This window comes from Felis catus, chromosome A3 (genome assembly GCF_018350175.1).
Source record: "Felis catus isolate Fca126 chromosome A3, F.catus_Fca126_mat1.0, whole genome shotgun sequence".
In the NCBI taxonomy this organism is placed as follows: Eukaryota; Metazoa; Chordata; class Mammalia; order Carnivora; family Felidae; genus Felis; species Felis catus.
The window spans coordinates 96,353,323-96,425,411 of NC_058370.1; the positions used below are offsets into that span (position 1 = coordinate 96,353,323).

General features: G+C 35.6%; 1 long non-coding RNA gene across 1 annotated transcript; it reads right to left on the minus strand.

The window, feature by feature from the left end:
- Positions 1–27,882: 27,882 nt before the first annotated feature.
- LOC123384513 lies at positions 27,883–39,228 on the minus strand. Its single transcript, XR_006595693.1, has 3 exons — positions 38,752–39,228; positions 35,606–35,712; positions 27,883–30,714 (listed from the first exon to the last, which is right to left on the minus strand). It is a non-coding gene; the product is annotated as an uncharacterized LOC123384513 (long non-coding RNA).
- Positions 39,229–72,089: the final 32,861 nt, after the last annotated feature.

Sequence of the window (72,089 nt, forward strand, 5' to 3'; positions counted from 1 at the left end):
AGTGGCTGGAGTTCTTATGTTGCCACAAGCCACAAAATGCTGGGACTAACAAAAGCTGAAGCAGTAAGGATCATGCCTTAGAGGCTTCAGAGAGAGCATGGCTCAGCAGGCACTTTGATTTTAGAATTTCAGCCTCCAGAACTGTGAGAGAAAATTTTCTATTGTTTTAAGCCACCTAATTTGTGTTACTTTGTTATGGCCACCCTGGGACACTAAGAAAAGCCCCAGTGTACAGACTGAGGCTCCATCAGTCTGCCAACCACTCCTAGCTTAATTCTGCCAGCTTAATTCTTACTCTTCTTTCTCATGCTTGCTTGTATCTGTATCAGTCAATGTTCATGTCACATCCTTCCCTGTAATTGCTTGTCTCTTCCTTAGATTTTGGACTGGTTGCTTGCATTGTGACCAAAGTGCTCTTACAGGTTCAAGAAAACTAATGACTCTGCCATTTGTTTGGTGTGCTGTTATTTTCAGTGTAGAAGCTTTACTCTTCCAGATCTCTAAATCCTGAAGCAGAAGCCAGAAGCAATGCATTTGATCTGTTTTATTTTGTTTTCATTTTTGTTCAGTTCAAAATATTTCAATATATTTTCTAATTTCCTTTGCAGTTTTCCGATGGCTATTTAGAAATACATTTTAAAATTTCCATATATTTGGGGATTTGGAAAATATATATATTTATTTTATTGGTAACCAGTTTAATTCTGAAATATTTTATGATTTAATTTATGTAAATATATTGAGATTTGCTTTACAATTCAGAATATGTTCTATCCTAGCAAGGGTTCTATGTATACCTGAAACAAATGGTTATTCTTCTGTTACTTATTGAAATGTTCTTAGAACTGTGATTTTATAGTTTTTATCAAGTGTGGTGTTTTTTTCTGTTGTCGTTCTTAGCTAGTAGTTCTTCAAATATGTGTTTCTAAAATTTTTAGTATAGTAGTTGCTATTTGGCCACAGTCACTGAGGTTCTCTTTATTTAATTTTTACCTTACCTTGCAAATTTTCATTTTTTTTTCTATGTTTCAGCTATGTTGTCAGGATCATTGATCATTTCTGAAGTATCTAATTGCTATTAATATAAAATCTAGTAAATTTTTAAAATTAAAGTCCCATTTGGTTCTTTTAATTCCTTGATGACTAACCTAATTATGTTAATCTTTTTCTTTAAATTCTTAAGTATATTTTAAAAAGCTGTTTAAAGTTCTTATTAAAGTCTGCTTAAAGTCTTTATTAAGGTCATTCCATCATCTCTGTCATTTCTGGTTTGTTTCTTCCACCTGATCTTTCTCCTGGGAATAGATCACATTTCTTGCTCCCCGGAATCTTGCTCCCTGGAATTTTTTTGTTTTTAATTGACTTCTGGATATTGTGAATCCTATGTTGTTTGAATGCTGGATTTTGATGCCTTCACTTAAGAGTGTTTTGGAAAGCAAGGCTATCAAGTTTCTTGCCAATCAGCTTGATCCCTTTAAGACTTTTAAGTGTTAGGGAAAATCTAGAGTAGCCTTTAGCATAGGACAATGTTTCTCATCCTCAACACCATTAATATTTGGCTCCACATAATTCTTTGTTTCAGTGGCCTGTTCAGGGAATTGTAGGACATTTAGTAGCATCTCAGGTCCCTACTCACCAGATAAGAGTAGTACCCCTCGCCCCCATGGTTGAAACACCAAAAATATCTCTAGACATTTCTAAATGTCCACTTGTAGACAATATTGCCCTTTTTTGAAACCCATTGATTTAGGGGAACTTCAGCCCTACTACCATGATTTGATGATTCTAGGTTCTTACTGAATGTCCTGGTTGTTCAAATAGAGTCTTTATTATGTCAATTGAGACCTCAATGTCTTCCATCCTTCTATGCTATGGGAATATTCGGCATCTAGATCCTGGTTACTCTCTACCTTCATGAAATGTTAACATTTCTCTAGACAATGATATTTTAAGAACAGGAGGAACTGTGTGAAAATTACATTGAATAGTTTTTCTATTTTGCTGCAGAAAAGAAAATAGAATATTTCAATGAAGTCATTATTTTCTGAATAATACTAAAACACTGGAATAACATGGAAGAAACCACAGTTTTTAGTTGCATTCATTGGTTCACTTAACAAGTATTTACTAAAAAAATATACACACACATACACATGCACACAGATATATTTTGAATTCATTATATGTTTTAGGAAAATAATGATAAATAAGACATATTCCTCAAGGTATTTGTATCTCTTACAGTAGACAGAAAAAAATCAATTATTACAACACAGTGGTAATGTGCTATAACAAAATTCACTTTTTTTTTCAAATGGGATGTTATAGAATGAGCACAGAAAAGCAATATTTAACTAAGGCTGGCACTATTAATAAACATTTAGAAGATAAAAAGACCATTAGACAGAGTCTTAAAATGGACAAATATGGAAAATACTCAATTCATAAAGAATAATAGGAGCAAAATAAAAAAAGGTGAGAGAAAATGATTAGTCTAGGGAAATGCAAGTAGACTTGTACAGCTAAAAATTAAGGAATTATAAGAGGGAGGTGGTGAGGCTGAAAATGCAGTAGGGATCAAGTGTGTAGGTCCTTCTAGATCATTTTTAAGTTTTCTTCTGAAGGTAATGAGCAACCCCTGAATACCAGTACCTTGGATTAGGGAGAACAACATGATTAGATTTGAATTTTAGTAACAACTGTTTCAGACCAATTGCCTAGGATAGATAAGAAGGAAGCCTTTGTGGTATATTCAAGTTCTTACCCAAAAGACCCATGTCTTTTTATTTTCATCAGCTCTAAATGATCTCTAGGCCTGCTGTACAGCTGTCATTCTGGGCCTCACTATTGCTTTTATGGATGGGGCTTATTATTTTGTGAATCACACAATCTGCTCTTGCTCAAGATTGAATCCATTAGCTTCTGGTATTTAGGGAGGCTAAGGAAAAATCTAAACAGGTCTGATTTTTGTTTCTTTTCAAAAGATAACCATTTTTCCCCTTTTAACTCTGAATTCTTGTCAGATAGAATTTTTATAGTATAGTGATTCATTTTATTATCTTTTCTCATTATTCTGTTATTCTATTAAATTGCTTGATCTGAATTTAAACCTTTCTTTGGCCAATAAGTGATTTCTTCTCATTTAAGTTTAGGTATTACTTCCATTTCTTTTACTTTCTTCTCACTTTCCAAGCTCCACTCTTTGCTTTTCTGAGTAGATTATATTCTCCTCAGCATTATTTTTTTTATTGTGGTAAAAAAAATACATAACATGAAATCGATCAATTGTTTAAGAGTACAGTACAATGTTGTTAACTATGTGTACTTTATTTTACAGCAGTCCTATGAAAATCTTTTATGACTGAAATTATAAACCCATTAAACAGCAGCTCCCCATTTCCTTCTCCCCTAACCTTTGATAACCACCATTCTGTATTCTGCTTCTATGAGTTTGTACTTTAGATACTTCATATAAATTAAATTATACAGTATTTGTCCTTCTGTGATAGGTTTATTTCAATTAGCATAATATCATTAAGATTAACTCATAGTGTAGCATATAATGTTATTTCCTTCTCTTTTCAGGCTGCATAACATGTCATTGTATATATATACCACATTTCCGCTACCCATTCACTGTTGTTGAACACTGGGTGTGTTCACCTCGTGGCTGTTGTGAATAATGCTATAATGAACATAAGAGTGCAAATATCTCTTTGATATCTTGCTTTTGTATTCTTCTAGATAAATACCCAGAAGTGGGATTGCTGATTACTTTGTTTTTATTTTTTATTTTTTGAGAAACATCTATACTGTTTGCGAGTGGCAGCACCAATTTATATTCCCATCAACAGTGCACAAAGACTCTCATTTCTCCACATCCTTGCCAACACATATTATTTTCTGTTTTTTGACAATAGCCATCTTAACAATGTGAGGTGATGTATTTTTGTGGTTTATATTTGCATTTCCGTGGTGCCTTAGTCCACTTGGGATGGTATAACAAAATGCCATAGACTGACTGGGCTTATAAACAACATCTTCTATAGGTATTTTTTGTGGTTACTATGGGGCTACCTAAAGCATAATTATAACAATCTACTTTAAGCTGATAATAACTTCAATTGAGTATAAAAACTCTATTATTTTACTTACCTTCCCACACACTTTGTTTTTGATGTCACAAACTGTATCTTTTTATATTGTTTACCCATTAATATATTTTATAGTTATAGTTTAAAAAACTTGTTTTAAAATTAATTACCACTGTTACAGTATTACAGCATTCTGTATTTGTCTATATGTTTTCCTTTACCAGTGAGCAACATACTTTTATGTTTCCATGTCAATATCTAGAATTCTTTTGCTCCAAATTGAAGGAGCCTCTGTATCATTTCTTGTAAGCCAGTTCTGTTGGTGATGAACTCTCCTAGCTTTTTTTTAAGACTTTGTTTCTCTTTCATTTTTTGAGGGACAATTTTGCTGGTTATATTATTCTTGGTTGGCATTTTTTTTTTCATTTCTCACTTTGCTTTTTATCATCCCATGCCCTCTGGCCTGCAAGGTTTCTTCTGAGAAATACACTGATGGTCTTTTGGTAGCCATCTTGTATGTCATTTTTTCTCTTACTGCTTTCAAATATCTTTGTTTTGAATTTTGACAATTTAAATATATTGTATCTCAGTTTGAACTTCCTTCATTCCATCATAGTTATTCCGCTAGTCTTCTTGAATCTGAATGTACATTTTCTTCCTCCAGATTTGGGAAGTTTTTGATAATTATTTTTTCAAATAAGTTTTCTGCCCCATCCTGTCTCTGTTCTTCCTGGATTTGAATAATATAAGTAATGTGGGAATGTTTAATGTTCTATACGTCCCTTAGTCTCTCTTAACTCTTTTCTTTTTACTGCTCTGACAGGATAATTTCAAAGGATCTGTAGTCAAGTTTGCTGATTCTTTCTTCTGCTTGATCAACTTTATTGTTGAACCCTTCTAGTGAATTTTTCAGTTCAGTTATCGCATTGTCCAACTTCAAAATTTCTGTTTCATTATTGTTTTTATCATTTCCATTTATGTTGCTATTCTCATTTTGTTCATTTTTTTCCTTGTTAATATTCTCTATTTGTTCAATTGTTTTACTGAACATTTCATCATCTTTATGACGCTTATTTTGAATTATCTTCAGGGAATTCATATTCCTCCATTTCTTTAGGGTTAGTTTCTGAAGAATTATTTTGTTCCTTTGTGCCATGTTTTTCTTTTCTTTCATGTACCTGGTAACTTTGTGTTAGGATCTGCCTACTTGAAAAAAAAACAAAAACAAAAACATAAACAAAACAAAACAAAACCCCAGCTATCTCTACCAGTCTTTACAGACTGGAATCAAATAGGGAAAGAACTTCCCCAATCAGCCCAGCTAGAGACTCTGGGAGCTTTTCAGACATTTCCAGTGTATGAATCTCCACTGGACTTGGGCTTGTAAATTCACAATTAGAAAGGTTTGAAAGTTTCTTTTTTCAGGATCTTATGATCTCTTGCTCCCTCTGGTGTCTACAGGCAGTACTTCAGGTTCTCTGGACTTCCACAAACCCCACAACCCTTTTGTTCTAAGCAGCCCTTTTAGCATATGCTGGGTTCTGTCTGTGCCCTGACTCAGATGAGACAGAAACCAGACCTTCAGGCAGGCCACTTAAAAACCCTGAATATTGGACACATTCATTCAATCTTTCTTCCCAAGGAGAATGCAGGTGGTTTTCCTCCCACGTGTTCCATAGTGAGCTGGAAGGAAGGATGATAGCATGTGTGTACCAGTCCAAACCATGCTTTTGTCCTCAGCAAGCCTTCATCCTAGAGCCTTTTCCTGTGAACATGAGATTCAGGGTAGACAGAAACCAGTCCCTAGAGCAGTCCCTCAAAACTTCTGAACATTGAACATTGGTTTTTGATCAAGATTGTCTTAAAGTTTAGTACTTTACTAAACTCTACTTTTAGTACTTTAGAGTTTCAAGTACTTTAATAGATTTTACTTTTGATTCCACCTTTGACTCATTATTTAGAATCGTGTTATTTTGTTTCCAAGTATTTGGAGATTCTCTGTATTTTTATTTTCTGTTATTGATTTCTACTTTAATTCCATTGTGATAAAAGAACATATCTTGTATGGCTTGAATCCTTTTAAATTTATTTATTGAAAACATCTTACAATACAGAATACGGTCTGTTTTGTGAATGTTCCATGTGCACTTGGAAAATATGTATATTCTGCTGCTGTTCTTGTTTGGATTACTCTATAAACATGAATTAGGCAATATTGGTTGATAGTGTTGTTCAAGTTTCTATATTTCTATATACTTCTTTATATTTGATTTTTTCTCCTTACTTGTACTATTCATTATGAGATAGAAGTATTGAAATCTCTAACTATATTTGAGGATTTCTCTACAATAAGATTTCTCCTTTAAGTTCCATCAGTTCTGCTTTAGACACTTAAAAACTAATGTTATGTGTTAGGTGCATACACAGAATTGTTATATTATCTTTATGAATTGACCCCTATACCACTATGAAATGATCTTCTTTATCCCTGGTTAGAAAGTTATGCCATGAAGTCTCCTTCATCTGATATTAATATTTTTACTCCAGCTTTCTTTGATCAGTGTTAGTGTTCTATTTTTTTCTAACCTTTTACCTTTATTTGTGTTTTTGTACTTAAATGACTCTTTTTTTAGGCAGTGTATACAGTTCTTGGGTTTTTTAATTCATTCTGATGATCTCACAGAGAATTCTATTGTCATTCAGTAATGACCACCACCTGCATCTGAGGAAATACCCAAGAGTAAAGAACCACCCAAAAGGATTAGCAGGAACAATACCCAGAAATCAGACAACAGCAAGAGTAGCAGCTATAATCACTACCCAGACTCAAACCACCATATTGGAGGGAACATCATGTTGAAATAAACCTCATCAGCAGGAAAAAAATTAAACCTAGATCAATATAGTTCTTGTCTCATCTAGCAAACCTAAAAGCAAGATCTGAAAAGATCAAAGGGTTTCTACAAAGTTTACTGTATAAAAAAACAAAGTTCAACAATTTTTACAGGAATATAAGAATATCCAGCATCCAACAAAGTAAAAATCATGTCTGACATAAAATCAGAAATTACCAGAAAGATTCAGAAAAAGACAACTCATAATAATAAGAAAAAAAAATAAACAAATTAAAACTAACCTATAAGTGGTAACAGCAGAATCAATAAACAAGAACATTAAAAGTTATTACTATATTCCATATATTCAGGAAGCTATAAGAGCTATGCAGATATATGAAATTCCCTCTTTGTGGGGCTTTTTCCTGATATTTTGCCCTGTGTACTCTAGCCTCCTTAGCTTCTCCAGACTCCAAACTTCTGTCTCCTCAACTGATGAAGACTGTGTTTCCCATCCTGAAATCAACTGGAAATTGCTCCAGACAAGAAGCTACAATCAATGCAGGATTCAATTCATTTTCCCTATCTCTTAGGGATCACAGTTCTCCATTGCTTGATGTCCAATGTCTTGGGTTTCATTGTTTCATATATCTCGTTTAGATTTTTAGTTATTTGTCTTCTTTTTTAAAATATCTTTTACCTCACAAATCTATTTGAATTCTGTGGAATTGTGATTCCTAAAGTATTCTTTTATGTATATAGTAAATCATCTTGAAACTATTCTTTTATTTGCACTTTGAATTAATGTTTTTGTCTTTCCATTAGTAAGTATTTTCATGAGCCATTTTTTCCTGATGCACTCTCCCTTAAAAAGAAAAAAAGGATGTCTAATAAGGATTGGTACCTGTACATATATGTGGTCAGTTTATTTCCTTTTGGTTTTCTCCTGGTGTAAATGATTGCTGTTAGAATCCTAATCCTGGACGAAGAATGATGTACAAAGTCAGAACTACAGGCCACCTCAGTCAGGTTTTGCTCTGCACCATGTTTTGCTCTGTTAGGTGAGGTCCCTTCACCAAAGCAAACTGTACGTATTTGTCTTTGTACTTAAACCACCTATGTGCCAACAGTTTCCTATAAATAAACACAGTGCTATTGTTCACTGCTTCAAGGAAAAGCCTATGCTTCCCTGATGGGTTTAGATGCTATTAAGGTACAGCACCCAAATATATAGTTTGATTAGGTTCTTTATATATCTCCATGAGTTTTTTTTTATCCCACTTATTTTAGGAGACACTATGTCTTTCATGGAACGATATTGTGTGATGATATGAGAGAGCATAGTCTCTTCATTTTTATATCTAGAAGAGATTTGCACTGCACCTATCACAGTCTTCACAGCTGATACAGACATTTCTAAGTTATTGGGACTTAAATCTGAATTTTAATTGAAGCTTGACTAACTGAGTACACATCCCCCATTTCCTAGTAACTGTTTAACAAAGATTTAAATGGTTAATTATATTGACACTTCATTAGGAAACAGGCACAGATTTTTTTTTTTTGATTCTTTAAGCCAAGATGGTAAAGCAAAAGGCCTCTGGAAAATAAAAGAGAGTAGCATAATTAAACATCAAGCTTCAATAACAAAATAGTAAAATTATTATGGGAAAAAACGATATTTTGAGCAATATGATAAGAAAATAAAGAATATTAACCTCCAGGCAAATCAGAACTAAGAAATTCTATTTTCATCTGCACACAACAAGAATGGTTCTAAGCAGAGGTGGGAAAATTGAGGAGACATGTGAACCAAGAGCATCTTTGCTTGGCCAAGAGATGGTAGGTAAAGGATACTGAGCAAAACATTACTTTTTTGGCCAATGTCTGTTTCAAGGGCATTACACACAATGAACACTTTGCCCATTAATCTAAACTATCTCAGTTCATCAACTTCATAAAGTACAAAGTGATAATAATTTTTTCTCCAAACGGGAATTTCTTGAGAGTGAAAGGTAGCACTATTAAGTTACACCAGATATATGTAAAAAACAGATCTTTTCTGAGCAAATCAGTGTATGATCACTATACTAAAACTCTACTTTCACTTGGATTTCTCCTACTCAAGAAATAACTTATCAGGTATATTGCAAACTCTTATTCCTGGTATTCAAAGCTCTCCATAATATGTCTCCACATCAACTATTACTCTATTGCTGTCAGGCTCTCCTGGAAGAGAATTAACATGAGATTTGCAGTGTGACTATCCTAGTAATGAATCATGGAAGTCTTCTCTTCAGCCAATGTCTCAGTGACTATGAATGTCAGGTCATTATCTTCTGTGAAAGGATAATGATAGACGACTTTCTGAATTCCCATCAGCATGTAATTTAAGACAGTTTTTTTTTTCCTACTAAGTCAGAGGAGTAGAAAGGTGGGATCTTCTTTTCCTAGGTTGAGACAGTTGATATAATGTAGGTATGATCTTGAGCAATGACTGAGAGAGGAATGTGTTGATTATGGGAAATAAGTTTCAGGTCACTTCATTAGCAAAAGCTCAGCAAAATTTTAGGGGAACTCCCATTGGTTTAGGGGCTCAGGCTGATTGAAAATATGTGAGTTACAGGTAGTGAGATCCAAATCTAAACACAATCAGTTAGTATAGAGTGTTTGTGTAATGGAGTAGGTGACAGCAGATTACATGGGAAAGCTTTAGCTAGGATACTACAGGTGCCTTGGGAGCACTCACTGTGGCAGAACAGGTTTACAATCAGTGGACTAATTCTAGTGATGAGCACACCTGAGGCTATTGACAACCACACCGCTCTGGCTTTGACATTCAAACTAGAATAGATTTGAAACATGTACATTGCTGGGGATAAGGGTGAATGTATAGATCTGAGCAATTAGTGAAGAGGAAACAGAACAGAAGCTAACAGCAGCACAATTTTGAACAGATGGTAGATAGTCAAAACCTAGTTACTCATGCACTAATAGAAATAATTTAGAAAGCTATTTGGACTTTTATTTGAGTACTTGCAAATTCTATTGACAATAGACATTTTAAACCTAGCTGCTGATTCACTGACCTGGTATTATTAGCGCTGGTAGCACTTACGTATGATGAAAGACACATAGATTTAGTCAGATTCTCCTTGTCAGAAATCTTAATGTTGGAATCTCCTCACAACTGGACTGTGAACATTGATTACTCTCACATCCTGCACAGATACAGGAAATCAGCTTGAATTTTTATTGACTGTGTGAAATGGAGAGTTATGCTAATTAACACGACACAAACTTGTACTTTGTGGTTTCCCATTCTTGTGTGTTATAGATCACCTAAATTGATATATCTGCAGTTTTCCAGTATTGCAATTGTGTTTTAGTACAATTACTTACAGACCCGTTAATGTAAGAGGAAATGTGTCTACAATTATGAGGATGAGTCTGCTATTCTCAATGTATAGCCTTACACATTTCCTAGTGTAATTCTCACATTGACTGTGGTTTACAGTTTTGTTCTGTTCTTCTTTGTCCTCTATACTGAATATTTTCTAGACATTGCTTTAAAATCGAAGGATCCTGGGGTGCCTGGGTGGCTCAGTCGGTTAAGCATCCACCTTTGGCTCAGGTCATGATCTCATGGTTTGAGAGTTCAAGCCCTGTGTCGGGCTCTGTGCTGACAGCTCAGAGCCTGGAGCCTGCTTCAGAGTCTCTCTCCCTCTCTCTCTCTGCTTCTCTCCCACTCACACTCTGTCTCTCTCTCTCTCTCTCTCTCTCTCTCTCTCTCTCTCTCTCTCAAAAATAAATAAACATAAAAATAAATAAAATAAAGGTGAAGGATCCTGTCCATCATGGCCTTAGGCTACCCAAATTTTTACTTACACATCAATTAGAAAGTTGTCATGATTTTTACAATCCAGGAAACTGAGGTGGAGTTGGTGGAGAACACTCACTGCACTAATGAAAACAGAATACTTAGCTATTTTCTTCAAAGTATTAACAGTAAGGCATTGGGCACCTAACAATGAAATTAGTTGGGACTTGGAGATGGTTAATTTTTTTTTTTTTCCCTTCTCTGGCCATTTGAAGTTGAATTTGTCTTTGAAATGCTTTTTGTCTCACACTAATATTTTGTCTTATTATAATCCAACATTATCAGATAAGTTTCCAAATGCTTCTCTTTTGGAGGCTTTATACATGCTTGGTAGTTCCAGAATTACCTTACAAACATTGCTTTTATAGGCTAATCCTTACCTTTTTAATATTTCATTGTTTCCTTGTGGAATGTCAAACATCTTCTGGTAAAATTTATTAAGTGTCCTCTATACAGTAGCTAGTTTGCTAGCCAAAATAATTGGCAAGGCAATTATTGAATCTCCATTTTATCTCCATTATATAGATGAGGAAATAGAGACCCAGAAAAAATTAATGACCTGTTCATGTTAAAATGGCTATTATAAGATGAAGTCAGAACACAAACTTAGGGCACAATGGAGCCTCTAATTCACTCATGAATGATGAAATTTGAGTATATGAAAATGTGCCATATTTGCAAATTAATACCAAATAAGTTGAAAACAGCAAATAAAGAACAGTGGAGTGGTTAGGAGCATGCAGTTGGAGTGAGAAATATCTAAACATGAGTTCTTTCTTTGACACTCACCACTTCAGTCATTAAGCTACCTTAAACATCACACATCTTTAAAATGAGCTTAAATTTTCTTCTGAACTCATAAAATAATTATGAGAATTAAAGAAAAGTGCACATTAAGTGTATAAGAAACCAACATCGGTAAACAATGTGTTTTAACTGTTATTAAAGCTTAGATCTAATATAAATGGATCTGTTGTTGTAATTTGTTATTGGTTGTGGGTAGACTAAGATTTGAGTTTTTTTCTTTTCTCTACTGAAATCTCCCTAACTTGGAGGGCTACCTACGTTGCTCAGCAAATTTTCCAGCATTCTATATTGATAATAATTTTTTTGATACTTGCTGTGAATTCTGTGTTATCTTTTCATATATTACTGTCTTGCCTCCTCTGTTAATTTCTACTTTTGGGGCTATGTTCTATTTCCTCCCATTGATTTTAGTATAAGAGAGGAAAGTTGGCTTCCTGCTACTATATCTATCATCTTATGGTACATCTTATGAGAACCACCTTATAGACAATGAATAAACAACCAGACCTTAGGAACCAAGTGGTAAATGACACATATCCCTGATTATCTTTCTCTGCAGATGGTAAAAATGCTAATTTGGCTCAGTTTAAATCTATATTGACTAAGAATGACTAAGAAAACCTGGAAGTGACTGAATTTTCCTGCAATTAATAGGTTAATTTTTTTTTTTGCCAGTATGCAAAATGAGAACTTGAGAGAGATAATGTACTTCTGTAACAGAAAGTTACGTTTCCCATATGCAGAATTTTTGGCAACATGTTCTCAACAGATCTAACGCATGTGTATTCAGTGCTAACTGGTAGTTCCTAAATATTTGTGGCTCTGTCTTCTGGAATCAGGACAACATTGTACTTCCTTGTCATTTAGTAGCTGAGTGGAACTAAAAGTCACACTTGGAAGTGACATGGGTATCTTCTGAGATACCCATGGTATCTTGGTTCCTTGTATAAACCTCACCCGAATTCGTTTTCAAAACTGAGTAATGATTTCTCCATTAGCCTGAATCTCTGAGTGTCCCAATCCAGTATAATCTGGTCAACTCTGACTAATCTAAAAGCATAGAGCAGTTAAAATTAAATTTTACTTCAGAGCAAAGCATTAATGTTTACAGTGAAGTACATTCTGCCTACACTTCCTGACAAAGGGCACAAAGACACTGAAAATGAGTTCTTCTAAGATATGCATGACTGACACATTCTTCCCTGAGGAAAAGTGAAAGCAGAAGTTCTCTGCCTGAATTAAGAGGAGGAAGGTGCACTACTGAGATTTGAAATTAATCTTTTTCCTTCAACAATTACAAGTGTTATCCCTGGTAAAATACATACATACATACATACATACATACATACATACATAGACCACACCTAGTATTTGAAGATTACCTTGTTTGGCTATTCATGTTATTCTGTCATTTTATTTTTAACACAAACTTAGAAAGTATGTGTTATTATTGTCATTTTACAAATCACATTCTTCCCCCTTAATGATGCTAAAAAAATTTGCTCTCAATCAAATGCCTAGCAAAATGTTAAGCAACAATTCAACCTAAACTCGACTAAATTCAATAGATGAACACTTTACATCATTCTGTGTGGTCTCTCAAAGAATTGAGAAACCTTTGGAAACAAGGTCTCCAAAATGAGATCAGATCATTCCTTAAAATATGAATCGCCATTGGAAAAAAAATATTTCAAAGATTATTTATAGTCACCTCTAAACAACATCCACATCTGAAAGCAAATTAACATAATGGAAAGGGATGTGGTTAAAAATCTAATAGAGTGGTTTATCTCTGACTTCTATAAGTCCCAGGTCTTATGATATTTTCTTAATTTATTGCCTCAGATTTTTCATTTACTGAACCTTGTTCATTAAATTTTCCACTGCACTATGATAATGATAGAGATAATATAAAGTTCTCTGTTTTAACTTAGGAGTTACCTCTGATCAATCTGTTTCTGTTTAGACAAAACATTGATATTGCTGTTATTTTTGTTTCCAGATGCTAACTAAACTTACTCTATTGCTGGCATGTGATTTCATCTTTTTGGGGAAAAATATACATTCTTTAGAATAGCAGACCTCTTCTCTGTCCTTTCTGAAAATCTAGTGCTCAAAAACGTCTTGACTTTCCTGGATTTATAAATAAACTATGTTATAAAAATTGAGCAATCATGTTTTATTACTTCAAATTATTCACATCTGTTACTCAAGTTCTCCGTGTTTATCCTAATTTATAAAATCCAAAACTCCTACGTTCTCCAAAGCATGATTCAAGGAAAATAAATTAACTTTGGAAAATAATTAATGGGAAGTCATTAAAAGGTTTTAAAGACTTAAATGACTGACACTCAAATCTCAATACCCATCCCTTAAAAATGAATATTTCCACTTGGATGTTCCACAGGCCTCTCAGATTCACTGTCTTCAAACAGAACTTCATAATCTTTCCATCCTAACTAAGGGCTACTCCTGTGTTCTCTATGTCAGAGAGTGACATCACCATATCCTAATCTATTCCCTCTGTTTAACTTCCTTCATATCCAATCCATCACTAAGCTCTGTTTTTATTTTTTTATTATATTTGTTAAATTTCTCCTTTTATTTCTATGGTTATGTTCAGGGATAGATCTTAAGTCTTCCCATGAATACTGGAGCTGCCTTCTAACTGGTCCTCCTGTCTCCTTAATTATCCGTAATATCAAACAAGATGCATTCACAGGCTGGATAAAAGTGGACAGGATACTGAAACTTGGGCTTGTTATTCATTTTTAGTGTTTCTCTAAACTTAGATGTGATAAACTTTCAGGTGTTTTATTGAGCAAGGGTCTTTCTTCTCCCTTGGAAGAACAGAAGTAACCTGTTTCAAAAGTCCTGTCAATATCATTAGAAGTCCACTTTTGGCAATCCAATAAACTACTCTTATATAAGTATGAGAGTGATAATAAGTTCAATTCCTCAACACAATTATAAATGTCTCTTTGGCTTGTTCCCGTAGATTTCAATATGGACCCACAGAAGCTAAACTTACATTAACTTGGTACTGTGTTTACATTTTATGCATGTAAAGGATACATTATTCTATTCATGATCTCAAATTATCTTCAACTTAATACACTCACCAGACAATAATATGCAATGAGTATGAATTGACAGTATTGACTAGAAAAACAATCATGACTTCAATGGCATTTCAAATATTCCATTATGTCATTTCTTTTTATGCAGCAGAAAGCCTGGCGATATTTTTATCTAATGACCTATTATCATTTCTCTGAGTGACTATCTTACACTTTAGCTAGTTGTTTTTAAACTCTAACCTATTTCTTAAGTCGATTTTGCTTCCTTTCTTTCCTTGTATAGTTAGATGGGTGCCCTCATCTCCCCACCCTACCCACCCCCCTTTTTTCCCCACTTTTCCCATGCTTTCTATCTTAAGAGTCTAAACTGGTATCTGTTTGTGAGCATATATTTTATTAGAAGTAGATCTCATTCCAGTTTGGGGAACTTCTCTCTCCTTTCTAATGCATGAGCAACATGTTATTCATCACATACAAAATTCTAAGGGCCACCTTGCTCTTTCTCTGACTCTACAATTTTCAGTGTTAGAGAACATTTCAGACGCAGAAAAATTATTTCTGTCATGATCCTGAAATTTGTAAGCCTGTGATTTTTTTCTTTACATACCAAGGAAAGGACACTACATATACACTGTAAGATTTCAATATTTACTCAAAATATGACAATGGGTCAATTATTTAATTATTCTATAATTCACTTTCCTTATCTGAAAAACAGGACTAATATTGTCTACTTATACATTGTGTGTGTGTGTGTGTGTGTGTGTGTGTAATGTGATCATTTTTTCCTTCTTGGAGGCAAGGGAGGAGTATGAGAAGGGAGAGACAAGGGAGGGGAAAGAAGTACTTAAATGTACATTCCAAGAGAGAGCTGTATTTCTCATTTCCAAAATATATCATTAGGCTATCATACTGATAATTTACCCATACCGGGTAATTTTTGTATTTCAACATCACTTCTCTTTCTATGCATGTTTCCATATACTATTTATAAATATTTTCAAAATATATATTTCTATATATTAACTTCTGGGTCAAGTAGTTAAATGCCACCTTGACAGAAATGTGCTTTATTTTTAATAATAACAACTTTTTCTATCTTATATAACTATCTTTGATTTTTAGATTAAGCTGAATTAACTTCATTATGTTCAATAGATACTAACACTGCATTGACATTTAATAGGCTTTGTTTTGTCAGATTTTCTCCCCTAAACATGACATTCATGCCACAGATAATGCTGCAATCTTAAGGAAGTTATCCTATTGATTCCAAAGCAATCTTTCACATCATCCATCACTGACACTTTTGCAGTATCTCTTTTTTGTTCTTCATTTAGTATCTGTGATGGCAAAATCATAACATTCAAGAGATTGCCCTGTATTGAACCCAGTAATCCAGTCAACTTTGGCTTCAAAAACATGCTTATACCTGAAAGAAGTAAATACTTGGAAACAATTGTGTGCTCATAAAAACATAGTATTCAGAGGAACATAGGGGTGTCAAGATCACAAAAGTAATTTAGGAGACCACTCAGAACAATATCATATTTCAAATAAGCTAGAAAACAAACCAGTCTGAAATATATCAGGCGACAATTATGTTGAGAGCAACCCTAAGCTTTATTGTGTTAAAAACTGTGCTTCGTTTTTGTTTTTCTATTTCTTTAATATACAGTAAAGTTAATCCATAAACATAGTATAAAAATAGATTATAAATAGGGGGCATCTGGGTGACTCAGTCGGTTGAGTGTCTTAATTCGGCTCAGGTCATGATCTCACAGTTCATGGGTTTCAGCCCCACATTGTGTTCTGTGCTAACAGCTGGGAGCCTGGAGCCTGCATCGGATTCTGTGCCTCTTTCTCTCTCTGTCCCTCCCCCACTTATGTGCTCTCTCTCTCTCAAAAATTAATAAACTTAAAAAAATTAAATAGATTATAAATGAATTTATTTAATTGCCACTTATATAAGTGGAAAGGCAAGTGGCTGTTATTCAAAATTAAGTTCCAGTTCAAGTTCTATATATAATTAGTTGAATCCTTGGGAAACAATTCAGTTAAAGATTCCTTTATATAGAGGATTACAGCCCCTCTCATAGGTCTGTAGGGAGATTGAAACAACAAAAGTGAAAATGGTGTGTAAATTACTGAATTTAACTCTTTCTTTTAAAGAAATGGTATGAGTCTCTTATACTCCTAAATTCAATTTTGATTATATGACTAGACCAAATCCCTGTATGTAGGGTTTAGATGCTAAGCTAAGGGGTAACAAAGACAAAGCTTACCAAATCTTTTTTTATTTTTTTTTAATGTTTATTCATTTTTGAGGGAGGGAGGGAGGGAGGAAGGGAGGGAGAGAGAGAGAGAGAGAGAGAGAGAGAGAGAGAGAGAGAGAAGGAGGGGCACAGAGTGAGGGAGAGAGAATCTGAAGCAGGCTTAGCACACTGTCAGAGCAAAGCCCTGACTGGACTTGGAAGTCACAAACCAAACCCTGCGATCATGAGCTGAGCTGGAGACTGATGCTCAACCCATTGAACCACCCAGGTGACCCTTACCAAATCTTTCTGATCAATCCTACATCCTTGATGCCATGTATATGTCAGGGGGTGGGGAAAAGGGGGTGGAATGTTGGATCTTTTGCTTATTGAAGAGTAAACTGAATCAGGTTCTAGCTTACACCCGTCCACAGAAGGACTTAGTGTAGACATGAATTCAAAGGTTATCTTTACTATTTACAAGTCATATGACATTGAGAAAGTAACATAACTTAAAAAAAATTTTTAATGTTTATTCATTTTTGAGAGACAGAGAGTGACAGCATGAGTGGGGGATGGACAGAGAGAGAGGGAGACACAGAATCTGAAACGAGGTCCAGGTTCTGAGCTGTCAGCACAGAGCCCAACGCAGGGCTTGAACCCACGGACTGTGAGATCATGACCTGGGTCGGAGTCAGATGCTTAACTGACTGAGCCACCCAGGAACCCCGAGAAAGTAACATAACTTTTTAAATTTTCTTTCAGTTTCTTAATCAGAAAAAATGGAATAATTTTGAGGTATAAATAACCAAAGTGCATATTAAAACACTTAAAAAACCTGCACTATAGTAGTTACTCATCAACTATTAGATGTCTTCTCTATTCTTTTTGTCTTACTTATCAATACAAGAAATCAACTCTTCTCCTATATAATACTTCTAGTAATATCCATTCACATCTTTAAAAACACCTTAAATCATTTCCAGATATTTGCCTCATTTTTCAAGTGTGCTTTTGACTAACAGAAAGTATTTGTGCAATTTTTATGATGAGCTTCACCAAATTTATATTTTTTAAATAGTTGACTCCTTGATTTCAGCTTGATGACTAAATATAAGAGGAATAGATTTGGTCCTGAAACACATTTACAATGCATTCCTCATACTTAGACACTTATTTATCCTTTCTTCTTTAAATTCCATCACATTTTATTTTGTCCATTTCTGAAATCTGTTGATGCTCATCTGTGTGTTGTCCTCATTTCATTAATTTGAAATATGTTGATAGGAAGTAAAACACGTATCTTTCATAAAGGGCTTCTACTTTATAAATGTCTTCTATTTTTACTCAAACAGCTTACTCCTTTATTCTCTTACCAGGGAGATATTTTCCACCCATCTATGACTTTTTGTTAGAAAAATAATTACTACTTTGTACCCTTCCCTCTATTTTTAGCATGTGCATTATGGGATATCATTATTCAGTTGAATGGTATGGTCATGTTATATGATTTTGTGTTCTAGCACCATTCCAAATACACTACTCAAAACATGTACCGATTTAAATATTAAATTTGCTATATGTTATCCATAAATTGGACAAACATGACATCTCTATTGCTAACAACATGTTTTAAAAGTAGATTAGGCAGAATAATCTCTATGTAAGATCCTGAGGTAACCACAAGAAATCACCCAGCCAGTTGATCAAAATCCAACTCACATTTATGTAAGATTGTGAACTGATTTCTTATCCAATAAATTACTGTTGCATATCATCTTTACTTTCCTTTGCAGTTTCAAGTGTCTTATAAGAAATACTACCAAATGCCTTACTGATCTCTACATCTACTTGATTTTTCTACTATCTACTCATCTCATATTTCCCAAGGAAGTGAGTGGGTTTAATGTGATCCTAAGTGAACTGAAACTTATGTTAATGGTCCTTGATTACAGCATCTTGCCTGGGTTCAACATGAAGTGAGCCAGCCCACAGTTTGTTTACTCCATTTTGATAAAAGTCAAATGTTTATAAAAGTCAGTATGATATTTGCCCATTTACAAACATTAATCTTCTATCTACAATAATGACTCCATGATGATCACCAATGGCCATTCAGAGATCTTGCTTACTAGTTCTTCACTTCAGTGCCAAATTTGTCTCCTGGGGAAATAGCTAGTTGTTCACATAAAATATCCTGATCCATCATGAACATCACCTTGGGAAACTGCCTCCAGTATTTGTGTTTGTGGTCCTATTTGAGTCTGATGGTCATTTTACTTGACAGAGAAGACAAAAGTCAAATATTGATTAAATGTTCTGGTTTTATACCTAATCCATCATTCAGCAGTTTCAATACCTCCTTGGAAAAAGCTCAGATATTAATAAAATAAGAAAATAATAGCTACATGCTTGGCCCCAGAATGAAGAACTATCTTTCCTTGATCTTTTGTGGTAAAAATAAGAAAAAGCAGCATTTATAATTAACTTAGCAATTTTCCTGCCTCAGCTCATTTGGGGGCATTTTTATTAATATTATATTTATTTACCTTTGCTTTTCTTTTTATCTGTTTATATACCCTTTTGAAATATAAACACATTAGTATGCAAAAGCTCCTTGCAGATTCTACATCCCATTAGCTCTGAAGAATACATTCAAATTTCATTGATACAAATTCATTTTTTGATCTTGGAAAAGTCAGTAATTCTCTCAGAGCCTTAGTTTTATCATCTGTGAAATGAGTGTAATAAAAACACCTACCTTATCTTTTGATTTTAAGTGGCATTTAGGTCTCCCTTTCAAAGGTGGACAGAGACCATTTAGAAAGACCCTTTCTCTATTCGGAATAAAAAAGGATAATTTTTTACATATATGGCTAAACATGAAATCTAGAATGGCAAGTCTTCAAATACCAGAAATTAAGATTTCAAAAGCATAAAAAGAGAGTTTATTGAAGCCCATAAAATTCACAATGGTATTGAAACTGAATATATAACTTAGGGAATTTGGTTTTATATCAGTGAGGGAAGGGGAAGGGAGTGGAAATAAAATAATCATCCTTGCCTTTTCTTTATTAAACATGGAGAAGAGAGTAGGGAGAGTATTTTATTAGGTTAAATATAAGAGTTTAGACTTATGTATTGGGTAATATTTTTTCCCATATACTACTTTGAAACTGACCCTTATCTTATACCATATACAAAAATCAACTCAAACTGGATTAAAGACTTAAATGTAAGCCCTGAAACCATTAAATTCCTAGAGGAAAGCATAGGGGAAAAGTCTCCTTGACTTGGGTCTTGGAAATTTTTTTTATACAACACCAAAAGCAAGGCAACAAAAGCAGAAATAAACAAGTGGAACTACATCAAATTAAAAGCTTCTCCACAGTGAAGAAAAAAAATCAATAAAATGAAAAGTCAATCTATAAATAGGAGAATATATTTCCAAACCGTACATCTGATAAAGGATTAACATACAAACACAGAAGGAAGTCATACAACTCAGCAGCAAAAACCCAAATAACCCAATTAGAAAATGGGCAAATTATAAAGCTACAGTAATCAAGATAGTGTGGTACTGATGAAAATGTATACAAATAGGACAATGGTGCAGAATAGAAAGCCCAGAACTGGATCCATGTAAATACATTCAACTGATCTTTGACAGGGGAGCAAAGGTAATACAATAGAGCAAACAAAGTCTTTCCAACAAATGGTGCTGGAACAACTGGATATCTATATGCAAAAAAAAAAAAAAAAAAAAAAAAAAAAAAGGAATCTAGACAAAAACCTTATAGCCTTCACAGAAATTTGCTCAAAATAGACCACAGACCTAAATGTAAAACACAAAACTACAACATTCCTAGAAAACAGCAGAAGAGAAAACCTAGATAAAGTTGGGTCTGGCAATGACTTCTTATACACAACAGAAAAGAAACAATCTATGAAAGAAATAATTGACAAGTTGGACTTTATTACCCTTAAAACCTCTACTCCCTGAAATATTGTGTCAATAGAATGATAAGACAAGCCACAGACTGGGAGAAAATGTTTGCAAAAGATAACTGATAAGAGATTGTCACTCGAAATATACAAACTCTTAAAACTCTACAATAAGAAAATAAACAACATAATTAAAAAAAATGTGCCAAAGACGTTGAGAGATACCTCACCAAATAAGACATACAGATGGTAAGTAATTATATGAAAAGATGTGCAAATCATATGTCATCAGGCAAATGCAAATTAAAACAACAAAGAGATACTACTATATATCTACTAGAATGTCCAAAATCCGGAATACGGACAACACCAAACCCTGGCAAAGATGTGAAACAACAGGAACTCTCATTCATTGCTGTTGGGAATACAAAATGGTTCAGTCACTTTGGAAGACAGTTTCGCAGTTTCTTACAAAACGTTTTACCATATCATTCAGCAATGATACCCCTTGGTATATTATCAAGGAGTTGAAAACCTATGTCCACACAAAATCCTGCATACAGAAAGAAGTTTATAAGACCTTTATTCATAGTTGTCAAATCTTAGAAGCAACTGAGATGCCTTTCAGTAGGTGAATAAATGAACTACGATATGAAATATTATTCAGTGCTAGAAAGAAATGAGCTAACAAACCATGAAAAGGCACAGAGAAATCTTAAATGCATATTACTAATAAAAGAAACCAATCTGAAAAGGCTACATACTATATGATTCCAAGTATATGACATTCTAGAAAAGACAAAACTATGGATACAATGAAAAGATCAGTGGTTTCCAGGATGGAAGATGGGGGAGAGATGAATATACACAGCACAATTTTTAGGACAATAACGATAGACTATGTGATATTCTAATGATGGATATGTCATTATGCATTTGTCTAAATCCATAGAAGGGGCAACATTAACAGTGAACCTTAATGTAAATAATAGAGTTTGGGTGATTATGATTGTCAATGTTGGTTCATCAATTGTAAAAAATAAACCTCTCTGAAGGGAGATGTTGATAATGGAGGAAGCTATGCATGCATGGGCGAAGGACTGTATGAAAATTCTTTGTACCTTCCTCTCAATTTTGCTTTGAATGAAAACTGCTTTAAAAATTAAGTTTTATTCCATTTTATATATAAACCACATCTTCTTTACCCATTCATCAGTTGATGGACATTTAGGCTCTTTCCATAATTTGGCTATTGTTGAAAGTGCTGCTATAAACATAGGGGTACAAGTGTCCCTATGCATCAGCACTCCTGTATCCCTTGGGTAAATTCCTAGCAGTGCTATTGCTGGGTCATAGGGTAGATCTATTTTTAAATTTTTGAGGAACCTCCACACTGTTTTACAGAGTGGCTGCTTTTGGCTCAGGTCACGATCTCATGGTTCATGAGTTTGAGCCCCACATTGGACTCTGTGCTGACAGCATCAAGCCTGCCTAGGATTCTCTCTCTCCCTCTCTCTCCCTCTCCCCCACTCATTCTCTCTCTCTCTCTCTCTCTCTCTCTCTCTCTCTCTCTCTCTCTCTCTCTCTCTTTCTGTCTCAAAGATAAATACATAAACTTAAATTTTTTAATTAAGTTTTAATTTGAAAATCCAAAGCAAAATAGGTATTTAAAAAAACTTGTATTTCTAATGGGAAATATTAAAAAGCCTATTAAGTGGGCATTTCATACACAATGAAGAGCAGTAGAGCATTATGCTTTTATTTTTGAAAAATTAATCTTTTGGGAGGAAGGAGAGATGAATAGGCAAACAATGCTACCTCTCTGTCCACATTTGCCTACTTTGCTCAGGCATAATCATGACCCCTGGCTGGGGAATACACGGTCAATGAAACCATGAAGACAGTTGCCTGGAACTTGTTTTAAAAAGTAATCACAACTTGCCACCTTTGCCTAGGAGCTGGAAATGGGAGAGGAATGAGAAATCTTCCCACTTATAATTAATCACTCCTTTTAGAATAGATTCAAGAATAGAAAACTTCAGAAGCAAGCCTAGGGCACTTTAGATCATGGCCTGTGTGGAATAGGTATTTGGAAACTACATGAAATCTTTGACCTTGGTCACCCTACATTTTGCCTATTTGCAAACCTAATAGAATATTATTTCCTTAGACCCACAACAATCCAAATTCTGATGCATTCACATAACAAAATGTGGTTGAGTTCACCCAATGGGTAGTCATTGTATTTTACTGAGCAATATTCTATCTCAGTAATAGCCCTTCCCCCGCCCCCGCCCTCCCCCCCCCCACCCCGCCCATCCCCACCGTCCATGACAGAAACTGCTGGCAACTTCAGCAGCACTGAAAACTAAAGTGCTTCATTGGGAAATTCCATTGAATTGAGGAAGTGTGGCAATGGCAAGCACTATGGCAAAATGCAGTCAGAGTTAGGTGAAGGTGCAGTAGATTTCTCAGTTTTTTCAGAAAACTGTATGAGTTTTCAATTCAACTCTATTGGTGTGGGCAGAACCAATATATTTTAATGCAATTATTGGTGATACACTGATCACCATCACTTAAACTACACAGTTGATGAATGAAATCTGTATAAACATTCCAATCACTGAATTAAATATGTACATATTTATTGGTTACTACTTATGTGCTAACAACCGTGATGGGTGATTTCACATCCTATATCTTAATTACTCAAGATAGTATTTCCCATTTGTATCACTGAGCATTCTAAGACAGTTAAGTCATTTTTTCCATAGGTGTTATGTGCCAGAGCCAGATGAAGCATTATTTAACACTACCAAATCACAGTTGCATGAAAATATAATTCTACAGGTGGAAGATTCCTGAGAGATGACAGAGTCACACCTTCTGTAAGTATAGCAATGTTACTGCATAAACTTCTGAATCTTCCTAAGATTAGTATTCACTGCTTCACAATGTAGTCATTTCTATTGCTGTGTAGCTTTGTTAGCATGTCTTCTTTACACTACGCTGAAATGGCTCCCTGAAATTTTTACCAAATCAGTCTCAGTTTTGTCTTCCAGAATTATACACCAACTTCAAAATCTTCTTCCACAGGGTCTCCATGCTTCTTGTAACTGAAGATGAAATCATAATCTCTCTAAGACTCATCTCCCCTATGGCCTCAGCTGTATTAATTGTTCCTCATTTAAAGAATTTTACTATCTTGTAAAGATATTATTGCTCGTATTTGAATACACTTACCTTGCAACATCCAATATTAATTATATAATTGATTATATATAAAATATACATATAGAAACATATAACATACAGAAACATACACATAAATAATTATGCTGTGATTTGAATTTATTAGTAGTCTATCACTCCCTTATTCTGGATTACATAACCTAATATAGCAGGTTACATTTGTTTTTCTTCCCCAAGTCTTTCGACATGATCTTTTGACTAGTTTATGTCATCCAGAAACTAGTTCTTAGCCTTATTGTTTGAACACACTAGTGTGTCATAATCCATGAAGTACATACTGTCTCAGGCATTTTTTTTTGCAACTCATAACTTCTATAAAATGTGGGTTATTTACTTCGACATTATTTCAGTGACTCAAGGTTTTCCTTAAGGTAACTAATTTACATTCCAGTGTTATTTATTAAATAACAAAGAAAATATTAAATGGTCTAAATTTTTGAACAGTGAAGGATGGCTATATTGCGACTATCAAATATCATGTGTGACTTGATTAAAAATATAGACAAATAGATATAAAACCACAAATAACATGTGGCATTAGTTTGTAAGTTCTTTTCTATTTTCCCCTAAAATGTTAGAAATTGTTTTATGTGCTTATTTTTGCAAATATGTGTGAGAATTCCTAAATTATGTAACCAGGATAAAAACTCCTGAGTCATAGTGTGTGGCTTTTTTTTTCAAATTTACTGAATATTGACAAAATGTTTTCCATATTGGTTATAGAAATATGCACATTTTTAGCAGTATATTAAAATTCTTATAGGTCCATATTCTTTTTTGTCTTGTTCCTTACCTATTTTTCCCAGTCTTATTGAAACATAAAATTGATACATAACATTGCATTCATTACTTTAAGGTATACAACACAATGATTTGTAGTAATTTCACAATATATATTGTGAAATATATATTGTGAAATTACTAACACAGTAAATTCAGTTAACATCTATCACTTAATGTAGTTACATTTCTTCCCCTTGTGGTGACAACTTTTAAGATCTACTATCTTAACAACTTTCAAATATATGAAAAAGCATTTTTACCTACAGTCGCCATGCTGTACCTTATATTACTAAGACTTACTTATAACTGGAAATTTGTACATTTTGACTCTTTCCTTCCAACTCCCCAATTCCCAATTCTGGCAACCGTCAAACTGTTCTCTACTTCTATGTGTTATATTTTTTGAGATTCCAAACCTAAGTGAGATCATGTATCATTCACTGTCTGACTTATTTCACTTACATAATTCCCTCATTCCATACATGTCACAAATAGCAGGATCTCCCTTTTCCTGGCAGAATAATATTCCATAGTATATTTACGCCACATTTTCTTATCCATTAATCCATTGATGGGCATGTAAGTTGTTTCCATTCTTTGTGTGCTTTAAATAATGCTTCAATGAACATGAGGAAGCAGATACTTCTTTAAGATAATGATTTCATTTCCTTCAAATATATACACAGAAGTGGGACTGCTAGATCATATAGGTAGTTTTTATATTTTCTAATATAAAAACTTCTTAATTTTTTGAGAAACCTCTGAACTGTTTTTCATAGTGACTGAACCAATTTACATTCCCACCACCAGTGTACAATTATAGTTCCCTTTTCTCCACATCCTTGCCAATACCTGTTATTTGGTCTGGCCCAACTAATTAGGAGCTCATAAGAGAGGAAGAATCAACTGCTTCTTTCCTATGGGTTATTTTCTCAGTAGATCTTCACGTTTATTCCCCCTGTTACTATTATATGCATCATGTTTCTTTTGGTCTGCTTGTCTATTCCTATTCCACCATGTTATTTTTTCTTGACTTAAATTAAGACTGTGATAGAGAACTCTCATCTGACATGACTCTCTTTCTTTTCATGTTTCTTTACCAACTTCTAACAGATCACATCAAATCTTTTTTTGTATTGTATTGCAATAGACTTGTAGAATATAGTTGTAGAACAAATAAATAAATATTTTCCCTTTGAAAATTAAGAAGGGAATGGGACTCAGCGACATCAGACTATTCCCCATAGTATCTAGCAAAGTGTTTACACATTGTCAGTACTTAATTAAAGCTTTATTGTTACAGAAAGAGATAATGCCAGTGAATGCATTAACAAATATATAACATATAAGCCTTTTAAATAGAAGCTTCTTAAACAGAAACTTCTTGTGGGTGAGGGCCATTCTACTGTTGTTTTTTCTCCCTGTGTAGGTAATAGTACAACTAATCTGGAAGATATTTGATTAAAGCTAATGATTTCATTTGGGGTTCACAAGATATGTTTTTGCTGCAGGTAGCAGAATACTGGTCTAAAAGTGTTTTTAAAAATAAGAGTTAATAATCTTGCATAATGACATTTCTGGAAGTAGATGTTTTTAGATTTGCTTAATTGAACAGATCAGTAAATGCTAAGGTGCATAAGGATCACCTGTCATTTTTATTTTTATGTTGGTTCTTTTCTTATAGACACATCACACCTATCAGATCTCCAAGTTTGTATCCTCATAACAACAATGCCCAAAAGTAATAAGAAAAAGCAGGGTTTCTCCTCATGTCATCTCTTTGATCATGCAGTAAATCATGCCTATAAGCTCCCATCTACCTCCTTTCCATGTTTAATGGCTACATGAAGACTCCTATCATTCATTAGCCATGACTAGTTATGATTTATCATCAGGCAGAATCCACTGTACCTGAGCATAATGCTGAAGGGATACTGGAATAAAACCAAGTTCCTTTTACCAGTGAAAGAGGATGAAATTTCTTCCTGATAGAAAGTCAACAATTTCTGTCACATGAAGTTTCATGTTTTCAAGTCAATAATAGGGGCAACACAGCACACATACTGAAAAGAGTGGTTATTTAATTTTTTTCTTAAAACAGTTTGTCTATAGAACTTTTTAAAAGAAATGGTTGATAATTACTTACCAATATCTTTAAATCTTGATAAAATAAAGTGATTTTTAAAGGCATTTGCTCCTGATTAGTACTAACAGTTTGTTTTTATCCCCCAGCTATCTTGTCAACATAAGATTGTGCTATTTCTTAATCACTTGATATAAATTTTAGAGAAAAAAAACCCACTACCACAGAAAAGTGATGGATTCCCCTAGAACAACCTGCAATGCAGGAATCCCAACAAGTAAATACACACACACACATTCGCACAAAACATTAGTGAGATTTAATTTTCCACAGATAAAGCAGAATTTATATTTCCAAAAAATTATTTTTCCATCAAAACTAATACGTAATTTATAGTTTATTATAATGATGTTATGCAAATATCTCCTGGGATTTCTATTGAGAGATTGTCTTTTGATTCTATGTCACCTTTTTTTTTCTCTCTTGATTTTTCTTTTCTTTTTTTCTTTTCTTTTTTTGTGGGAGGAGAGGAAAGAGAGTCCTTGGAACTATGGTTTAATTGATTATCATTATCAAAAATAATTTCTAGGGGCGCCTGGGTGGCGCAGTCGGTTAAGCGTCCGACTTCAGCCAGGTCACGATCTCGCGGTCCGTGAGTTCGAGCCCCGCGTCAGGCTCTGGGCTGATGGCTCAGAGCCTGGAGCCTGTTTCCGATTCTGTGTCTCCCTCTCTCTCTGCCCCTCCCCTGTTCATGCTCTGTCTCTCTCTGTCCCAAAAATAAATAAACATTGAAAAAAAATTAAAAAAAAATTAATTTCTATACCCAGGAGGTTTTTATGGACTAATCTTGTTACAAAGATTTGGGAGTCAAAAATACGGTTTGATTAAAAAAACAGGACCTCTGTCTTTATTTTCTAAACTACTCCAAATACAGTCTTATAAAAGTGATTCCAGTAAACTTTCAAGCAATAGTATCATTGCTATAACAGATACATAAGTTTAACTAGTATAAATTAAAAATATTTATTAAGATCTATTTGTTTTGTTCTCATTGTTATTTTTTAATCTGTCTAGTTTCTTTTATTCATCTAGCAATGTATATGTATTTTAAATATCTTATTTCCTGGAATCAATGTTCAATAATTTGAATTAGACATTGATAAGTGATCCTCAAGTGTCTACTCATCTTTTACATGACTATCATTTTCCCTGATAATTGGAATCAATCCAGTATTGTCTTTCTGATGAGCTTGGTAATCCTAGGATATGAAATATGTGATGGAAAATTTCTCTGAATATCCTTGCTGGCTTCATAAAATAGGCATCTTGGGAAATGCTGAGCTTGTGAAACAGGTAACTAAAGTAGGAAATGGATAAGATTTCTAACTTAAATTGGCCATTATATGAAATGAACAAACTTTTTCCATTTCCTGAATAAAGAATGATTTCTTCCCTTCTGTGAATTGGATGGCGATCGATATGGTGGGTGGTAGGGAGAAACTAATAGTAATCCTTTGCTTATGAAAATCAGAACTTCTAAGAATTGGCATGAGATGTTGCAGCTGTGGAGTTGGGGAAAGATCTAAGTTACTTCGTCACAGTATTGAAAATTCACCTCCACATGATTAAGCTTACGTGCCCTTATTTCTAGGAGGTAACTTGTATATGTGAGGTGAGATCTACATTGTATAAACCAAAATGGAAAAAAAAACAGTTAAATAGAGAATTAGGACACAGTAATCAGTTATATGGATTTTCTGTTTCCTACCTGCATAGTGCATGGTGGCAAAGTACTTAACACACATGCACACACACACATGTACACACACACACACACACACACACACACACAGACAAATGCATACTTGTTTTCTAGTTTGGAGTTCCCCACATGATTTACCTGGATGAGGTGAATTCATTTCCTTTCTTTTTCTTTGGGTCATACCATTCCTTTTGTTGTTTTAATAATGTTTCCTATGAACCCTGTATTTGTCTCCTTGTACTTCTGCCATTAACTACTATTGAAATTTTAATTGCATCTTGTTTTATATAATTTGCTACTTTGCTTATAAAGATTATGCTTCTCATCTGTTTCATACCAGAAGCTCACTGGGGACATGGAATACATTTTTAATTTCTCTGAATTTTCCACACTGTTTGGCACACAGGGGGCATTCGAGAATAATTGTGTGTTGAGTGTGTTGTGTGTGCTCAGGGCTGAGCACATTGAAAATGTGTAAATGATTATATCCTGACTGATCTATTATCATCATAGACTAACCATTTTTCCCGAGAATGACCAAAAATGTATATTAAAAAGTATATACAGTTATGTACACAGTGGAAATGAAGGCACGATTTAAGAGTCTGGTTATTAAAGTTGGTTTAAAGCTTTATGTCATATATATTCAACATTTCCCTCGTAAAGTCTTCAAATTACTTCAAAAGTACAAAGAAAAGTACGTTTTATTATCTCTCACTAAACAAAAAGTCCTTCGTTCTCTCTCTCTTTTTCAACATGTGTACCACACAGACAACTCATTCACGTTTCTTGGCATTTTTAACCATTTTGCATTTAAAATAGTTAACACATGCCTAGGAGAATAGAAATAGAATTATCATTGGCCATTTTAAACCATTTAGAAATGTTTGTGCTTATCTACAATGTTTAGTAATTCTGTGTTCATATTAAGCCTCAAACTCTGAATATGAATAATAATGGATTTTTTCTTCATAAGGAACAAATGAGATCATATGGTTGTATCTAGTCTCTGAATTTTATGTATTCATTTACAGATTCATTCACATGTTCAACAGATATTGACACAGTGCCTACTACATGTGGGTGGTATTCTAGACAATGGAAACAAGAAGGTTAACACTGATCAAGCAGACAATGTCCCTCCTCCCTTAAAGCTTCAATGTACTAGAGAGACAATAAATAAATAAATAAATAAATAAATAAATAAATAAATAAACAAATAAATAAATAAATAAACAAAGCAAAAAATGTCAAATAGTGTAAATGCTAAGAATTACATTCAATTGGGGGTTGTTCGGACTATGAGTACTATAATGAGTCAGTATTATAAGGACCCTAAGGCAGGAAACAGCCAGGGATGTTATCTGAGGAGGAAGAAAACTATATACTGGCACTTGGGAAGTGGAGAGTGGTTCTTGATGGAATCAAAGTGGTAGGCAAGAATCAGGTCATGTGAGGCCCTACAGGCTGAAATAAAGAGTTTGCATGTTATTTAAAATAAGAAAGAAAGCACTACGGTTTCCAATAGGGAAGGAACATGATCAGATTTACATTTTCCCAAAGATGACTCAGGCTGCTATGTGGAAAATACATTGCAAAAGAGTAAGAGGAGAGTCAGGGCAACTAGTTAGAAGTTCCTACAGAATTTCAGTCAAGAGATGATCTGGAATAGTCTAGCAAGTTGGAAGAAGAATTGGTGAGAATCAGGTAGATTCAGAATACATTTCAGGTACCAATTCTAAAGTGAGCAAGAGGGTTGAATGTAAACATGGCATGAATATACAGTTTGTATCATGCGTTTTGTTAATTACCTCATCACCATTGGAGGATAACACCAGAATGACTATGGCTTATCATACAGCAGCTTAGCAGAGCAGTAGAAACAGATGGTCTGGATATTAGAGAAGTTCTTTAACCTTCTGTGTTTCAGTGTTCTTATCTATGAAATGGGAAATAATAATATTATATAACACAAAGAGTTGGTGACAGAATAAATACATGCAAAGTACTAACAACAGTGTCCAGTGTTAGTAATGCTACATAATATTATAAAAATAATGGTTATTTTTGAATGTCCACTATGCAACATCAGTATGACTTAATGGAAAGAAGACGACTTGGGAACCTATCCTTGAACTCCTGCTCCATAATGCATCATTTCTTCTTGGCCTTGAACATGTCACTAAACCTATCTGAACCTCAGTTTCCCCACCTACAAAGTGGAGATATTCAATGCTACATCATAAGACTGATATAAGGATTAAATGGGATATTTGTAAATCATTCAAATCTGTGATCGCCAAGAAACTTAAATATTAGTTACTGTGGAAAGTCAACTGTTTCCAATTTTTTTAAATTTTTTTTTAACGTTTATTTATTTTTGAGACAGAGAGAGACAGAGCGTGTACAGGGGAGGGGCAGAGAGAGAGGGAGACACAGATTCTGAAACAGGCTCCAGGCTCTGAGCTGTCAGCACAGAGCCGGACGCAGGGCTTGAACTCACAGACCGTGAGATCATGACCTGAGCCGAAGTCGGGCGCTTAACCGACTGAGCCACCCAGGTGCCCCTCCAATTCTTTATTCCTTCTCCTCTATAAAATTTAAGACGTTGATCTTAGCCATATGACTTTCTTAGCCAAATAGATGTTGCCAACAAGATTCAAGGACAGTATTTATATGTGCAGATTTTGGCTTGTCTTCTTGTGCTTTTGCAATGTGTAGTGAGAATATGGCCCAGGTAGTTGCTGGCCCAAGGAGAATAAGAAAACAAATGGAACAGATCTGAAGCCAGTCTGACACCTGCAGCCAAGCTCAGGGAATCCACAGCTAACTCAAAGAACTATGAGTAAGCAAAAAGAAATATTTATTATTGTAAGATACTTGGATTTTGAAGATAATTGTTATGCAGTTTCACTGCAGTAAAAGTTGACTAATACATTACCTTTTCCATTTCTTTGTTTTAAATCATGATAATTCCCAATACTTTAAATTATATCCCAAACTTAATTGTTTGACTTAAAGAATTCTCAAGTATAGTTCTCTAAGACTTTGAACTGTAGTTCATATTTATTATCAATAAACTAGGATTGTTCACAGTAATCATGTGATTGGCATTGTAGATTCTCTTGGAAGAAAAAGGTAAATATGTGAAACTTGATAAAACCAGGATCTCTCACTGAGAACATACTAGGAGTCTTCCTGAAGTCCTATGTCCCAGGCATGCTTATGAACTCTGAGATGGAGGGACTGGAGTAGGCAGGCAAGATTTCCTAAATGATGTTGGTATTGAGTTGGACATGAAGGACAGGTGTATTTCAACAGTGCCACCTGAATTCTGAAGCACTTTGGCCCTACAAATACTGGCTATGAAAAACATAGGAGTCATTAGTCAGTCCCTGACTTTTGTTTTTTCTGAGGCATAAGGAAAGGCAGTCCTCTCTCCCAGCTCCAGGGTCAGAGCCTCCTGACTGTGTATTTATCTACCTGCCTAATGGTACCTGCTTTCCTCAGAGGCTATTGGCAAGACAACATTTTGGTTTGATCAAATTCATCTTCTGACTATTGTTTTTGTCTTTAATAAGCCAAAGTGACACTTTACATTGAAAGTTAAAAGGAGAAGAGATAGGGGAAGTCCATTGATTTACTGTTTTATTAGAGGAAACAAAGATGTGCTGTGGCCTCACATGCAAAATCACCCATCTTTCACCTTTGAAGGTTTCAGATTTGAACTAGGTGTATTATTTATCCTAACTCTGTCAGTTGCTGTAATCACAGATACAGAGCATCCAGCGGGAGAGGGAGGCAATTGCTGGAAGAGCAATTCTGAGTAGATGCTATCAAGGTATCATCTTTCCCAATGTGTTAACTATACACCTCAACAGTGAAGGAAAAAGGAAGCAATAGAGAACAAAGAAAGGAAGAGTGGGGGAAAGGAGGAAAGAAGAAAGTGGAATAGGTATCTCTTAAGCAAGTAGTATAAACCAAGCACAGATTAGATACTTCATGATATATGAGGTATATATAGTTATATACTTGGTTAATTGTTCATGTTGTCCCCCAAAGCTATACATTAATAGATCCATTTTACAGATGATGAGTTTAAATAAATTGCTTAATATCCTGCAGCTAATAAGAACCTGTATTTAAATGTGAATGGAATAATTTAATTATATAATGATATCAAGAATAATCATCTCATTTAAACTTTATAACAACTGTCTGAACATATTCTATTATTGTTCAGTTTTAGAGAAAACAGGCTAATGAATGTTTAACAACATGCAAAAAGTCATACAGCTTATAAATGGCAGAGCTCAGCTCACACTTGAAGTTACCTAACTACAAAGCTCCTGCTTTTCTTCTTCTAATTAATGAGTATAGTTATTCATTAATGAGATTTAATGAGATGATAAGAACAAAATTCACTTGTTTTCCAAATATGTCTGAAAGAGAAGGGCAGTTGGTGATTACGACAGACCTTGAGTAGTGCAGTTTCTGTGCTGCTTCATGCATCTTGCCTAATTTAAATAATTTCCAAGTCCTTTTTCTTCCAGTTGTTACAAAGTAAAATCTCTCTTTCCCACCTCTCAACTCACCACTAATTGCATTTCTCCTATTTAGCAGATATGCACTTCTGTCAACTAAACCGGTTTCCCCCTTCTGCTAAAGAAGCCAAGGATTCAGCAGCAATTAGGAATAATTGTTGTGATTTCTCCACCTACCTAACTCTGGCTTCCAACAGAGCAGCACATCCCATTAGCCTTTGAAGACAAGAATGTTGAAAGAAAAATGTATCTTTTGAAAACCAAACACCGTTGAATTTAGCATCCAGTAATCTTTATTAAGTCCTTCTCTGGGCAAAACAAAATAGATGATGTGTGAAAACACAGAAAAAGTGGAATACAAGGTTGTTTTCTTTAGACAAGTGTCAAACATTAGAAGAATTAGGTGGAGGAGGGCAAGGTAGCAACTATAAATTATAAACTGAGACGTGACCCCAAAGTATTCTTCAGGTTTTACCCAACTTAAAATTCCAAGATTGGGTCATTCTTTTGAGTTATCAATTCATGAAGAATCCCTGTTAAAATGAAAATTCTCTTTGAAGTGATGAAATGTACAGCTCTGTATGTGTGTATAAGTATGTGACGGCGGGGGGGGGGGTATCTGTATGTATTTGTGGTAGAGAAAGTGTTGACATCTCCCCAACACTAATCCTATTGAGACATTTAATGCCTTTACAACCTTAATGCCTGGCTATTTGGAATGCAGAGAGTAGGCCTTGGAGAGATAACTTAAACTGAGATGTTTTTAAGTTCCAGGCAACCTGTCTGTCTGGACAGCTTTCACCTAAGTTTTTTTCTTACCTGTGCTCCCCACTTGTAAAAAATTTCACTAGTTGGCTTGGGATGTATCTAAATTTGTTTGTATCTATTTGCGGTGGACTTATAATATAGTACAAAGTAGAAAAAAATTTTTAAAAAGTCACTCAAAAACCCAGATTTGCAAGAACTGGTCTGGAACATATGAAAAAAAAATCATTTGGAAATAAAAACAAACACTTCACTTACTCTATCAAAACATTATTCTGATGCTGTTTAAGTAGTCATCCATAAACAAACACATGTACAATTTGCTTACCAAGCTTTTATTTCAGCCCATTTTTAGCTATACATATAGACTTTGGCATTTAATCATAAGGCAAAATGAACAGTTATCCCAGTGGCTAGCAAGAGGTCTTCTCATTCTAAAATACTCCCTCCCCTCCCTTCTTACAGCCCCACTATTCAAGACACCAGATCATTAGAAAATATAAGGATCTTGTCTCCTGGTAAAATATGTCATTGCTACAGCCCTGTCCAGTTGGAATGTGATCATAGATTAGTTTAACCTGATCATGAAATTAGGGAGCTCAATTCATCACCCTGACCAAATAAAAATAGGATGGGAGGTAAGAGTCATGGTCAGAGAGCTGCTAGGACTTTGAACCTTGGCTTATTGAGAAAAACAACAACAACAAAAGAAACACACTTAGAGGTGGTAGTGGGTATGGCTCAAAACCACAACTCTTATGAAGAGTCAGATCCAAGGGGTCTGCATTGTCAACGTTTATGCAGATACCAAAAGAGTGGGTTGCTGCCTTTTTGATATCAATTTCAAGTATCAGAAATTCCACTCTCTCCCCACTCCTTGTATCTTTCCTTAATAACATACATAATATGAATTTTTGAAATATTGGCACAATTCCCCTGTAGGAGTAAAGTTACTCCATATTAAATCCTCTCAAACTTCAGCTGTGAATTTCAAGTTCAGCATTCAGGGAGTTGCTTTCTCATCTCACTGTCTTTGCTGTTTTTTCATTTCAATCATAACTTCAAGTTCGACTTCATTTTCTCTTCTCCCTAGCACTAACCTTATCAGTTACCTTCATGTAAAGCCTTCCACTACCTCATGCTAATCATGTGGACATTTTATTTGGAAGTATGTGAACCTGCTTGAATCTCTTCTGCACATCCAGATACTAGACATGAGGACAGGTGGTTCTAGGAGCAGTCTCCTGCAGCCAGAGGTGGGGGCAGGGTACTGCTCATGTGAAATCAGGAAGACTTTGCTGTGTTCACTCTGCCTTGGGCTGTTCTGTTGGATTATTCTCCAGCAGTGAAATTTATTAAACACTGTTGTTTGCAACCTGATATTTGGGGGTGCTGTACTAAGAGAGAGAGAAAGAGAGAGAGAGAGAAAGAGAGAGAGAGAGAGAGGAATAGAATCAAACTGAGTTTTCATTGACGTATGCTTCATTTTTCCCTTGCAATTACTTCAAAAACAACTCTTACCAATGGATCCCCAAGTACTTCCTAGGAGAACATTGCAACACAGAAAATAAGTGCAGATATTCTGTGTGCAGGTGAAGAATCAACTTCCCAAGGCAGTCTCTCTTGCCCTAATTAAGAGAAAATGTTAGAACCAAGCAGAAAAACACACACTTTCACAGCTGGATCTGACTTCAGTGATCAAAGATTTCCTCTTGGGGGGGAACCCTAATCATTTCTAAGCCAATGGCTATCGGCTGGTAAAACTAAAGCATAGTGAATTTTCAGGCAGAATATCTTGAATGGGGTAAACAGAAGCTGATACCAAGATAAAAGAGGAAAAGAGGCAGTGTGCTCAAGGAGTGTACTGTGGTACAGCATGCAATAATAAAAGGACAACTGGAAGATGACTTCAGAGACCAGAGGGCCAACCCTGGTTCCCTTCTGTATCATTAGGGAATCACAATTAGAGGGACTTGTGTTTACCTGGTGCGTCTGATAAATATCTAGTGTATATGATACCTAAGGTATTATATACTATTTGTCAAACCTTCCCCATGAGGTGGTTCTAAACCTCATAAATTTGCTTTCAAAGGCAGCAGATTTTTATTAAAGTCCTGATTATCAATGTTCTTACTAGATAGGACTTAAACCAAGGTTTAACACTGCTCTTGGAAAATATTCTAAACATACTATGGTGGCTATTCTCCACGTGGCTCACTGCTTCAATACAGGCTCACCCTGCTGTATTCCTTGGGAGGCTTGGATTGCCTCACCCTTATCTTCTGGGTTGAATTCAAGACTGCGTCAATGGGAGGTACTCTCAGTAGACTGTAAGCCAGGGTGAAAGAGTCTGAAGTACTTATTTTCCTCACTCATTTCCTGCCTCAGCACCGTGGTTCTGCCAATAGCTGGTTCTGATGCCTGACAGAAGACCTTTCCCTGGATCTGAACTCTCATCAGATGGGGACGAGGTTTCCCACACCTCTGTCACATCCCTTTCATTAAGTTACCCTTGTTTCAACCCTTTTGAGTGTGAATTTTGTTCCTTCTAGAACTATGACATTTTTTGTTCCCATTGGTATTGTAAGAGCTGGTGGTTACATGGGGATCCCAGAGAAGCCAAGGCAGAAAAAAAACTGTTGGCCTTTGTATAGGCTATGTACACATTAATCCTCATTGTGTGCCCCCTACATTCCTCCTTCAGCTTTACATGAAATCCTCAACATAGATATGTTGTCTTTGCCTTAACTTTCAGGGCATCTGTCAAACTACAACTTGGAAAAATGCAGCAAATTAAGCATTTGGCTTGGCTTAATGTGTCAAAGTAGCTTCTGTAAATCACGAGGAAGCAGGGATTATTCATTAATTTATTCATCCATTTGACTGTTCATAAATTCACTCAATGAGTATATGTCTTTGTGCCAGTCTCATGACCGGTGGTAAACAAAAGGTACACTCCACTGGTACAGCAAAGAGAGTCTAATGGAAGTTATCATTACCTCTAGGCCTAAAGGTGCAAGGAAAGGGAGCCCAGGGAGTATTGGTGCTATGGAATCAGTCTATCAGGAAGGAGTTATTGTTGTAAAAGAATATAGACATTGCCATATGAACAATACCCAGGTAGAGAGAGCAAGGCAAGCTGCTTTTTCCTTTGTCTTTCCTCTCTCAAATTTCCAGAGAGTGACTGCTGTGGATCCAGCCCAATATAAATCCACAAGGCAAGGTAGTCTAGGTGAGTCTGTTTATAGGGGGTAGTCCCTTGAAGGACAAAACTGGGGAAGGAGGATAGCTCTGTTTGTGTGACAAATGGAAAATCACTTATATAGATTATAAATGATGTAGAAGGTGAATGTATAAGTCCTGACAAAGAAGATAGTGATTCTTGCTCACAAGAAGCTCAAAATATAAAGGTACAGATTCCAGAGCAAGACCAATAGTAGTATTTAGTGATGTTGACTCTGCCAGTCAAAATCATCTCCTTGGGAAAGTGTGACTCTTTTATGTACCAATAAATTATTGCTTAGACTCAATAAAAAGTCTAAACTATTTTGCAACTAGTTGCTACTGATAGCAAAACAGTTTCTTCCACTTTAGTCTGGAGAGATAAGAAGTTATGTTGGAATATTAAATAGGCCATTTCAGTTACATCAGCATATGTATCCCTTGTCAGCGGAGATAGGCTTCCTGTCACTTCCTTGAAATTATATTGTATGAGGAATTTAGAAACTGGAGATCTCCCCATTGGACACTCTACAACTGGTCAGACTGGCTAACAGTTGCATTTATAAAAGACATTTTCACTGGAGGTATTCATGACCACCCTCAAGCCAATGATTCACTCAGAGGACTCCAAAGTTATTCTCACCACTATGGTTTATTATAGCAAAAAAATACAGAGTAAACTCAACAAAGGGAAAAAACCACATGGGGTAAAGTCTGGAAGAAAACAGTATCAAGTCTCCAATAGTCCCTTCTCACTAGTGTCAAAAAAATGTACTTAATTTTTTTACATGAGACAACACATGGGAAGGGTTGCCAACATGGGACACTTTTCTGAGCCTGGTTGTCCAGGATTTTTATTGGGTATTGGTCACATAAGCATACCGCCACCTATGTGACTGACCTCAGTCATTCAAGCTCCAGACCCTTAGTGGGAAAGCAGCTGTTCAGCATACATCACAGTTAGAATCAACTATCTAGACAAACTAGACACTATGGTTCAAGGTCTCAGGCATGCAAAAGACACTCTTATCAGATAGAACATTTTAAGAGCTCAGTTCTCAGGAGCCCACTAAAGGCCAGTCATGAAAACAAGCCTTTCTTTGATAAGGTTTGAGCAACCCAAACCTGCTGAGTTAATCCTTTTTTTCACCCACTTGTAAAAGTGCTATATTAAATTTTCTTGTTCCTCTCTCAATGTGAGCAGCATTGCTGGAAAAATAAAATAAAGAGTCCATGTCCATACTTTCTCTGATTTGAAGCTAGCCACCAGCAAAATTGTGAGGCTAATCATATTGACTCTTATGTCCCCATTTGCTTCTTTGTATCTATTTTCTCCACCTTTAGGGTTTACTCAGTCTCTTTTTGCAAGCTCTCACCATCCTCGTGTTTTCTCTTCTTCCCTCATCAAACCCCATTTTTAGAAAGGCTTGGAGATTGCCACTTACTGCTTACAGTGAGCCTCAGTTTCTGCTTCTCTCAGAGAGAGTTTACAACTCAATGTCCAGCTTTTTCTGTCAAATGAGAAGATGTGGCCCCTGAGGAATGGAGAAGGAACCCTCCAGGAAATGATTACATTGTGATGTCACTAAACCCAGCCCTAGGCATTAGCTCTTTGACATTTCACTTTTAGAACCTTATTTTACACTATCCAGACATTGTAATTTTGACTCCTAAATACCTGATCATTAGTTATCAGTTCACTGCTATTCACATGATAATTATACCTCACTAAACAGTCCACAATGATGTCCCTCATCTATTTATTGGAGGCCACATATTCGGCTATCATTCTCTGTTAGAAAATACCGTTTCTCAAGTAATAACTTGAACAAAATATGGTGAGGCCCTCTATGTATTCATAAGTAACACAGGACATTTCCCCACTTAAAGAATCAGTATTTCTCAGATATTCACCTTTAATTGACAAATTGTCATTTTAAAATGAAAACATCATCAAGAGAACAGATTTCATGTATTTCACATTTTGTTCTTTCTTCTATCCCTGGCTTAATTTCAACTAAGAACAAGTATTGAGACCACAAAGTGACATGATTGGAAGCAGGATGGAAAACCATCCATGAAATTTCAATAGTCAGCTTCATATTATGTCTTCCCTTTCTCCCAACAAAGTCTGAGAAAACACAAAACCATTTGTTATTTGTAGATAAGCAGCTGTGTTTGGGACAATGCAATTACTAAAACACTCTATACTCTAGGAAAAGAAATGTGCATGTGAACGTTTGTATCAACGCATATGCTTATTGGAATGGCTGTTTGTTGCAGGATGTTTGTCGGTCTGTATATGCACGTAAGGCTATTTACCACACAGTGTTTCTGTCTATACCAATGGTCTCTTGTTTCTAAAAAGAATTTCTAGAAAACACATAAGAATGAGGAAAATAAATCTAAGCTTAGTTGTGCAGGAATTCATCTAACAGCCCAGAAGTTTGTAATAGTAGAGCCCTGTTTGGAGCATATATTTTTCTATGATGACATGAGAAAGGAAAGCAAGACCCCTCAAGCCTTGCTAGCCTTGAATATTCGTAGACCTAGAGAAACATACACAGCAGAAAGGACAGGATCTGCATAAACCAGGTGTGTATTCACCTCATTGTGGTGACAGCCCAGGGCTTTTTTTTTTTTTTCTCCCACTTCCTAAACAAAACCAACAGCAAATCAGTAAGTTACAGATTCAAGACTATTGCTTCTGGCATATTTCTAAGATAAAAAATTAAAAGTAGAGATGTTTACAGTGTAATTTTTTTCCTTTGTAGCAAAATAAACACGGCAGAAGTTTAGAAGGAATAAAACATAGGTTGAACAATTTCCCTGACCTTGGGGTACCATAGTACTAATTTAGTAAGATAAAGGAAAACTTCAACTTGTCTTTCTAATTTTAAGTCACTGTATTGCAGCCTGTACCCAGGATTTTTCTCCTCCAGTGCACTCTCTACACAGTAGCCAGAGTGACCTTTATAAAACACAAATTGAATCATGCCATCCCTGCTTAACATTTTTCAGTGGCTTCCCATTGTGTTTAAAATCCAAAAATCATACCATAGCCTTCAAAACTCTAGGTGATCTCACCCTTAGGCTTAATTCCTAACTTTCCCTGCCACTGTCCCTTTTACTCAACATGTTTCAGGCTATAAGAACACCTTCTTATTGTTTCTAACACACCATCACTTGCCTGCCTTTAGGCCTTTTGGAATCACTGCTCCCTCTGCCTGGAATGCTATTTGCTTCTCTTGGCATGGCTGCTTCCTTCTTATTCTTTTTTTTTTTTCAGGTAGGGACTAAAATGTTAATGTCTAAAAGAAGCATTCTCTAAGAACCCTTTTATTTTCCAACTGAGCACCTGGATTGCTTTCCTAATTTTATTTACTTTTAATTACACACACACACACACACACACACACACACACACACACACACACATATCCTGTGCTCACTGGGGCTTCCTCTCTCCTCTTCTAATGCATCTATTGTCAGAACACTACTTGTTTATTGACCGACTGACTAAACCCCACCATGTCACAGTCACTGTTCTTGTCCCTGGAACACTATGATGAAAAAGCACCATGTCTGTCCTCTAACAACTACTGAATTACATATTCTAGGTTTTAAAAAATTCCATTAATTTATTCACACTATTCATTGAATCTAAGATGCATTAAACTCTGTGCTGGGTTCTTGGGCTACACATTTAAGCTAAACAAATTCTGGCTTCCGTGAAAAGTTTATTCTATAATAAAAAACACAAATAATTACCTAAATTGCTAAGCAATTCCAATTATGATAAGTGCTTCAAGAGTTCAGAGTTCTAGGATTGCATATAAACCCGTCCTAGTCCTGAAGGATGGGAAGGACATAGTTCAGCAAGGGAGAGAGTGTTCTAGAACAGATGGTGGGAAAGCTCTGAAATAGGCAGAAGCTTAGTGTAGTAAGGGTAAGGAAGAGGGTAGTGGGACTAAAACACAAAGAGCAGAGGATGAACTCTGCAAAGTGAGCTGAAAATAAAGCAAGTATTAGATACTGCAATCCTGAGGCGGCTACTCCAAAGAATTGGAATACATTAAAGAAGCAAGAGTACATCACAAAAGTGAGTGACTAGACTTTTTATTTCTAAAAGATTAAAAATTCTTTTAGTACTAGAGTTGGTCAAGTGAAAAATATCTTCAGTATCTCTGTACCTTTTCTCAGTACCTGAAACATGGCAGGCACACAAAACATATTTACTTAATAAATGGCTAAACAATAAAAGGAGAAAATACACTTCCTATTAAGACTGTAAGTTTCTTGAGGATGGGAAATACGCTTTTTTTTGGCATATTTAACATTCTTCCTCTTGACTTCCAACAAAACATATGAGACAAAGCAGATGCTTACTAATATTGTGACTTCTACTCTCTTTCCTTCTCCTATCTGTGCCAATATATCTCCAAGCAATTAGGTCACAAAAGTAGCTACCAGTCTATGTGTTTCCTCCTGTTCTTGCTGCTCCTGGAACTTGAAAATTAATTCATAAGGGGACGTGCCAAAAAGAAGATAAAATATTCCCTCACTCCCAACAGCCACACAGATGCACAGGTATACACTCATTGATTCCTATGCAAAGCAGAAAAGGGAAGAAAGAGAATGTTTTAGGAAATCTGTCCTATGCATTTTGCCTGGTTTTGATGATCCTTATCTTCATTTGCTGTAATCATTGGAATTGCACATTTGCTTAAATGTGTGTGCGATGGCATATGACAAGCAGATGAAAATTGGCAGTCTGGTCATTTCCACTCCAATCAATATTTCCTTCCACTCAATTAGCATGTGCTCTATGGTTTTAAGGCCTCCTTATTGGTTCTGCCATTTTGCTATAAAACTTAAGTGTTGCACTTCCAGGCTGCATCATAATCACTTATTAGTAGTTGAAACAATTTGTAAAATGTTGAGGGAATATTCTTGCCAAAAGCCCTGGTGTGAGACTGATGTAATGAAACATTCTCACCCTCATAGACTTAAAGACCGTGATGCCTTTTGTTTCTCATACTTAAAATCTTTTTTTTTAACCAGAAGATAACAACTATTATAAAAAGTTGTATTTTTTTGTCTCCTTACATACTTTTGCCTTTTATATTGCTGTGACTATCATTTGGTTTATCTTTTCCTCCCTGTCCTCCTTTGCTAGTGCGTTTTTTGCATTTTACGAAAACCTCATGATGTATGTTTTTATTGAGTAAAGTGCAACCTACTGTTTTCAAAGAGCCTCCACTAACTGGGTTTGTGATGGGAGTACAATCACTGAGTATAGAGGAGAAAAAGTAAATTAATTTAATCTTTGAAGTCTTAGCAGAAAAACCTTCTCTTTCTTTCTTTCTTTCTTTCTTTCTTTCTTTCTTTCTTTCTTTCTTTCTTTCTTTCTTTCTTTTTTGTTGAGAGAGAGAGTGTGTGTGCATGTGGGGGAAAGGGCAGAGAAAGAGACTCTTAAGCCCGCTTCACACTCAGTGCAGAGTCCAACACATTGCTTGATCCCACAACTTTGGGATCATGACCTGAGCCAAAATCAAGAGCCAGATGCTCAACCAACCAAGCCACTCAGGGACCTCTGAAGTCTTACAAGAAAAACTTAACTACAAGTTTTCACTTTTCTAAGATTACCTTGGTCTGGCACAAAATCTTCCTCTCTATCTTCTGATGTTAATGTCTACTCAGTAGTCAGATGCTTTAGCTTTGTGTTATATATAGTTTCTTGATCTAGACTGGCTTTCCTGTAATCTGGAGTTTGGAATTAGTCATCCTTCTTCTACCTTGTGGACCTCCTCATTCTCAAAGCCACCAATGCTGATAGGGAGAGGGGTTTTCATCCTAATTGTATTACAAACTCTTAGTAGTCTATTAAAAGGAAGGCCTCTCTTACAATTTTTCTTACAGTTCTCTTTTTCAAGAAATTTCAAGGAAATCGGTGTCATCTCCTCCCTAGATTGGGATAGAACAAGTGACACCACATATTTATGCACCCAACTTATATTTTTTTTTCTGCCAAGAATCAACTTGATTCTAAGATAAAGGGTGAATGAATTCTCCTCTCCTACCTTAAGTAATCTCTGCTTAGTTGGGGCTGATGTTTTTTGGGAGGTCTCCTCTGAGTACTTTTATAGGTCCCATTTGGAGTTCTCCTATTATTTATGCAATAGGACCCACCACTCAACTTGAAAACTGAACCTCTAAAGAGCCCTTCTGGTATGCTAGAGTTTACTGGACCACATATAGATAACAGATTCACACTTCTATGAGATTCTTATAGAAGTCTCACATGTCTTTCTACTAAACTAAAACAAATAAATAGGTGTGTATGTTTAGCTGATTATATCTGCAATTCCAAAAGAAAATCACACAAAATACTTTTTACTATAGTTACTTTCTTTGACAATAAATTAATATTTGCATCATTGTACTGAAAACCCTTAAGAGAACACCCACAGGGGGAAAAAACATTCTTAAGATTGTTTTAAAGAATCCAGTTCTCTTGCAGTTCAAGTGCTTAGTGAATATCAACCATATGAAAACCTAAACCAGAAGAGGACAGTGTCTATATTCGAAATAAAATTGTACATTTATATAAACAGAATGAATTTACTAGATTTTCATAACACTTTGTTCCCTATTTTGAAAGGAGAAAATAAAACCAAAGTGTACATGGTTCTGTCTGTAAGTTAGTGTTTTCCTCCATATATTCATTTTTATTCAGATTTTTTATAATAGCCTTATAATTTAAAATTTTTAATTGTAGACAGCATGACCAAACACAAGGGAGGCCCCAAGGATTGCTTTGGAAAACCTGCTGAATAGACATATTAAAATAAGACAATATATGTAAATAGAAGTATTTACAGTAAAACAATTTTGTTTCAAATTTATGGACTTCTTTACATCCACTCTGTCTCTTTCCACAAAGTAATAACGCAGGACATAAACTAGAGGGAAAAAAAAGAAAAAGCAAACAAAGTATGGGAAATATATCTTGGTTTCATTTGTGTCAAAACAGCAATAAACTGGAAAAATATATTCAGCTAAGGTGCTATTTGGAGTTTATTTATAAAGGCTACCATCTCCAGCCTAATGTTCATTAGCTTTGTCCTTGTTGCCTAGTTACAGATTTATAATTTTTGTCTCTCTTGTTATTGACGACTCTAATGGAGAGAGCAGCAACTGAGGGACTGATGAAAACACTTTTCATCTCAATTCAGAGATGTTAACATTTTTTGTATGTCCAGTGCTGCTGATTACAATGATCTGGGAAAAGAATGGTCCTAAAAAAAATCGGTGAGAAGGACCTCAGGGGTGGTCTGAGACGGCCTGTCTTTGTTTGGTTAGGTAAGTGTACTATTAAAAAGTTTTATAAACAGGATTTGCTTGTGAAAAAGGTATTGAACTAGGTTAGCAATTCTGCCCTAATGTGCCACAGATAGTTAGGTGTGGTGGTTACATTATTAAATGTACTCCTTACCATAGTAATGTCAGGAATCACCTGTAGATCAAATAAATACAATTATAAATGTTACATTGCGGTTAGTGAAATATTTGAAATAAAAATTGTGGCCCTATAGTTGAATACCAATACTGACAATGAAGATGGATAACTTATCAGGTTCTGAAAAAGCCTAATTTTAGAAGTTTAGGGTGCTCTGGTCTATGAATGTTTTCAAGCTCCCAGTAGTATCCCGTATTATATTTAAATTTCCATATCTTGATGAACTTTATTCCTAGTAAAGCAGAGACAGAAGCATCAGATGACAAATGAGACGCAACCTCTAGATCAATGCTTCTGAAAATGTAGTTTTGGGATCAGCTGTATCAAGATCACCAGAACTTGTTAGAAATGCATATTCTTTGGCTGTTTCCTAGACTTACTAGGTAAACTCTGGGGTGAGGCCCAGCAATCTGCATTTTACAATCCAGGTGATCATGTTACACTTTAAGCTTTGAGAACCACTACTCTAGAATAAGGTGTCCTTACCTCTGCACTCTGGACATTTTGGACTGGATACTTATTGTGAAGGGCTGTTGCCCACATTGGCATATTAGGAGGTATATAAGCATTCCTGGATTCTACCTACTACATATCAGCAACATGCACCCCAGTTGTGACAACTAAAAATTTCTCCAGACATTATCAAATGAATCCTGAGGGGAAAAATCATCTTTGAGTTCAGAACTACTGCTCTAGATCAGTAACTTTAAACTTTATTTGGATCTTGTTAAAATGAATATTTCTGTGTCCAAACTCTGCAGCTGATTTAGTAAATGTATGGAAGGACTCTATGATCTATATCTTCAAGAGGGATCACCAGTGGCCCATGAGCTATACTGTAAAAAACAAAGCCTCTGAATCAATGGTTCTCAAACTTTGCTATGTTAAAAAAAAAACTCTATCTTTCTAAATATCTATTTATCTATTATCTGTCATCTATCCATCCATCCATCCATCCACCCATATCTTTGTGTGGGTGATTCCAATAGGCTACCATATTTAAACAAATTCTCTAACTCAGTTGTTTTCTGTGTTGAATGGATATTGGAATCCATGTATTGGATTCTGGACCTTACAAAATTCTTCATGCCCATGCCTTGCCTCAGACAATTACATCACAAACTCTGGGATGGGTCTCTGACATTAGAAAAGTGATTTTCAAATTTTGCCACACACTGGAATCATCTGAGGATCTTTTAAAAGCACTGAGACCTGGCTCTCAGCCCCATTCTAATATAATCAGTATCAGGTTTGAACTTCTGGTTTCAGGAGATTTTGATGTGCCATAAAATTAGGGAACTATTACATTAGAATATCTTAGAAGCTTTTCATATGTTCCTAATGGGAAAAAGGGGTTGAAAAACTGCCGTGAGCTGATCCCAAGTCTAAAGCTTAAGTGGCTAGTTTAACTTGTTCTTTCTTTAAAAAAAAAGAAAAAATTAACGTTTATTTAGTTTTGAGACAGAGAGAGACAGAGCATGAACGGGGGAGGGTCAGAGAGAGAGAGGGAGACACAGAATCTGAAACAGGCTCCAGGCTCTGAGCTGTCAGCACAGAGCCCAATGCGGGGCTTGAACTCACGAACCACAAGATCATAACCTGAGCCGAAGTCAAACGCCTAACCGACTGAGCCACTCAGGTGCCCCAACTTGTTCTTTCTAATAGTGAAAGAAAAGTAAATGATCCCATTGAACACTATGAATTGTTCATAGCTGATGATGCCTGAATGAAATTTAGAGCATCAAATATGAAGAAGTCTTCATGTTTCAGCCTTGGCAGAGACTTAATAATAACAGAGAATTTGGTATTCTTTAGAAAAGGGTGTCTTATGGTATATGAAGAACCAGTAATGCTCAAGTTGTACTCCATATATCTACACATAATTGGGGATGATTACTAGGCATAATTATTTTCTAAAGAATCCCAAGTGATTCCAATAGTACAGCAGAATTTGGGAAACACTGTTGCTTTTTTAGTACCATCAGCAGTCAACCATTTGTCAACAATTGCCTGCAGATCCAAATTCTTTGAGAGCAAGAATCAGGCCTGTGACTTTTTCATATATTCTCTGATTTTTAAAGTGTCTCTTGCCCTTTGAACAGATGTTTAATGGATTGATTAATTCAATTAGGCAGTTGAGGCTATTCAATACTCCACAATTATGTCATTTGCCTGCATATAACTCAGGATGTTTAGATAGATTCCTGATAGATTCCTTCAGAAGCAAAGGATCAAGAAATAGATTTATTTATCTACTCAGCATTTTACACTTGAATACATGTTATGTGTGTTTACACATTCATATATAAAAATACATATACATGCACACACACAAGCAAGCAACATATTGTGCTATATTTGATTGGAGTTATAAGAAGGAAAAATAGAACTCTCTGCTTTAAACAAGTTTTCAATGGGGAAAAAAAAGATGGAAATCACAGTTTTTCCAAAGAGCTCCTCCTATAATCCATTATGTCCTCCCAATAAACTCATATAAAGTACCAACCTTTCTTTTAAAGTTCAAAGAAGTCTTTGCCTGAGTGATACACTTTTGAGATCTTCTCTTTCCTCTTAGCCACTAATCAAATGAAGACTAAAAGGTTATCTATACACCAGGCAAGGAGCAACATATGGAGTGCAAGAACTTGCAGCAACATAACGAGTGAAATGGACCTCACTCTTACTTCACTTCAGTCAAGTTTTCTAGCAAAAGTCCTCTATTTTATAGTCATGATGGGATTTTCTGGTTTTGTTGTTTCCTGTCTTGTTTCCTTGGACTTGCTTTAACACTAGCAATTTAACTCAATTTCTGTTTAGGTCTCTTTTACATAAAGTCCCCCACTTGTGAAATAAATAACTTGAACTCAGTAGTCCTGTACTGTTACTTATTTTAAATAAATGAATCTTATTTTTTCACAGAATTTCACTGAAAGATTTAACATATGTAATATTCCCAAGCATAGCTTGTCTGCTTGAGCAAAGAAGGCTACCCACAGCCTTCCTCATATAGCTTCCTCTGCCCCTGAGGTGATATCCCGAATGCCTGCTCTCTGGAGAACACAATTTGAAGAGCATCAAGTTAGATCTTTCTCTAATTACTTTCAACTCTAGGAACTTTGGTTAATTTTTGTTGGCTAATATGAGCAATTCTAGACCTGTACCAAATAGAGAATTTACGTAGATCCAGTTGAGGTACAATGCAGAGGGTGTAAACACTGAGACACATCCATCACACACAGATTTCAATGCAGATCACATGTAGAGATATGAATTTTTCTCTATCTGCCAGAAACATAACAGAAACTCCTCTGTGCACCAAAAGAAATTGTGCCCTTTCAAATATTAAATGTCATCTATAGAAATGCCAGGCACCATTAAATATGGAGAGAAAAAATTGGAAAAGATTGCAGAGTTTTATTGCCCTCTTTTTCGCAAGTCACTTGTACACACATCTTACTTTAAAAGAAAACCCTAAACCTCTATACAAGAGTTATTCCCTCTGCAGCCGTTGTAGAGATATGACAGGCTGGAATACAGTGTTGATTGAAGAGTGGGATTTTAGTACAGTGAGATTTGTTTGTGCTTTGGACTGCATGCTTTGCAGTTTTATGGAAGGATGTACTATTTCTCTGAACATTGTCCAGCAAGCTGCAGCACAATGCATCTTAACAAACTCTATTTGGTGGGGAATAAATAGCATGCTGGGACTTCCATTAGGACCCAATGCAAAAACATTTTGTGATGAGGTTCCCAAAGCATCTCAGAACATACATATAAATAAGCAGATGAAGTTCAGGAAACACCTTATGGAATGAGCTAACCGCCTTCAGTGGAAGAGGCAGGAGAGCTGAGGCTAGTCTCCCATTGTTTACTGCTGGTGGTGAGAATTAATAATGGATATTCTAAGCATATATTATTTATCAGACCTGATCTTGGACCACACAAATCTATTGAGGTCACCAAAGCTATCTTTTATTTAAAATCCAGGGCCCAGAAACTAGAAAACAAAGAGGAACAAAGTAAGTTAACTGATACTAGATAGGAGATATCATTATAAATGTCTCTTTTCTACGACAGAATTTTTCTCAGCCCGAAGTATTATTGAGTTTTCTTGCAGGGGGCAGGAGTGGGGGATAAAAAGTACCCCTTGGTTTAGAAATGACCATCTGAGATCTTTTAAATAATGAAATGCTAGGCGTGTGATACCATCAGAAGATGATATAAATTTCTAAATAGATTATAACCTAACTTTTGGGGCTTCTCTACATGAAATATCAGTAAGCAATTTCACTTACCTTGCACTAAAATGCCTGGTTCATTTGCTCCCTGATGTGGAGAACTTTTAGCATGAGAAAGCACGGTTCAAATTGATTCCTTTCTCTACTCCCTTATCTGTCTTCACAAACATAAAAAAAATTGCTCTTTCTTCAGGACTCTCTTTGCATTTCATTTACATCCCTTTACTTACCCCTAGATTGATGCCAACTTCAGGGCAGGGCCATACCTTTCATTTCTCTGCAAATCCAACAAACATTCATCAGTTTTCCATGTAATAAACCCTGTTGGATAAATGAAAAAAATGATTAATAAATAAAAATATGAAAAAAGTGCCAAGTATGAGTAAAAATAGAATATTCTTATAAAAACAAATGTGATTCTCTAATAAAATCTATTTTGAAAAGAGTTCTCATTTCTGTGTAAAATTCCATCTTAGAATTTTAAAGGCTCTGGGAGAAACAACTTATTATGTATATAAATATTTTTTTAGGTCACTGGGTATGGCCTGGGATGGGTTCTGACAGACTCTCATTTGCTTTCCTGAGGGTGCTGCTGAATGCTCAAGTCTGTGCAGTTTCTCCCAATCTGCCCAACTTTCTCCCAGTCTGTCCAACTTTCTGCATTTGCTCACCTGCTGTCTACAAAGTCTCACTCTCACTACCCTCAGAAGCAAGCACAGAGTAATGCCCATGGAGCTGGGGCAATGTGTGTCAGTGAGGTGCATGGAGTTTGGGGGTACCCATCAGCCACGTGGCAGGGGTCTGCAGGTGATGCATCTCCAGCAGCTCTCAGACATGCATCCTGATGGAATCTGCAAAGTGATTAATAGGATCTGGGTCTCTTTGCTGCTTTCTGAGAGCCCTGAATATGGCTTTCCTAGCCTTCCTTTGTCTCCAATTCATGCAGCACACCTCAGTATTTTGGATGGGGCAAGGAGTGGATCTCTGGCAGTGTTTGCATTGCTGGGGAAGGCTGGTTCTCACAGACGTGTTCCCACTTTCCCCTGTGGGAGAAATTATGGGTTGAGAAGATTACTCTTGGAACTGAGCTGTGTCACCTTGAAGGTGGAGTGACACAGGTAAAGTAAAGGTGGTCCTCTTACATTCTTCATTGCTTCCAATCTGGGATTTTTTTTTCCCTAATGGAGTGCTGTAAGTTATTTACTTGACTCCCAACTTCCATAAAGGGACTCTTGTCCATGGGTGATTGTCAATATCAGTGTTCTTTGAAAAGAAAATGGTAGAAAGCTATTTCAACTTTTTGATGGCATCACGATACCACATTTTCTTTATCCATTCATCTGTTGATGGACATTTAGGTTGCAATGAACATGGGAGTGTAGATACCTTGTCAAGATAGTGATTTAATTTCCTTTGGATATATATAGGTCAATAAAACTGATTCCTTCTGATATATATCATGATATATAGATAGATAGATAGATAGTTAACAAATTGTAATACATTTAAAGTTTTTAACATGATGATCTGATATATGTATACATCATGAAATGATTCCCACATTCCAGTTAATCAACACATCCATCACCTCACACATTTACTTTTTTTGATGAGAACACTTCAGATATACCCTCTTAGTAAATTTCAATTATACAATACTAATTATAGTCATCATTAGATTCTCAGACCTTGTTCATCTTATCGCTGAAAGTTTGTACCCTTTTACCAACCTCTCTCCATTCCCACCACCCACCAGCCCCTGACAACCATGATTCTACTCTCTGTTCCTATGAGATTGACTTTTGTTTCTTTGTTTGTTTGTTTGTTTCCACATATAAGTAATATTATGCAGTGTTTGTCCTTCTCTGTCTGGCTTGTTTTACTTAGCATTATTCCCACAAACTTCATCTATTTGTTGCAAATGGCAAGATTTCCTTCTTTGGTAAGGCCAAATAATATTCCATTGTGTATGTCACACTCTCTTTGTCCATTCCTTTATTGATATCACTTTAAATTGTTTCCATACCTTGGATATTGTGCATATGCTGCAATGAACATGGGGGTACACATAGCTCTTCAAAATAATGATTTTATTTCCTTTAGATATATACCCAGAAATGGGATTGTTGGATCATATGGTAGTTCTAGTTTTATTTTTGAGGAATCTCCATAATTTTTTCCATGGTTGCTGGACCGACTTATATTTCTACCAACATCATACAAAGTTCCCTTTTCTCCACATCCCCCTCAGCATTTGCTGTCTCTTGCCTTTTTTGATAACACTCATTCTAATAGCTATAAGGTGATACCTCATTATGGTTTTAGCTTGCATTTACTTGATGAGTAGTGATGTTGAGCACCTGTTCATGTACCTGTTGGCCATGTCCATGTTTTCTATGGAAAAATGCTTATTGAGATCCTCTGCCCATTTTTTAATTGAACAGCTTGACTTATTTTTTCTGTCGAGTTGTGTGAGTTTCTTCTATATTTTAGATATTCCTATCAACCGTTAGGTTAGCAAATACTTTCTCTCATTTCATAGATTGACTTTTTATTTTGTTGATTGTTTCTTTTGCTGTGCAGAAACTAAAAAAAGCCATTTTTCTTATTCCATGTTCCATCTTCAGACCTAAGACATTGTCTACAATTGAATAAATGCCCAGAAAATTTTAATTTTAATAAATACATACCTAACATGAGTAAATATCAAAGAAACAGGTCATTATATATTGAAATGCTTATGAAAAAGATTCAAGTGGAGTTTAATTTTAATCTGGGTCTCAAAAGACGTGTATGAGCTGATTTGAAAGGACAAGGGAAGGCTTTCTAAATTTGGGGAAAGGATACAGAAACATGTGTTGGATTATGAGACACATGTGGGAGATGTTGAGAGCCTAGATTGTCATATTTGTGGTGGATCAATTTAATAGAGTAACACTCAACAGCAATCAATTTCCTACTTTCTATGCATCTGGCATAGTTACTCATTTCACAAATATTTACCAAATGCTTAATTTATGTTGGGAAATGTTCTAAACACTAAGGAAATATAGTGGAAAAAAGAGCCAAAGTTTCTGTCCCTGGAGACAAAAAGAAAAAGGACACAAATACAATAATTAGTGCATACTAAATGCCATGAAGGAAATAAATAGGGACATGTGATAGGCATTGAGGTGAAAAGGCTGAAGAAGACATCCTGCTCAAACAGGGTAGTTCATGATTTATTGATTTAAGTGGTGAAGCAAAACAAACAAAACTGAAAAAAAAAGCAAAAGATAATGAAGTAAGTGCTATGATAGAAGTCTACATAAAGTGCAGTCTCATTAGGGGGCATTATGGTCAGGAATTTGACTCTGAGGTCAGAGCAATAGTTGTGATATCTGGGTAAGATATTTCAACTCTCTGAATCTCAGAATCTTTATTTGTGAAAGGTGCATTATTGTAGTTGAATTTTCAGGATAATCCAATAAAGTAAGTCATGTGAAGCTTCTTCTAGTATATACATAGTACTCAAAAAATTACCTCTTATCATTATTATAGATTTACTTTATTTAATTGTTATTAGAACCATGGCCTGTATCAATTAACTCTTATGGTTCCCAATTCACTTATGCCTTCTCGCCACAATATGGAGCTGAAGCCCCAAGAGATTGTATACTTTTTACAAAGTCATATGGCTGGGAGTAGGTGGCAGTTCAGGTCCCTGTGTACTTAATGACTATGTTACTCAGCTTTCTAAGTTTAGAGTGGAGGCAAAGTGTGAACTTGACCCTGAATGACGACCAAGATTTTATTAGGCAAAGATAGGAAGGGCATTATTGATTCAACATTGGCAAAGACACAGAAACTTGAAAACTCTCAGCATATTAGGAAAATAGAGACACTTCTTCATGGCTAGAGTTTGTTTATGCTGCAAAGGTAAGAAAATGTTGGAAAGTGAAATTAAAAGTTAGGATGGAGCAGTGGTTCTCAACATTTTTAGTCTAAGGACCCCTTAGCACAGTTAAAACAGTGAAAATTTCCAGAGAGCTTTTGTCTATGTTGGATTTACTGATACCTTTTGCATTAGAAATTAAAATCAGGGGCACCTGGACAGCTCAGTCTGTTAAGCGTCCGACTCTTGATTTTGGCTCAGGTCATGATCTCACAGTTTGTGCATTCAAGGCCAGCATTTAACTCTGTGCTGACAGCACAGTGCCTGCTTGGGATTCTCACTCTCCCTTCCCCACTCATGCTCTCTGTCTCTCTCTCTCTCAAAATAAATAAGTAAACTTAAAAAAAATAAGTTAAAAATTTAAAAATGTCTTAAAAGTTTATTCACTTGTGTGTAAGAATAATGGGCTCATTACATGTTCAGAAGAAAACTATATTTTTTACAAATTTCTTTAATGTGTGGTACATTAGTTTCCTATGCAGCCTAAAAAATTACCACTAACTCTGAGGATTAAAACAACAAGTATTCATTACCTCACAGTTGCTGTGGGCAAGAAGTCCAGGGCTCACCGCACTGTGTCCTCTGCTTAGGATCTCACAGCATTGCACTGAGGGTGTTGCCAAGCTATGTTCCCACCCGGAGGCCCAAGCAAGGAGACCACTTGAGTTGCTGGCAGAACTCATTTCCTTGCCATTGTAGGGCAGAAGTTCCTATTTTCTTGTAGGCTGTTGGCTAGGGGCCACTCAGCTTTTAGAGCTCGACAGCAATTCTTTGCCATGTCATTCTCTTAAAACCTGGCAGCTTACTTCTTCAAAATTAGCAAAGGGGTCTCTCTCTCCAGTCTAAGATGAAGTCTTGCATCATGAAATATAATCGTGGCCATGATATCCCATCACCATTTCCATGGTCTATTTGGTAGGAGAAAGTTACAGATTCCAAAGGGTACAGGATGATACAAGGGCGTGGATACACAGTATGGTGTGTCTGACACATGGCTGAATAAAAAGCAGCTAAATTTTTACACAGGTTTTTGTATTCAACTTGTGACTGAATATTTTGATAATCATTCAGGTAATTGCAGACATTCTTTAACATTACATAAAAAGTCAACAAATGGTAGTTTCTTGGAGATTAGTTGCAAAACAGAAAGTGAAACACTGTCAATGAGCTTTTCAAAGTGTTACATTAAAATTCACTGGTTTTTCCTGCTTGCATTATTTTGACCTCATAGACCCTCTGAAAGGTCTCAGGGATTTCTGAATCCCCAGAGCAACAGTCTAAGAACCACTGGGAAAGAGAATTCTAAATAAGTGTAAAAAGTTAGGAAAACCTTCTCTTTTTGTATATAGACAGAACAACATAGAGATTAAGGGCATGGCCTCTGGAGTCAGCCTTCTTGCAGCTAAATCCCTGTGCCACCACTTATGAACTGTGTGAGTTTCAGCAAATGAAAACACCTTGAACTTTAAATTACTAATATGTGAACACTACTAGAAATTATTTGATGAGATCATTGTGAGACTTAAAGAGAACGCACATAGAGTGGTAGGTTCAGTGCCCAATATACAGTGAGTGTTAAGTAGGTAAATGTACCAGCATGCGCTAGTAGATATTTTCAAGTATGGGAGGTAGAGGAACTGTCCCACAGAACTGAAGTAATCACAGGACTGATCTACTATAGGAGTTACACATTGAAGCCAAGCTGATGCTCTTTTAGGAGCTCAGAAATAATGTTTTCCACAAAATCTTGGACCTTCTGCTAGCTGTGTTTCCTTACTTGCTTTTCCTCCTCCAAGGAGACTTCTGTTTAGTTACCACCTAAGAGGACTCATTATCTTTTTCATGCTCATCTCTAACCTTTAGGACAAGCTCAGTAGCATGGAGAGACACTAGACGGGTGGGTATTTTGGCACCTGCAACCTTGTCTATATCTGGAACAGAAATGTGTGGCTTTTCCCATATAATTTTTCTTGTTTTCACATCATCATGAAATTTGATGTATTCATCAACAAAGATTATATGTCGTTGTATGATCTCTTGGGCTTACATTAATAAGTAATTAGACCCCATCCTCAGAAGGGTTACCAGTTGTGGTGATAACAAAGCTAGACAATTTATCTTGCCCTTTAACATGGCTACACTCTTCCGGAAATTCACATTCTGTTTATCCTACCCCTGTCTTTACCAATAGTAAACCAACTCAGTTAGGCCAGAATTGTAGGAGGTCATGGTTTGGGAGAATACTTGCTTAAGTGACCTCCATCTCCACATCAGAAAACTGACTGCAGAAAAAGGTAACTACTTTGGAAACAGAATCAGCTGATTATTAGTTATGCCTTTGTGGCATACTAATAAGGGCAAAACTACCCATCTGGAACACCTCAGGCTGATGCAAGACTACACCCCATGCCACATAAACTGTGGGGCATTCTTAGAGTTGAGTGTATCATAACTTAAGAGTGAAAAGTAGAGGCAGGATATTTTTAGAGAATCCAGTCCTTAGCTTAATCAGATAAAGTATCTGGATTAGGCAGCAGGGAGGGTTGATATGCTTCTGCATTTTGAAGAAGCCAAGATTCAGGTTTATCAAAGGCACCCCAGGTAACAATGAAGGCTAAGGTCATCTACTCTAAAGGATGAACAATTGAACTGTATTTAGGTTGGGTATGTCCTCGCCCATGGTCATGATGCCAAACTGGCCTTCACCATGTTTTAGGTGAAAGCCTTGAAAAAGGGCTCATGATGGTCCCATGGCATAGTTCAGTATGTTGGCATCTGACAACTTTGTCCAAGGAAAAGGACACCTTAGAAATCCAGGAGATAGTAATGCACATAAGGTTTCTATTTTGATTATCACTTTCCCAAAATAACGATACCAACCTTGTGGTGATGGAAGCCTTAAGATTAGCACGATCCTTTTGTGTCAGCCCCGACTTGCTTTAGCCATCACTATGTTCTACATCACGGTTTTTCAACAACACCACTATTGACATTTTGGGCCAAATGATCTTTTGAGATTTGTGTGGGTGGGGGTGGTGTACATTAGAGAATGTTTAGCAGCTTCCCTGACTTATAGTCATAAGATGCCAATAGCACACTTCCCTCCCCAAAGCTGTGGCAACCAGAAATGTCTCCAGACATTGCTAAATTGCCAAAAGTCTCCTGGGGTCAAAATCATCCCTAATTGAATTCCAGTGATAATGCTATATTAATAGCATTATCTGCTCCAAGCATATGCATCTGTGACCCAAAGTTTGTATCACAGTTTTGGATGGGGCTGTTCAAGTTTTATTATAAAAAATCAACATATTTAGTGTCCCAAACCCAAAAATAAATACTCAAAAAGACATATCATTAAGATATTAGTTTAAAAAAAACCCTCAACTTTCATACATTTATACAAACTTTTATACTAACTACTAATAACATGATTTGTGTACCTGATTCACCTTGGTTGATTTTGCCAAAAGCAACTGACTACTTCCCTTTTCTCTGTAACAACCTATTTCAGAGCAATTATGTCTTCCAACCCTGATATTTTCTTACAATCCTCAGCACTACAAATAACCTCCAAGTAGGCTAGTATCTGGAGTAAGGATAAATAACTCAGAGATTCCCTCAAAGATATCTTTTGTCAAACCAATGAGCAGGATATGGAATATATCAGACCACCGGAACAAGCAGCTGAATGAAAGCTATGTTCTGGTTCTCTTGTAGACACATTCTTACTACTTATTTTTACTTAAATGAAGAGGACCTGTTCTTGGGACTCTCATTATGATGTTGGTTATTAGTGCTATGACTTCTGACCTTAATTTCCCACCATTCATAAGCATTATTACTATGTTCCAATGCCTTCTGTTATAATAAAACAAGCTTTTCAATCTCTCCTTTACAGTAGGTTATGATATCAGACAGAAAAAAAAAGATTTTATGTTACAGAAATTGATGGACTCCTGATGGTGCTACTGCCTTTCCAGGTCCAAGGTTGCAAAAACCATTTTCCACATACCAAATGTACCAGAGCACTTAGGCCCCCTTTGCTTCAGGGAAGAGGGACTGGAGAGATGGTATAGGATGGGATTACATCTGTACCATCAGCTTACTGATTTGTTCCCAGGACAAACACCCCAGAGGGTGAAGCTATTATATAAGGCATTGCAACAAAGTCAACCAACTCTCAGATAATATTTCTGGGTTCACATTCTTTTGGTTATTATGTATTTCCTTATTCATTTCCTTCCCTTGCCTTCTTAAAAATATTTTTATGATGTATTTTAAACATACTGGAGAGAACAGGGAATAATAAGACAACTCCTATACAGATAAATCTCAAAAACACACAGTGAGTTAATATAGTAAGTTGAAGAATAATATATTGAGCATGATATATAAAGCTTGAGAACCTGCAAAAGTATAATGCAATGTTTATCAATATTGAATATTAATATTTTGACATGCTAAATCAATATATTTTTTAAAAAAAAGTTAAAAAGGTTGCAGTACAGTTGAAATCCTCATGCTTTCCCCCCTTCAGAAAATAACCCTGTAATTATATTGGAGTTTTTGTTTCTCTCATGTTTTTATGACATTTTTGCATATGTAGATACCCATATAAAATATGTTGCACAGTTCTCTATGTCTTCAGATTATAAATAATTGGCATTTCAAAAGATGTATCATGCATATCATCATCATTGAGATTTTCCATGTTGTTGTATATAATCAATCCTAGTGTATCAATTTCACTGAATAACCTTTGATAATTGTATTAAAATTTATCTGCTTATCTTTGTCTTTTTGATAGTCTTTAAGATTTTTCCCTCTAATATTTTGAAATTAGAAACACTGTTATAATTGGAATTCTTATTCATACCTCTTGCGAACACCCTCTAAGAGTTTTTGACATTAGCCACAGAATGGACTTACCAATTCTGTAGGATCATATAACCTCAGGTTTTAACATACAAACTTAGTACTGGCGGCGCTGTAGTCCTATTTTCTGATCAGGACCAAGGACACTACTGCAGGGGGTTTCAATATCCCCAACCATATCTTCACATCTGGTAAGGGAGGTCTGATATCCCTTTTCTCACTTCCTCAACAATACTCATTTTCAGGACTTCAAATACTATCCCTATGCTGACATCACCCAATTTGGTAGTCCCAGCTCTGAAAAAGGGCAGAAACCTGAACCTAGCCCTAAATAGCTACTTCATTCATTCATTCATTCATTCATCCATTCATTCAAACAAAACACATTTATTAAACCTCTACCAGAAATATCAAAATCAAGATTTCACTGAATCCATCTTTTATATTTCTTTTTGTCCATTCTGAGTCTACTTTGTCCAATTCTTACTTCTCACTGCAGATAGAACAGTCTTTTTAATTTGAAAATTTGATTATGTAACTACCCTATTAAATGACCTTCCATAGCTCTCCATTGCTTTCATGACCTCAAGGTTAATGTAGCAGATGTATTTTTCTCTTCAGTCACCATTACTCTGTAAACTCCAATTTACAGATGAAACTTCTAGTCTTCAACTCCAGTTTACAGATGAAACTATATTAACAGCTACTTACAGTTTGTTGTGCATTCTCTCACTGCTTGTATTTTCACTGCCTAAAATTCCTCTCTCCCCTTCTTCACTAGGCTAACTCTTCTGGGTGAGGGTCCAGTGCTTTATTTGGACTTCCTGTAGTATACTCTGGGGGATTTATTTCATATTACATATCATGCCACGCTTAAATTGGCAGCCTGCTTACTTATCTCTCACTTTACTCAGGATTCCTTGAAGGCAGGGTCAGTGCCTTACATCACTACCTTCCTGTCACCTAAAATTGAGGTGATACATAGCCAATTCTAATCAAATTATGGGACAAGCACATTGAAATGAATTCCTCAAGATCATGCAGTTAGACCTGGGTGTGGAATTCAAGCCTACTTATTTTCAGTACAGGCCTGGTTTCCATCACCAATTAGACAATGTGTCATTTTTAAAAGTAATGTCAAAATATACTAGTGTCATACAACATTAAGGTTGCCAAGGGAACATTTCTGTGTCCAAATGTCATTTTTCTTTACTGACTGAATCCTAAAATTCCATCAGCAAGAATATATAAAGAGTAAATATTTCAAATGCAAATACTCTAAAGAGAGGGACTAATGATTTACATTTACTCTATAGTTTATACATTTGTACTGAAGTAAAAATGATGATATAAGAATCTCTCTTGGTAGTAGATAAAGAAGCAGAATTGAGGACTTAAAATACTAGAAACATGGAAGAAGAGGCAAAATGCCACAGATGCTGAAATTAAGTTCCATTTGCCTCATCTTGGGCTGATACTTTTTAAAACCACATTTACCAGTGTGGTACCTCAATTACCCTACTTGCTCCTGCTTGTTTTTTGACATTCACACTCAAAGTAACTTATTTAACACTCAGTCTGTTCTTTTAAGAACAACTGTGACAGTCAAAACCATTAAAGATGTACACCTAATATAGTAACAAAGATAGACTATAAAAGCAATTACACAATTTATGGTAATTAGATCATCATTACAAAAGTTTGGGTGGTGGGTACTTTTGGGAGAAGATGATTGGTGCTGGGATGGAACACAGGAAATGCCATAGTGGCAGCAGTGGTTTCTTCAACTTTTCCTCTTTTCCATTTTAAACTGGGGACTGTGTGTTCACATTAAGCTTCACATTTATGTTTTGTGTACTTTTCCATATGTGTGCTTTATTTCAAAATTTAAAAATTACAAAAAGGAAGAAAAAAAACAAAAGTGAAATGAAGATAGATATTTAAAATAAAAGAAATACGAGAGAAAATTTATGAGTCCAGTATAAATATTAGCAAACTAAGAGGTAAAATGAGAAGGATTTTTAAAGAATATAATCATGGGATGAGGCTGAAATGTATTGATTTCTAACTGAGAAAAAGAAAGAGATAGAAAGATTCTATTAGGCAAGTATTCTTATATCAATAATTCTTATTGATATTATTCTTATTCCCCTATTTTATATGAAGAAAACTAAAGACAAGGGAATTGAGCAACTACTTGTCTAAAGTGGGAACAAAGAAAGCAGTTTCTGACAGATGGGGTCTGGAACCATCAGCTGTGTTTTGGTGCTCACCTGTAGAACATAAATAATTCCACCACCATCAACATTAGACAAGGCCAAGCCACTCTGTAATCATGATGGATCGTGACAAAACCAGAATTCTTTGAAATGATACCTGAGCATGCTCACAAAAACAAGAACATTATCCAAATCACAAAGTGACCAAACACACTCGTTTCCTGGCTAATGAGTGATTGCTACTTCTTTACCAATTATAATTTTAGCTTTAGCCTATGCTTCCTTGCTTCTAGATAAGGGTTAGTGCGATAAACAGGCATATAATTAACCATAACTTCATAACAGTATCCAAGCCAGAGCAAAGCCTCACTTTGCTTAAACTCTTCTCAAAATAACTAACACAACACCAATCCCTAAAATAATTCTTGTCTAACACCTTCTTACTAGAAGTCCCATGGTATGTTTTCCCTCATTGCAAAAAGCAGGATACCCAACCCATTCAATTTCAGGTATGTTACTGGTTTACTATTGATATAGGAGTTTTGTTTAGAGGTAAAGAGGAGAAAATAATAGAGCAGGTTTTGAGATAGAAATGAAGAAATTTGTACACATGACAGTCTTCCTTCCCATACTGCCAAGTATCTTGGTTCCTGAATCTTTGCTTCCTCATGCTGATGCGGACATGTTACATTTAACACCTATGTTACACAATAGTTTGAATATCTCAAGAAAATCCTATAACTCCATTTTAATAGGCTTGTAATGAATTTAAAATTTATTTCTTAATGATACATTTTTTTTTACTTTTGCTTAGGGCACACTGGCAATTTGCAGAAGTCAAATTTGCTCACAGTGAATGCAATGCTGTTTGTAGTTACACAGGAAGTAGTGTTCCTTTTTTTTTTCTTTCTTCATTTATGAGCTCTGAAAACCTCCTGGATATGAATTTGTAAGCCCTTGTTTACAGACACATGCTGTGTGTTTAAGACTTCCCCCCAGTTCACTGACACATTAGATCTGTGAGATAAGGAGGAGTAATGAGGAGGAGCAAGATGAGATAAATGTAAGCCTGAAAATGATGAAAGAGAAGCATGGAAACTCAAAGGTATGATGGCCTCGGTTAATGGTCTGTCATGCTTTGAACTCTGCATTTCGCTGTGACTAGGCAATTCTGAAGCCAGCGCCAAGAAACAATTTGAGAAACATTTGCAAAACTGAAGGAAAGTGAAGAAAATATAAAGAACTCTTAAAAAGTATAGCTAAATTAGTGTAAAGGAGAGGAGTATGGAAAAGGAACCAAGGTGATACATGGGAAAGAGAATAGGGAGAGAGAAAGACAGGATTTGCTGACATTTTCTTATATTTATAGTAATAACCTAATTGAGCATGGTGTGGTGGTTTTAAACCACAACACTATACAATATTCTTCCTTTGAAGAAGTGTTTTTTTATGTTCCCTGTCCTTGCACTTAGTAGAGCCTTTGTGACTGTCCCAATGTATAGATTTCAGTGAAAGTGATGCTGTGTGACTTCTTAAATCTGATTAGAAAAGGCCACATAGCTTCTGCTGAATTATCTTAGAACATTCACTCTTGGAGCCTTCACCAACCATTCAAGGAGACTGACTATCTCGAGTAAGCCATGCAGAAAGCCTACAAAGAGAGACAACTAAGATACAGAAAGATGTCCCTCCTGTTTGGGCTCCAGCTGTTTCAGACTGCCCAGCTCAGGCTTTAGAACAGAATGACAACTCCATCTCTAGGTAACATTGGACTGCCAATGCTCAAGAGACTCAAAGCAAGAACTTCCTCATGAGCTTATTCAATTCCCAAATCTGTGAGGAAAATAAATACATGTCCTTATTGTATACCACAGTTGTAGAGTGGTTTGTTGCAGAACTATAGACAACTGGAACATAAGGTGTCCTGAGGACTAATCCACAAGCCCATCTTCAGGTAATATGGGGACCAACGGTTGTTTATATAGCACATTTTCCATATTTCTTCCAACATTTTCCTTGGAAACTTTTCCACTGAAACTCAGGATCAGATATCCAATTAATTTGTAATAATTAACAGTTTCCACATTTATAAAATAGGCATAATAATATCTATTCCATACATCTAATATAGTTGAAGAGGATCAAATAAAGTAAAATACCTGAATTTTTTATTTGTTCAATATGGAAGCACTGTGTAAACACAATTATTATTATTATTAGCAGTAATAACAGTAGCTAACATTTTTTTGAACACTGAATATATTCCAGATATTCATAGTGCTTTAACTTATTACAGTAGTCAGCTTTTTTTTAATGTTTATTTATTTTTGAGAGACAGAGAGAGGAAGAGAGTGCGTACGCTGGACTTGCTAATTTGAGTTATAAAGAATAGCATATGGCAAAAGTGATGAGATATCACTTCTGTTATTAGGTTATAAAATACCATGACTTCAGTGTTGCTTGCATTCTCTTTCTGGCTTTGATGAAGTAAGCTACTATGTGGGAGGGTCTCAAATGGCAAGGAATTGAGGTCAGCCTCCGAGTAACATCCAGAAAGGTACTAAGAACATCAGTCCAAAAACCCACAAGGAACTGAATTCTGCAATAACCATATAAATAAATTTGGAAGCAAGATCCTGCCCCACTTGAATATTTATTATAGCCATGTGAGAGATCTTAGCTCTGAGGATCCAGTTAAGCCATGCTCAGATTCCTGACCCATAAGAACTGTGAGATAATAAATGTGTGTTGTTTTAAGCCAGTAAGTTTGTGGGTAATTTTTAATGTAATAATATAAAATTAATACACCTGCATTAAGGTAACTGTGACACAGAGATAATTACTAACTTAGGGTCTCACAATTAATAATCATCATATTTTTAGGGCTGGTAAAGTCATGTCATTAATCTAAATTATTCCTTTCTGCTTTGCCATTGGGAGAGACTGAGATTATAATGCAATTTAACATGAACTTTGGAAGAAAAAATGTTGCCTCGCATATTTCAATTGTCTGAAATAGAAAATGAATAAAAAATAAAAATTTATGTGGCTCCTGGGTGGCTCAGTCAGTTAAGCATCTGACTCTTGATTTGGGTTCAGGTCATGATCTCAGGGTCATGGGACTGGGCCCTGTGTTGGGCTCCACACTGGGAGATTCTCTCTCTCTCTCCCTCTACCACTCATGCTCTCTCCCTCTCAATCTCTCAAAAAATATTAATAAAAATAAAAATTTTGAATTTAAAGTTAAGTTAGAGTCAAAAGGAACTAAAATATATTGGGCACTTACTCAATGCCAGGCACCAGGGTTAACATTTTATTCATTCAGTTCCTGAATCAATGTCTTTGTTACCTGAATGTTACCAGGCTATTCATTTCATTGATTATGTCTGCATGGCACAGTCTTACCTTTGCATAATTCCTGGAAATATCTGCAGTACAGGCACTTGTACCACAAAACTAAATTAAAACATGTAATCAAGATTAAAATTCATATACCATGGTCCCAATTTTAATTTTGTAGTTTGTTACAGACAATGAGATTTACTGAGCTACCTTGGACTGAAAAACCTGCACACATACATTGCCCTGTGTACCATCTAATACTTCCCTTCAGACTTTGGACTGTGCTTGCTTTGGGGTTCAACATGCTGGATCTGCTGGAGCTTCACAACTCTACAATGGATGATGTTTCCCTGGGGTAGGTAACAACAGCTTTATTACTTCACAAAGTACCCCCACCCCTGCCCCTTGGTCAAAATATGCAACAAACAAAGGGCTGGAACAGAAACAGAAAATCCTCCCTGATTCATTCTAGCTAAATTTCTATCTTCCTGTGTCCTCCTGGCAATCCACATGTTGTTGTAGCCAACACTGCCTGACTTCCCGTTTCCAACTATGGACTGCTGGCCAATCCTACCAGGGAAATGGCCCTCAATGAAGTGTCTTGCACTTACTCAATACCATCCCCATTTTTAGCTCCAGACCTTTGTGGGGATCATTTTTAGAGAATGCCATTAGCCCTATATTATCAAAATCTTAGCATGATCAGTACTTATAAGAAACTGTAGTATACTTTTTTTTTTTACTATGAAATTGACATTACTATGTGGATTTGAATATATGAGCATCTTCACTTGGCTAGAATGAAAAACTGACAAATTATCTACTGCCCAACAGGAACAGAACCTCAGCAACTATGCTTAGAGAAATGATTTCTCCAGGCTGGAAAAAAAAATGAAACTAATTCAGGCAAGTGTTAGAAGAATTTGTTGTTCTTGGCAAAAAAATTGAGAACTGGAAAGGATCTTAAGTTTATCATTTTATTCTACATGTGAGAAGGAGACAATTTAATCCAGTGGGTGGGATTCTAGGCAAGGTCGTTCTAGGTTTAACTTCTACCTCAGCTGCATGTTATCTGTGTGACCTAATAGCATACTTAAGATCTCCAAACCTCAGTTTCCTTTTATGAAATAGGAGATTAAAATGTACATGGCAAGGATAAGCCAATTTCAGGATCACTGTGAGGGTTAACTATGACAATGATGTAAAACATTTAGCACATTTTTATACACAAAGTGGTTAATAAATGGTATAATTTTTCCCAAAGTGAACTTCCTCCCTAAGGTTTTACCTCTGTACAGTGAAGATGCCAATGAAATATTCAATTCATTATAGTCAACTGACATGACTCTGGAAATAAACTGTTTCTAAAATAACTCGCAAATAGTGATAGTCATTTGTGATGACACACAAAAAAGCAGTAAGGAATGGAGTGATGAACTCAGGTTTACTCCCTTCCTCCTAAAAACCCACCTGCACATTCACAAACATACAGTTGTCCCATAAATGTATAAGAACCAGGCATATATCTTTTTTTTTTATTAGCTGTACTACATGCTGAAGAATACCTTAATATAGCCTCTGAAATTCTGAGGAAAGATGATTTTGAGCTTAGAAATCTGAATCTGGGCTAAAAAAAAATCAATCAAATGTGATATAATACAGACATTTTCCAAGACAAGAACTGAAAATATTGATCTTTCTTGCAACCTTTTCTGGGAAGTTACTTGAAAATTTTATAGAAGTCTCTTCAATCGAGGTACTGAAGGGGACAGTGGGACAGATAGTGGGAAGCAAAGGAAATTAGACTAGTCTAAAGATCTGATATGATCTTTTAAGAATTGAAAAGTCTTAAGGACATGGTAAGAAAAATCTTAACAACAGTCCTAGTGCTCATTCCTTCTTCATTTGGCCAGGCAAAATGAATGTCAAGACCACATTTTCTTGTAAATCTGTTAAGGGGATTGAGTAGGCATTCTTCTGCAAATGTAAATAGAATTACTAGTGGAAAGACACCTGGCAGTCCCTTTCCTGTAAAATTTTTCTTTCAGAATATACCATGTTTGACTAAAGTATTTATTATAAGTATATCTGGGATTATAAATTTATGGGGCATAGGTAAATATTTGATAGGGCATAAAAAGGAGGAGTATTGAAAAGGAAATGGTTCTTTTACAAACAATGTTTCTGTCTATGTTGCTCAAGATTTATGTTTTACTATGAAAACATATTCAAATACAGGAGAAATGGATATGTTTTAAAGCTTGTCTATGATGGTTTAGGATTCTTCTGAGAAAATAAAGTTCTGATCATGCCTGGCACTCACCTACAACCTTTTTATCATTCCCAAAGTTTGGTGTTGGGTAAGGTCTATGATTACTACAAGTTCTTTATTTTTTCAATTCAACCCTTCAAATTAATACAGCATTAAATACAAACAAAAACAAGTGAAAGGGGCCATTTAAAATTCCAAAAAAAAGCAATGGATGTATAAGAAAGGAATCCTGACAATAATATATTAATTAGTTGCATAGAAAATCTTATATGCATAGTCATAACAAAGCAAGTATTGTATGGAATTTTAATCTTTAAAATCTACATATAGACAAAGCACAGAACACATAGTTACAGAGTACACTGTAAATGCTGTAAGACTTGGCAATAAAAATATAAATAAAGGAAGTTCAGAGGGAGAAGTAGAACGGAGTTGAAGGAGATGATTGCTAATTTGCTTATCCTATAGAGTAGCCTAGACATAGATCATTTGCTTGACCAAACTAGAGCTAAAGGACTAATGACATAATAACATTACAAAACTAACAGACTGCAGAAATATAAGATAGAAATTTTGCTATTTAGGAAGGGAAGGACATTCAGCAATAGTAAAAATAGTCCTTTTTTTATCTGTCACATGAGGAGGCAACTAGAAATAACTAAAATTAATTATAAAAAATAGAAAGACAAATATAGATGGAGATAGTTAATGGAAGAAATAGTTCTTCTTTATGACCCTGTATTCCATTTAACTATTTACATATATACATGTACATATATGCACAGTTATGAATATAAATATGTGTATGTGTTTGTGTGCATATACATATATACATACACCTATACACATTCTACACCTATGTATGTATATGTGTGTGAATATATATATATATGTGAAGTGTTTTTATATATATATGTATTCATATATATATATATATATATATATATATATATATATATGAAGTTAGAAAAAGAAAAAGATAGAGGGACTTGAAAGTGGACAGAAAACAAGACTCAAGTTTTTATCCAGCTCTAACAACAAAACAATAATTTGTAATAATACAGGGGAAGAATATTTACAATTATCTTAGTTGAATTAACCTGTATTCATACTCCATATCCAAAAAGGACAAGATAACTATAACTGAATTCCCACACGGGTCAGAAAACAGAGAGAGAACATGTGAACTGTATGTAAAAATCACAATGAGAGTAATAAATTGTTATTTGGATGTGTACCAGTCTGTTATGAATTTCATGGTATTCAAACATGTCCTGGTAAATGATTAATTTTATAAACACTGAGTAAAACGTGTACCTGGATTTGGAAGCTATGTGCCAATGAACTACATAGCACCTATGTTTCTTATGGAGATGACGGTGATAAAGAACTAAGCCCAACAGAGTAAGCACTTTTCAGGCTTCTGCTTGTATGATATTTGCTAATGTTGCATTGGCCAAAGTAAGTCACATGATCAAATCTAAAGTCAAGTAGTGGTGAAGAACACCTGATCCATGGAAGTGAAAGGCACTGAAAACTCACATGGCAAAGCTATGGACAAGGAGAAGGTGAAAAATTCAGTACAGGGGAACAATCTATTACATATATTAAGGCTAGGACTATTGCTTGTGTATAAGGAATACAAATGAATACTTGTTGTTGACCTTTCTTATAATAGACTTTCCTTGTAAGTTCTAAGAATTTCTCTTGCCCATGCCATCCTTCTTGAAATAATATATTCTAACAGACACACTGGAAGGAACATTAAGCAGGAAAAAACAGGAAGACATATTTCAGGTCCAATCCACCAATAAACAGGCAGAAAAAGCTTACATTTGGGACCTGCAAGTCAGCGCTTGGCTCATGCTGACTTTACAGTACTAACTCAAGTAATCTGTATTTATGTAAAAAATAACTAAAATTGTGTCATTTTATTTATTTTTTATTTTTTATTTTTATTTATTTTTTTATTTTTGAGAGACAGAAAGAGACAAAGCACAAGGGGGGAGGGGTAGAGAGAGAATGAGACACAGAACCCAAAGCAGGCTCCAGGCTCTGAGATGTCAGCAGAGAGCCTGATACGGGGCTTGAACTCACAAACTGTGAGATCATGACCTGAGCTGAAGTTGGATGCTTAACTGACTGAGCCACCCAGGTGCCCCAAATTTTGTCATTTTAAATGGCATGTTCTTCATTAAGATGAGAGGCAACTGAGTCAGGTCTATTTCACTATAAGCAAAACAAGAACTATATGCATCTCTAATAAAAACTGAAGTAGAACTCTTGGGATATGTGTGTATGGTGCAGTGGGAGAGAGGTATACAATTCAGGTGCTATTATGAAACTAGGGAGACAGGAATGGTTGAAATTGAAAATATAGATAAAGTTAAATATATAAGGAGGGTAGAACCCCTTGTCTATTGAAAAGAAAATGGAAGAAAATACTTTTGAGACACATAGCAATGAAGATGAAAAAAACTCTGTCCTGACAGAATTGATTGCCCTAGTCAAGTCCAAGATTGAATAACATATGGAAAGAATACAGATTGGGGGTAGAATGAGTCCTGGAAGAAAACTGCTGTTACTATAGTAGAACACAAAAATCTTGCAAACACTTAGCAATAGCAGGGATGAACAAAGAGAAGAATAACCTTGTTTGTGTAAAGTAACAAGCAATCATTGTGAGACTAGAGTTAGCATTACAGTGTTTGATCCAATGACCAAAATAACCAGATACAATTTGGTTTGCTAATTACATTAAAATAAAATTTGAAAATTGATTATTTAAATCTGTAAAAAAGGACTTACACTCTCCTAAATAAAATGTCATGTATCTGGATCTGGAAGCACATACATTAAGGTTTTATCGAAAAATTTTATAGTGGAGGAATGATGATTGAGCCTACGTTCTGTTACAAGTGACCTAAATTGTGGGTTAAAGCTGTGGTTTAACTTGATTTGTTTTAAACTAAATCCACACTATACCCTGTGGCTTATGCCTGCAATTTTACATAAAGATTCTTATATAATAGGTAGAAAAACTAAGCATTAGCAGACGTAACCAGGAAACACAATGCTATAAATCAACCCACACTGAGAAACAATGCGTGTTTTCTTAGTGACTGTGAAAATGGATGTTAGTTACAAATACAAAAACAATATGCATATTTGATATATCTTAACAATGCCTTCAACTTAACTTCAGAAAACACTTGACCCAGCATATTCTCATAAACCACAGCGTGATTTGCAAAATGAGAACTTGTACTGTCTACTCTACTTTTTTCTTATATTACTTCAACAAATTTCTATTGAACCATTACTTTAAAATATTACCCAAGTATATCTAGCTGAATAAATGAGGGTCCTGTCCTTAAGGAGAAGAGACACATGTGCTAATGATTATTGGTACAAAGATAGGAGCATGTCCTGCGTGTTAGAGAAACAGAGGAGTGGTACCTGTCTTGATCTTAGCTAGCCATGGGAAGATTTCTAGAGGAGTCAATACTTAAATTGAGACTTTAAGGATAAAGAGAATCAGGGAAGTGTGTTCTTGGCATAGGGAAGGGGATGAGCAAAGACAGAAACATAGGAAACAACTTAATGTGTGGAAGTAATTATTTATTATTAGGTAACTAGAGCGTTGCATAGCTGCCAGAGAATAAGGTGGTGAAGGTCACATAATGGTCTTATAGGCCATACTAAGACTTTTTCTTTGGCAAATGGAATATAAACTTTAAAAAGAAATATTTTACAATAGCTTTATTGAGGTATATGATTAACATACAGTAAGCTGTACATATATGTCTAATTTCATAAGTTGTGACATACATACATGCCCACTAAATAGTAATCACAGTGAAGATTATTGAACATATCTAATACCTACAAAATCCCCTGATGTCCTTTATCTGTCCCTCTCTCCCACCTGTCTCCACTCCCTATTTTCAAGCAACCGCTGATCTGCTTTCTTTTCACTATAAATTTCAATTTTCTAGTTTTACAGAAATGGAATCATACATCTTTTTACTCAGCGTAATTATTTTGAGATTCATCTGTGCTGTTGTGCGTATCAATAGCTCATTACTTTTTATGGCTGGGAAATATTTAATTAAGTGGTTGTACACCACAATTCATTTATCCATTTACCTAAGGATGGCAACTTCAGTTGTTCCCAGTTTGGAGCTATTACAGATAAAACTACTATAAACGTTCATGTAGGTCTTTGTATGGACATACATTTCCTTTTGTCTTGAGTAAATACCTAAGAGAGGAATGACTGGATCATACAGAAGATTTTTTAAAAAACTGCCAAGCTCTTTGCAAATTTTGTTGTACCATTTTTCATTCTCTCTAGCAATACATACGAAATCCAGCTTCTAAACATCCTTACCAATACTAGGTAAGGTAAGTTATATTATATTATTTTATTTTTTTAATGTTTATTTTTGAGGAGAGAGAGAACACAAGCAGGAGAAGGGCAGAGAGAGAGAGAGAGAGAGAGAGAGAGAGAGAGAGAGAGAGAGAGAAGGAGACACAGAATCTGAAGCAGGCACCAGGCTCTGAGCAGCCCAGAGCCAGATACAAGGGCTCAAACTCACAAAACTGCAAGGTCATGACCTGAGATGAAGTCAGACGCTTAACCAACTCAGTCACCTGGGCATTCCAAGGTCAGTCATTTTAATTTTAGCCATCCTAATAGGTGTATAGTGGTACCTTATTTTATCTTTATCATTACCAATATTTTAAGAAAACATCTTAATATAAATATATTTATTTATGAATAATACCCAAGTATTAGTGTACCAATACTGAAAACAATACCAAATATTCAAATAAAAAGAACATGTTTGGGGTGCTTGAGTGGTTTAGTTAAGCGTCTGACTTCAACTTAGGTTATGATCTCACAGTCCATGTGTTTGAGACATGCTTCGAGTTCTGTGCTGACAGCTCAGAGCCTGAAGCCTGCTTCAGATTCCATGTCTCCCTCTCTTTCTCTGCCCCTTCCCTGCTCACACTCTGTCTCTGTCTCTCAAAAATAAATAAATATTAAACGAGTAAATAAAAAAAATAAACAGAACATGTTCTAAAAGGATGTGATAAATCATAAATGGAAATTCTGGTGTTTTATTCGTACACAGCAGTAATTTACCAAGTACATTCCTGGGAGAGTGATACACCCACTTTGGTAATCACTGTTATAGTCACTGGGGGTAATTGAAGGATTTTTCAGAAAGAATTGACTTGTTCATTGTAGCAGCAAAATAGAGGTTAGAGGAAAGAAAGGCAATCTGAGAGAGGTGCAAGAATAATGAGGCAAAGGATGATAAAAATAATAGTGGTAAAATGAAGAGTGAATAAATTCTGAGGAATCAAAATTAGCTGGATGTGTTAATTATTGTCTTCACATGACAACTCCTATGTTCATAACTTAGTGTTAATTAAATGATTAAGTCAGTTAAACAATTCAGGAACAAGGCCAACTTTGAGACGTCAGTGTCCCCTTTTTCCAGATACTTGCTTTTTATCTGAATAATCATGTATAAATGTTAGCAACCAAATGGTTTCATTATGTTGTGGTTATTTAATAACTACCAAAGTACTACCAAAGTAATATGCCCCATTTAAGAGCTTCTATTTATTTCTTTAACTCACTAAGGAGGAATTAGGTGGCTATTAAAGGCAGAATGACACCATGGCTAAAAAATACCTTGGTGATTTTTCCTCATGAAGTCTCTCAAAGTCACCACCTAGATGCCATACATATGCCAAAATATAGGGAGACTTACCATGGAGATTTAACACAGATGGTTTGGGGACACTGCAACACTTAAAAAAATCTATTCCTGGGGCGCCTGGGTGGCGCAGTCGGTTAAGCGTCCGACTTCAGCCAGGTCACGATCTCGCGGTCCGTGAGTTCGAGCCCCGCGTCGGGCTCTGGGCTGATGGCTCAGAGCCTGGAGCCTGTTTCCAATTCTGTGTCTCCCTCTCTCTCTGCCCCTCCCCTGTTCATGCTCTGTCTCTCTCTGTCCCAAAAATAAATAAACGTTGAAAAAAAAATTAAAAAAAATCTATTCCTTTCTGAATAGTTATCAACTTCTAGTGCTGAGACTGTAAGACAAATCCCAAAGGGTGGCAGACATCCTATCTTTATAATAATCTTCTGAAATTCTTATATTGTCTATGGCATTTAAAAAAGCCCAGACACCCAACCATGAAAGTGCTTTTCATCTAATAAACTTTTATAAGGCTTTTTGTTTTCAGAAGATCAAAGCCCTTAATAAATGTTTATTTCAATCTGACAACATTTCTGCAACAGGAAATACATGAAGGTAGGTCAACCTCATTGGCTGAGGAAGGTGGTAAAATGTAGAATATCAG